The sequence below is a fragment of the Solanum stenotomum genome, chromosome 2 (genome assembly GCF_019186545.1).
Source record: "Solanum stenotomum isolate F172 chromosome 2, ASM1918654v1, whole genome shotgun sequence".
Lineage (NCBI taxonomy): Eukaryota > Viridiplantae > Streptophyta > Magnoliopsida > Solanales > Solanaceae > Solanum > Solanum stenotomum.
The window spans coordinates 16,766,886-16,838,974 of record NC_064283.1 but is presented as its reverse complement, the minus strand read 5'-3'; the positions used below and the strand labels follow the sequence as shown (position 1 = coordinate 16,838,974).

The 72,089-nt window shown below is 33.8% G+C and overlaps 1 protein-coding gene and 6 pseudogenes across 1 annotated transcript; 2 read left to right on the top strand and 5 right to left on the bottom strand.

Annotated features, from left to right (window-relative positions):
- Nucleotides 1–8,651: 8,651 nt before the first annotated feature.
- Nucleotides 8,652–10,425, bottom strand: LOC125855748 (bZIP transcription factor 17-like; annotated as a pseudogene).
- Nucleotides 10,426–11,644: 1,219 nt separating this feature from the next.
- On the top strand, nucleotides 11,645–12,878 carry LOC125855747 (bZIP transcription factor 17-like; annotated as a pseudogene).
- Nucleotides 12,879–25,238: 12,360 nt separating this feature from the next.
- LOC125855746 (bZIP transcription factor 17-like) lies at nucleotides 25,239–27,510 on the bottom strand. Its single transcript, XM_049535466.1, has 2 exons — nucleotides 25,887–27,510; nucleotides 25,239–25,678 (listed from the first exon to the last, which is right to left on the bottom strand). Exons 1-2 carry the CDS (start codon nucleotides 27,508–27,510, stop codon nucleotides 25,239–25,241), a joined length of 2,064 nt encoding a protein of 687 aa, XP_049391423.1.
- A 13,761-nt stretch (nucleotides 27,511–41,271) lies between these two features.
- Nucleotides 41,272–49,419, bottom strand: LOC125855745 (bZIP transcription factor 17-like; annotated as a pseudogene).
- Nucleotides 49,420–50,016: 597 nt separating this feature from the next.
- On the top strand, nucleotides 50,017–51,818 carry LOC125855744 (bZIP transcription factor 17-like; annotated as a pseudogene).
- A 17,006-nt stretch (nucleotides 51,819–68,824) lies between these two features.
- LOC125855655 (uncharacterized) lies at nucleotides 68,825–69,533 on the bottom strand (annotated as a pseudogene).
- A 1,375-nt stretch (nucleotides 69,534–70,908) lies between these two features.
- The window catches only part of LOC125855593 (uncharacterized), a 1,660-nt pseudogene continuing 479 nt past the window's right edge, over nucleotides 70,909–72,089 (bottom strand).

Sequence of the window (72,089 nt, the reverse complement as noted above, 5' to 3'; positions counted from 1 at the left end):
GTATTTTATACAATAAAAGCTCTAATACTCAAAACGATCAAATGGGTCGTTACAAAATATAATTCATTATACATTTTACCTACCTAGATAAATTTAGTTGTTGAATTTTGTAGTTTCAAATAATATTTAATCATCTATTGTTCAACAAATAAGTCATTTGAATATAAGCTGACTATTCATCTATTTCAGTTTGTACTTTTTCACTTTATTCTATTATTCATTACAATGTATTTTTAATATAATTTAATTTGTATGAACTACTTGTATAGGGCATTGTACGTGTTCAGAAACTAGTATATAATTAAAAGTGGAAAGCTTCAAAATGTAAAGTTGGATTACCATTTTACCCTTCCATTAAATCGTTACCTTTCAATTAATAATAATATTTCATATTCCATTGATTTGAAATCTAAGGCATGAATCAATACTTACTTACTACAAGTCTTCAACCATTCAATAATGAGTTGAAATTGCTTTTAAAATCAAATACATTAAATACCACTAATTTATTTCAGCAAATCTCTTCACTTTTCTACAAAGAATTTGTAGAATTTGAAGGTTACGTATTGAATAAGTCAATGTTGACTAATTGATCTAATTAACACAAGAGAATGAAGCTAAAGAATCCACAGGAGTCGTCAAATATTATATTAGTCACTTTACTTAAATTTTTGCTGTCTCTTGTGATAATTTGAACTCTAAAACTTCCTGCATGTTAACAAGTATTTTCTAGGTATCAACTTGCAAATTCACAAGTATTACGTATTTCTTTCTCGATATTAGCTAAGTCTTTTTAAAAATTTATGGCTATTGAAATTTCTTTTAGTTCATTAAAGGGTTGATCTTATTTAGATAAAAAGAGAATAAAATTTATCTTTTCATTTTCATTTTGTTGGAAATATTTGGTATTACTCAATAGTTCAGTTTTATCAGATTGATAGATTCTTTTGGACTTTCATATTCTTTATTAAGAAAAGTCTAAGCTATTGGTATTTCAACATTTCATATCCTTATTTATGATTAAAACATGACTAAGCCTAACAAAATTTGTTTAGTGATCAATAGTCTTGTTGAGCTTTGTTTAATGATAAGAAACAGGAAAAAGTCAATTACATCCTTGGGAGAAAATTTAAGGAGTATGGAGAAGATGAAACAAATAATCAACATAGAGTTTATTAGTCATTTTTTTACAAGACGATAAGCAATTGATCTTGAAAAAAAAAACAATTAGTTGAAATTGTTCCGACACATTATATTTTTTAACGCTAATTTTTTTGAATGAGTAATATAATGTTATTTTTAAAAAATCAGATTACATTAGTGCAAACATTTTTACAATCTTCTAAATTATGACTTTCACATTTTCCTTGGAGATATCATTTTTATTCCGAGAACGGGAGACGTTCCTCTTTCTTAATTATGTATGCAATTCTTAGATATATCAGATTAGCTTATTTTAAAAAATTGAATAATTTACACTAAAGGTATTGGTTCATCCAACTACGTTGAGAATGATTCATGTAGAAAAGACATGTACATAAGTCTTAAGAAATAAAATCAATACTTATGACAAACATTATCATATCTCTTGGTTGATTTTGGGGACCTCACAATGTGTGAGAGCACGACATATGGCTTACCCACTTGTCATTGGTTTGACACTAGGCAACATGTTTCTCACTTTATACCGTTCATGTTCAGGCTTAAGAAGTACGGTGATTATATGCAACGGAATTTGATAAGAATGGTTATCGTTCTATTATTGGGGCTCAAGGTAGCAATATCTTGGGAAGGGGCTCAAATTGTTATAGCAGTGGGGGATGACTCAAAAATAGCCTGGGAAGGGGCATCTCACAATTGGTTGCTCGACATGTTGGCACACTTCATCCTAGCTATGGAATCAGGCAATTCAAATATGGACCCAGTGTACGACACAATGTCCAATGAAGCTTGCAAGGTATTCAATGCTACGTCAACATTGTTACTGGTCAGGGTGCTCGTTGAAACACCCAAAGAAAAGGGAATTGTTCCGAAATTCCACTTTAAGGACAAACCCTGTTTACTGATTTCTTTTGGTGGTCCAGAATCTATAGTGTCGGCTCCATGTTTCACACGTGCCCTACCAATGAGGCATTTTGATGCCAACTCTTTTTATAATATCTTGTCTAGACAAATTAGAGGGATTTGACGACATGTATGTTGATATAATTTTCATGAAGCCTACAATACTTGAGGATCTTTATAGTTTTGCTTCTCATCCCTTTCTTCTACTTGTGTTCTTCAATTTGAAAGTGAGAAAGCCATGTCATCTCATGGAAGTGCTCATAAGAGAAATGGAGAGGCAGGAATTGCTAACTACATTAGTCATGTTTGAGTAAATCTTTTAAAAATGACTAGTCATTTTCTCTATGCCTCTATATTTCACACTTAGAATGTCATAATCTATACTTCAATGACTAGTATTGATGATCTTTTAAGAGGCTTGATGATCTTTATTCATCCAATATTAATGCACATTTTAATTGTTAAACTGATATCTTTGAGTTGTTAAATTACATACAAATAAAATTTATATTTTATCTGAAATACAATTATGATTAATTTTTTTTTGTTTTCTTACTAACGTATTTTTAGCTCCTACATTAACTGTGGAAAATAAAAGAATATCTTGATCGTAATGGAAAATGTTAGAATTAAGAAAATGGATGTCTTTTGACATACTTAGTAAAGAATACTGGAAAGGAAGAGAATTTCAGCGGGAACAAGTCACCTTCTTCCATGGTAGTATCTATCCAGGTTGATCCAAGAGGGACATGTGATGCTGATGGTGATGGAATTGTTAGTATTCGAAACTTTAGAGAAAAAGATAAGGTTCAGCAGAAGCTTTTGTCATTCATATGACATATTACAAAAGGCATACACACATATTGAACCACTAGTCTATGTTCTTACAAGACATATTCCATAAACTAAGGACTACCTTTCCTTTACAAACTAAACATAATATTTAAAAAGAACCATTAAACAAAAGAGTATCTAGAAATATTTCATTTCTAACACTCCTCCTTGAGATTTTTCTTGGATATTCCCAACGTAGCCCTTAGAACTTCAACATTTTCCTAGGAAGAGCCTTGGTCATTATGTTTGGAAACTATTGATCTAAGTGCAATGAACAAGTGTAACTTCCCCATCCTTCCCTGCTTGCCTGATAAAATGAAACTTCACTTTTATATTGTTGAGTTGTTGTCAACCTTAATGACAGTAGATTCAATAAGATTTTTCTTCAGATCACTCAGAAATTTTCTTATCCATAGAACTTGATTAGTTGCACCAGCAACGACAATGTATTCTGCTTTTGCAGAAGATTGAGCAACCAATTCTTTCTTCTTTGAATTCCATTAGAACATGCCTAAACCAAGTGTAAAAGCATATCCAGATTTGAATTTCATATCATCAATGTTTCTTGCCCAATCACTATCTGAATAACCCATCAATTTCCCTTGATGTTCCTTTTTAAACCAAATACCATAATCAACAGTTCCTTTGATATATCTCAACGTTGTTTAGCAACACCAAAATGATTTTGAATTGGATTTAGCATAAACCTCAATAGAAGTCTTGCCGCGAACAAGAGATCAGGTCTTGTTACTATCAAATACGGCAAACTACCAATTAGACTTCTATAAATTGTTGGATCAGCCCTACACTCCTTTAAACTTTGAAATCTTTTCATTGTGAACTAGTGGGTTTGGTACATGCTTGGACTTTTTAAGAATATCCGCTACATATTTTCTCTGAGAAATGAAGAAACATTCCCTCTTATTCAAGAACCAGGTTCTTGTTAGTTTGCCTAAATAAAGACATAACACAATAAAACAGTGATTTTATCGTGGAAACTTTCCTCCCTCAAAGAAGGGAAAAATCACACCACAACTTTCTTTACCTTCAAGAACAATTCAAGATTACAACTCAATATTCAAAGGGACTAACTCTAGTACCTTTACTCTTCAACGATTAACTATAATCGAAGACTCTACTCTCCAAGAAGTCAAACACACTTCTTGTTAAAATTTTCTCAAATTCTCTCTCAAATCTATTCTCAAAGAGGTCAAACCCACTTCTTGTTATAAATCTCTCAAACTCTCTCTTTCTCTCTAAGAACTCAATTAATAACTACTGATTCAAGACGAACCAATGCAACACTATATTTAAGAAAGAAATCCTAACTCTAATACTTCTTTCTTTCACTTTCTCGATCTTCTAAATAACTCAACCTCCACTGGAATGACTTTCTGAGATTTGATATTGTAAAGACGACTTTTTCTTTCTCCGGCCTTGTATTTTTATAGAGGTCGATTGGTAATCGATTTCTACAAGGAAAGGAATTGGTCATCCTCGAAAACTAATCATTTTCCCTATAGAACTTGTTTGCCTTCTTCCTTTTCCACCTACGACTCGTCTTATTATTTATATTTCTCATTAATCTTGGATTGTTGTTTTGGACACACTTTTCCTATTTTATATCTGAATAGGTGAACTCTTCCCAGCTCTTTATTTTAAATCTGGTATGTGTTATTTGAACTTGGTTCATCTTGTCATCATCAAAAGTAATTTGTAATTTGAGAAGAAATTCATCAATAAGTATCTTGACGAATCTCCATTCCTACAAACTAACTCATTCACCCAACTAGGACATTTCAAATTTGATCTCCATTTCTTGCTTGACTTTATTCACCATAGCATCATTGCTTCCCATTAACATAAGATCATCAACATAGAGTGACACCACAAGAACATCTCCTCCTTTAGCCTTCTTTACATATAAAGTGGCTTCATTTTCACTTCTTTTGAAGCCATAATAAATGACATGAGCATCAATCTTACTGTACCAGGCTTGAGGAGCTTACTTAAATCCATATAATTCCTTATGAAGCTTGTACACTTTATCCTCCATTCCTGGAACATAAAAGCTTTCTGGTTGTTGTACACTTTCTTACAAAATATATTTCATAAAACAAGGACTACCTTTCCTTTACATACTAAACATAATATTTAAAAAGAACCATTAAACAAAAACCATCTAGAAATATCTCATTTTCTAACAAATTGATCTAATAAACACATGAGAATGAAGCTAAAGAATCCACAGGAGTCATCAAATATTATATTATTCACTTTACTTAATTTTTTGTTGTCTCTTGTGATAATTTGAACTCCAAAACTTCCTGCATGTTAACAAGCATTCTCTAGGAATCATCTTGCAAATTCACAAGTATTACGTATTTCTTTCTCGACATTAGCTAAGTCTTTTTGAAAATTTATGGCTATTGAAATCTCTGTTAGTTCATTAAAGGGTTGATCTTATTTAGATAAAAAAAGAATTAAATTTATCTTTTCATTTTCATTTTGCTGGAAATATTTGTTATTACTCAATAGTTCAGTTTTATAAGATTGGTAGATTCTTTTGGACTTTCATATTCTTTATTAAGAAAAGTCTAAGATATTGGTATTGCAACATTTCATATCCTTATTAATGATTAAAATATGACTAAGCCTAAGAAAATTTATTTAATGATCAATAGTCTTGTTGAGCTTTGTTTAATGACAAGAAACAGGAAAAAGNACTTTCATATTCTTTATTAAGAAAAGTCTAAGCTATTGGTATTTCAACATTTCATATCCTTATTAATGATTAAAACATGACTATTGACTAAGCCTAAGAAATATTTTTTAATGATCAATAGTCTTGTTGAGCTTTGTTTAATGACAAGAAACAGGAAAAAGTCAATTACATCCTAGAGAGAAAAAATAGGATCATATAAGCAACCATCGAAATACTAAGAAGGAAAACATTCTTCGTAACAAGAATTGATTTAATTTTAAGAAATCCAAAAGAGTGATTACATTTAAGAGGTTATACTATAAGTTGTGATTTTTTGATTTCCGAAAAATTAATATACATGTCCAAGATTAAAAATCCTATGACTCAATTAAAATAAGAGCTTACCTTTAATATTCTTGAAGATCAATTTACTATCCCAATGACAAAATAAAAAGTAGTAGAAAAATATACTCTATAAAGTGGAGTATAAAAATAATTATTGAATAAAAGGTAATTTAATCAATATATATATATATATATATATACACACAAATTTGCTTAAAAAATTAAGGAGTACGGAGAAGACGAAAAGAATTAGTCATTTTTTTACAAGTCGATAAGCAATTGATCTTGAAAAAAAAAGCAATTAGTTGAACTTGTTCCGACACATTATTTTTAACGCTAATTTTTTTGAATGAGTAATATAATGTTATTTTAAAAAATTCAGATAACATTAGTGCAAACATTTTTACAATCGTCTAAATTAAGACTTTCACATTTGCCTTGGGAGCTAAGGAGATGCCTATGTTGAGTGTAAAACCTTCATCCCAAATAGTGAGTCGTGATTTGGTTTTATTTGAAACTTATTTGAAAATCACAATGCCATTGAAGGAACCACTTGGTTCATGGGGTGACAAACATTTAACTGTTGAAGGGATAGTGGAGCATGCATCAAAATGTATCAAAAGACCAATGTGCATATTGATGTTTGACAATGATATATATTTCTACTAATGAGATCTCATTTTGGGTTGATACTATTGTTTTTCCAATGATCAATATTAGTTGTATGCGTGCTTTTGAGTGCATCTCTGTTACAGGTATTGTGACTTGTAAATGGTTCAAGGTTGTTCAACCTATTGTGGTGGTTCAGGGATACAATGACAACCTATTGGTGAGGAGCATGCTATTTCCATTTTTATTGCCGTGAACCTTGAGGACAAGGTTCTTATTGAGAACGGGAGTATTGTTATGACCCAACCTCGGCCCAACGTTGATGCCTACACCAATGTCACACAACTTGTTAGTGGGCCGAGAAAAATCAACATAACTGAAAGGCCTTTATGAAATATGCTAATTAATTAATAAGAAATATATCGGTAAATATGTAAATACTAAAAGAATATTTTAGTCTTGAAATTTTATTTTATTTTTGTTTCTGCTTCTCTTTTCTAAAAAGCAGAAATGTTTAGCTTATTTCCAACAACAAAAAATTGTTTCTGCTTCCATTTTAAAAGACAGTTTACTGATTTGCCAAATACTTAGTTTTTCAACAAAAGTATTTTTTTTCTCAAAATAAGTGTTTCTGGCCTCTTAACAACAATGTCAAACATGTTCTTAATCAATAAATGAGCATCTTGCCATAGTCGTAATCATTAACATAATTTTCCTGATTACTGAAGTTTCAACTACGAGACCTATCTATGAGTTCCCGTGAAACACAAAATTCTATAGATTTCAACTATCTTCTGCACTTTTCCATACTCTAACCTAAGTTATGCATTTTGGGGGTGTTTATGTACACTTTTTATCTTTAGAAATTTACGTTATCTTTTTTTTTTTTAAAATTGTACTTAATAATATAACATACACACAATAATTTGTTCTTTTATATACATTTATCGTTAGTTAACGTGATACACATGTGCAAAGTACGTACACTTCACTTATTCATTAGTTAGGTAATTTGTTATTGTTTATGAATTTATACCTTAAAATAATTAAATTTCATTTTTTTTCTTTTTTCAAATTGGAGAGTTACCACATATAGCTCTATTCATCAGAATTTTTCAAATTAAAAACTTGACAACTATTTATTCATAATGATTAAGGGTGTATATAGGTTGGTTAGGTTTTCATAACAAAAAATAACTAAATCAATTCTGTCGGTTTATTAAATTTTAAAACCAAATCAAAGCTACATAAAATTGGTTTTTACGGTTTTGATTTTAGTCGGTACTTTAGTTTTTACGGGTTTTCATTTTTTTACAATTATATAGTGATTAAAAAAGAGATCAAATATATTTTTACTTACCTGTGTGATAAGCTAAAACTTGAAAACATTAAATGAATAGGAATCTTCAAAAAGACCGTAAAATTCACATGAATACAAAATACTTTCATTGAAATATCAACATTCAATATGTTAAATTTATAAGATGAAAGGCCACAGTCAAATTGAACAAAGAACAAAACATATTCAAAGTAAATTATTAACTTCCGGTCTGAAAAATTATAATAATATAATTGTAACTTGTGAAAATGTGGTTGGTAAAGTTTGCTTCTTTTTCAAATTGTGTATAATAGGATTTTAGAAAGAAAAAAAAAATATTCCTATATCAAGTTAGATTTTTTAATTCCTTAATTTTTTACTCTAAAGGGCACAAATCAAATGTACAATAGACATCTCTCTAATCTTTATTTGTCAGTGGATCTGATTAGTAAGCTTTCTCCTTCTACTGTGTTTGTATATATAATATAAAGTTTTTTCCCGTTTTGTTATAAAGATTTTATTTCATGTTTTGTGGTTAGGGTTGATATTTGAGGTGATGTCTCTGTTTTCAAATGTGATGAGTAGATTTGCCTGTTGTGCGGTTCTTGCTGTGTTCCAAATTCTTATCCACCATCATTCTACTCTTAATTCACCGACGTTACAAAGCTTTAATTTGCCCAGGTAAGTTGTCCAATTGTTTTTTTTTTGTTTTTACGTATTTAGATTTGTCTTTGTTCAGCAAAATAGGATTGTAATTTCCCTTTTTCTTCTATTCGGCTAACAGAGTTGTCTCTCTGTCTCTTCGGATCCAAGAGTCCTTTGTCCCGCTGCAAGACTTCGATAAAGGCAAGGATGGATACCTGGGACAGCAGGGGCTAAATCTCCAGGAACTGCGAGGCCTGCCTCACTATTTTTCTTATCAGCACTTCCATGAGATGCCGTGGCTTTCTCACTTGCAAATACAGACTGAATTATCGAGTTCTCGTGAATATTGACAAGTTTATCATTACTCAGTACATACAAAGAGGCTGCCAGAGAATCACTACCATTGCCCACGTGAACAAATGTATCTGCAACTTTATTGGTATTCTCTTGATTGTTTTCACCCTGATCTCCCTAGCCACAATGTAAGCTATGATCTTTTCCACCGTATTTCCCAGAATTACCAGTCCCATTCACAAGCCTGTCAATAGTAAAAAATCTTCCATGATGTTTTTCAAAAAATCCACTCACAAGAATCTCCACTCATAAACGGTTCCCTCATACCTCCATATCTCACTTTCAATAAAGGAACCAACCCACCAAAGAGAAGCATGAAGAACAAGACACCAAGGAAGCTAACACTAGCAACCTTCTTTGTTTTCACCTCACTCTACTTTTTCTGCACTTTCTTGCTACTTTTTGGCACGGGCACTACTGCCTGTGGTTTCAACTTTGGAATGGAAACCAATGGCACTTGTGATCCTCATCGCTTCATCATATAAGGTGGTTTATATGACATCCATGGAGGAGGATGGGGATACATCCTGGTGGGTGGCTACACTTGAAGAGGTACACCAGTACCTCTAAGTTTTTCCTTTATAGTTACATTTTCCGCTATTTCACAGGATATCTTTGCATTCGAATGTTGAATTGGTGAATAAAGTATTCTAACTCCTCAACATAATGTTTTTTTTCTTTGCCTTGACAAGTGAGCACTTTCACTGTTCCTAATTTTTCTAGCCATCTTCTTTTTGTCCTCATCATTATTAACATTGTCACTTAAGGAAAATATAGTGGATTTTTTGTGTTTGTTTACATTATTCGAGTCTTCACTATACTTTTTTCTTTTCAACAAATAGCTACAATTACTTATATTAGCATTGAGTTTCTGTTATACAACTCCACCTTTTACTGAATTACTTCCTAACTTCGGGGAAGAATGTACCAATCTGTTAGAATTCGACAGATTATTCAACCCTTTTGAGAGATTGGAACCACAATTCGGAGATGGCACATTCAAGTACCCATAGACATGGGTAGAAACCTGGTGCAACAACACAGACACTTCATCCAAAACTCCTGAGCTACTCCAACTATGAAGTAGCCCTGGTGATGCCATGTCCTTGACCATCTCAACTATTGTTTCCTGATTGCCGGCAAAATTGCACATTTCCCCCGACGTCAACTTGAAATTTCTAGAAGAATCGCTAAAATTCCTAATTAATTCATTTGTAGGTTGACTAAAGCAATTAGGGTCCATCTGGAGCAGGTTTGATCTCGTAGCTTCCCCTTGACAATCTCCCGAGGTTGACTTGATAGTTCCAGAAGTATCATCAAAACTCCCTATCGGTTGACCAAAGCTATTTGGGTCCATCTGACCCGATCTCCAAACCCGGATCCGACCCTAGATAGGCATGCATGTATCTAGGCTTTGAAACGCATCATTATGGGTAGGGTTTCGAAAAATATCATTGAATGATGCATCAAAAATGATGTCATCAGTTGAGAAATCAACGTTCCAAAATTTCATAGGAAAATCCTCAATATTTTCTTGATATGTTGCGGTCATGTGTACAGCGTAAAAAGTATGGTGAGGAATTTTTTAGCAATTGATCACAAATTTAGCGAGAGGCAGAGTAGGAATAGAGAGGAAACTATCATTTACTTTTCTTTTATAGTTTTATTTTTCGAGATTGATCTATTAGATTTTGTAGATATCATATCTTAGAAACAAAAATTAAGATTCTTAAAGTTTCAAAAAATAAATTTGTAAGGTAGTTTCTATTAGGACTCATAGTATGTATACTTGTAGGACTCATTGTCTGAGATTTGTAGGACTCCTAGTTGTAGTTTGTGTTGTACTAGGTTACCTATTCCCCTTACCAATATCCCCTTCGTAGTCATTAGATATACATGAATAGAGATGGACCAGTGGCTGATCGAGCGTATTATTACTTCTCTGTACAGTTTCATCAGTTGGTTATGTGTATTTTACCAATAAGAGCTTGTATGGATACAAGAATCCACTTTTAGATGATCGGACCTTGAGGAAAGATTGTTATTTTTCAATGACGTAAAGGGTGTAAATATGTGATCCAAGAACTATTTAATTCTATTTATTTTCTCTATGCCTCTATATTTCACACTTGGAAGGTCATAATCTAGAGTTCAATGACTAGTATATCCTATAAAAATGAATCTTTCTAGTTAAATCAAGAGCACTAGTCTAACAGGTAATTAAGAAAGAAAGTTGAATTTTAGAAAACGTCCTACACATGACCGCAACATACTTTTTACATCCTACACATGACAACAACATACTTTTTACGTCCTACACATGACCGCAACATACTTTTTATGTCCTACACATGACCGCAACATCTGGAAAAAAACATCGATAATTTTCTATGGAATTTTAGAACTTTGATTTCTCAATTGATGACATTATTTTTGATGCATCATTTGATGATATTTTTCCAAACCCTATCAATGATGATGCATTTCAAATGCCTAATTTTGCCTAACTGTCTCGGGTCAAAGCTAGGTTTGAAATCAGATTAGATGGACCCAAATAGCTTTGGTCAACCTGGGAGTCATTTAAGTCAACCTCGGGAGTTTGTCTCGGGGAAGCTCCAGGTTCGAACCCAGTCCAGATGGGTTTTTATTTCTTATGTCCACCTGTGAATGAATTGATTGGGAATTTTAGTGATTCTACTAGAAATGTTAAGTTGACATTGGAGGAAATGAGCAATTTTGCCGGACATTAGGCAGTGGGAGGTCTGATGGTTATGGACATTTCATCGCCAGGGCTACTTCATAGTTGGAGTAGCTCAAGATTTTTGGATGAAGTGTCTCCGTTGTTGCACCAGGTTTCTACGTATGCCTCCGGGTACTTGAATGTTCCATCTCTGAATTGTGGTTCCAATCTCACAAAAGGGCTGAATAATCTGTCAAATTCGAACAAATTGGTACATTCTTCTCCAAATTTAGGAAGTAATTTAGTAAAAGGTGGAGTTGTAGAAAATAAACTCAATGCTAATATAAGTAATTGTAGCTATTTGTTGAAAAGGAAGAAGGGTAGTGACGACTCGAATAATCTAAGCAAACACCAAAAATTCACTATATTTACCTTGTGTGACATTGTTAATAATTATGAGCATAAAAAGAGGATGTCTAGATTAATTAGGAATAAAGAAAGTGTTCACTTATCAAGGCAGATAAAAATGCATTATGTTGAGGAAATATAGTATAAAGTTAGCATACTTCATTCAACATTTGAATGCAAAGATATCCTATGAAATGGTGGAAAATGTAATTGTAAAGGCACAACTTGGAGCAACTAGTGTACCTCGTCAAGTCCCCCCCCCCCCGGAATGTATCCCATCCTCTTCTTATGGATGTCATTATACAACCTTGTATGATAAAGCCACAGGGATCACAAGTGCCACTAGTTCCCATTCCAAAGTTGAAACCACAAGCAGTAGCGCCCGTGTCAAAAAGTAGCAAGAAGGTGGAGAAAAAGAAGAGTTAGGTGAAAACAAAGAAGGTTGCTAGTTTATCTCCGTTGGTGTGTTGTTCTTTACACTTCTCTTTGGTGGGTTGGTTCCTTTATTGAAGGTGAGATATGGAGGTATGAGGGAACCATTTCTGAGTGGAGATTCTTGTGAGTCGATTTTTTGAAAAACATCATGGAAGAGTTTTGACTATTGACGGGCCTGTGAATGGGACTGGTTATTCTCGGAAATATGGTGGAAAAGATCATATCTCACTTTGTGGACAGAGAGGTCAGGGTGAAAGCAATCAGAAAAGTACCAATAAGGCTGCAGATGAGTTTATTTACGAGGGTTGTGGTTGTGATCCTCTGGCAGACAATTTGTATGTTCCGAGGAATGATACACTTGTTAAGATTGATGGGAATTTGATAATTGAGTCTGTATTGACAAGTGAGAAGCCATGGAATCTCATGGAAGTGCTCATAAGAAAAAAGGAGAGGCAGGAATTGCCAACTACAAATCTTTTTAAAGTTACTAGTTATTTTCTCTATGCCTCTATATTTCACACTTAGAATGTCATAATCTACAGTTTAATGACTAGTATTGATGATCTTTATTCATCCAATCTTAATGCACATTTTAATTGTTAAACTGATATCTTTGAGTTGTAAAATTACATACAAATAAAATTGATATTTTATCTGAAATACAATTATGATTTTTTTTTCTTTTTTTATGAACGTATTTTTAGCTCCTACATTAATTGAAGAAAATAAAAGAATATCTTGATCGTAATGGACAATATTAGAAATAAGAAAATGGATGTCTTTTGACATACTTAGTACAGAATACTGGGAAGGAAGAGAATTTCAGCGTGAACAAGTCACCTTCTTCCATGGTAGTTTATGTTCAGGTTGATCCAAGAGAGACAGCTGATGCTGATGGTGATGGCATTGTTAGTATTCGAAACTTTAGAGAAAAAGATGAGGTTTAGCAAAAGCTTTTTTCATTCATATGACATATTACAAAAGGCATACACACATATAGCTATAAAAGTTTTTAAAAAGATTTTGCTCCAGATCACTCAGAATCTTTCTTAACTATAGAGCTTGATTAGTTGCACCAGCAACGGCAATGTATTCTGCTTTTGCAGAAGATTGAGCAACCACTTCTTTCTTCTTTGAATTCTATTAAAACATGCCTGAACCCAAGTGTAAAAGCATATCTAGATGTGCTTTTCATATCATCAAGCTTCCTGCTCAATCACTACCTGAATAACCCATCAATTTCCCTTGCTCTTCCTTTTTAAACCAAATACCATAATCAGCAGTTCCTTTGATATATCTCAATGATCATTTAGCAACACCAAAATAATCTTGACTTGGAGCTAGCATAAACCTTAATAGAATACTTGCCGCGAACATGTGATCAGGTCTTGTTGCTATCAAATACAACAAACTACCAATTAGACCTCTATAAACTGTTGGATCTGCCCTAACCTCCTTCAAACTTTGAAATCTTTTCATTGTGAACTATTGGGTTGGTACAGGATTGAACCTTTTAAGAATATCCCCTGCATATTTTATCTGAGAAATGAAGATTCGATAAGTGAAGAAACCTTATCTCTTATTCAAGAACCAGGTTCTTGTTAGTTTGCCTAAATAAAGACGTAACACAATAAAACAATGATTTATCGTGGAAACCATCCTCCCTCAAGGAAGGGAAAAACCACACTACAACTTTCTTACCTTCAAGAACAATTCAAGATTACAACTCAATAATTAAAGGGATTAGCTCTAGTACCTTTACTCTTCAACTATTAACTATAATCGAAGACTCTACTCTCCAAGAAGTCAAACCCACTTTTTGTTACAATTCTATCAAACACTCTCTCAACTCTACTCTCCAAGAAGTCAAACCCACTTACTGTTACAATTCTCTCAAACTCTCTCTTTCTCTCTTAGAACTCAATTACTAACCACTGATTCAAGACGAACCAATGCAACACTATATTTTAGAAAGAAATCCTAACTCTAGTACTTCTTTCTTTCACTTTCTCGATCTTCTCAATAACTCGGCCTCCACTGGAATGACTTTCTTAGATTTGATATTGCAAATACAACTTTTTCTTTTTTCGGCCTTGTCCTTTTATAGAGATTTATTGGTAATTGATATCTACAAGGAAAGGAATTGGTTTTCCTCAAAAACTAATCATTTTCCTCATAGAACTTGTTTGCTTTCTTCCTTTTCCGCCTAGGACTCGTCTTCTTTTATTTATTTCTTATTAATCTTGGATTGCTTTTTTGGATACACTTTTCCTATTTTATATCTGAATAGGTGAACTCTTCCGAGCTTTTTATTTTAAGTCTAGTCTGTGTTATGTGAACTTGGTTCATGTTGTCATCATCAAAAATAATTTGTAATTTGAGCAGCAATTCATCAATAAGTATCTTGATGAATCTCCATTCCTACAAACTAACTCATTTCACCCAAATAGGACATTTCAAATTTGATCTCCATTTCTTGCTTGAATTGATTCACCATAGCATCATTGCATCCCATTAACAGAAAATCATCAACAAAGAGTGACACCACAAGAACATCTCCTTCTTTAGCCCTCTTTACATATAAAATGGCTTTATTTTCACTTCTTTTGAAGCCATAATAAATGAGATGAGCATTAATCTTACTGTACCAGGCTCGAGGAGCTTACTTAAATCCATATAATGCCTTATGAAGCTTGTACACTTAATCCTCCATTCCTGGAACATAAAAGCCTTCTGGTTGGTCGACATAAATCTCCTCCTCCAACTGTCCACTTAAGAATGCTAATTTCACATCCAGATGATACAACTTCCAATTTCATTGAGCTGACAAAGCAAATAGCCTTATTGTATTATGTCGTGCAACATGTGCAAATATGGCTCCATAATCCACACCTGCAATTTGCTTGTAACTTTCCACAATAAGCCTTGCTTTGTATTTTTAGACTGAGCTATCTGGATTAAATTTGGTTCTACAAACACACTTTACCCTAGTACCTTTCTATTAGGAAATTATGATTTCTCTAGAAACTCCTAGATTGTAGATATTTTGTAGTAGACAAGTCTTTTGATTTAAAATGAGTGATGGTTAGTGAGCCTCATATGTGCATAGTTTAGTGTGATATATTTTGCTTATTATGTGATTGTAATTCTCTCACTTAATTTATCTATAGACCTTATGTAATGAAACATTAGAGAATTACATAAAACTCAAGAAAACTTCATCCTTCATTTTAATATTCAGATTTCATAGCAATTTACTGTAGTGATTTCCTAATGTTTACACCTTGTAGACTTGAAGTTCTTGTTCCTTTTCTTTGTAACTGTTTCTGACATTGGGTTTATCAACTAGCTTCCAAGTATCATTCTTCTCAATCATACCAATCTCCTCCTTCATAACTTGAATCCAAACTTCATGTCTTGATGCTTCTTGATAGCTATTTGGTTCCGATATTGCAACATTACATCTTTGATATATCTCATAAAGGAACCTTGTCTTCAAAATTGGTAAATCAAGTGACGATTCCCCGTCCGATTCTTCATCTTCCTCTGATTTTCAAAGCCAAATGATTGGATTTCAGGTAGCGGACACACTTTCTAAAAACTTGCATATCTTTCTCAATTTGCTCCTTATTCCAATTCTAATAAGAATGCTCATTCACTACCATATCTCTTTTAATTGAAATACTTTTGGTAGCAAGTTGAAAACTCTATAACCCTTGGCTTGCGATGAATAACCAATAAAGATCCCTAATTCACCTTTCAGTTCAAGTCTTCTTCTTTTGACCGAAGGAACATGAGAATAGCAAATCGAACCAAATATTTTTAAGTGCTTCGTGTTAGTTTTAATAAGTCATGTTAGAAATAAAATGTGTATCGTTATATTTGTCCTAGTCTTTAGGAAGTAGTTTTAAATGTGGGTTGTTATCAAGTTCTTAGGAGAAAATCTTGGTGTAGTAGTTCCTAAATTTTAGCTTCTGCTTTTCCTATGTATTTGTTTTATAAAAGGACTGCCGCATCAATAAAATAAACATCGACAATAAAAAAAAATTCACATACTGCCTCTACTCTACTCTATCTTCATTAGTGTTCTTTTCTCTGGGCTATGTTTATTTACTAGGAACAACAGTTGTTTCATGGTCTTCTAGGAAGCAAAAAATTGTCACTTTATCTAGTACTAAAGCGGAATTTGTTGTTGCTACAACTTGTGCTTGCCAAGCTGTTTGGTTGAGGAGGATTCTTGAAGAACTACAATTCACACAAGAAAAAGCAACTACAATTTTCTGTGACAATAACTCTGCCATCAAGCTATCGAAAAATCATGTGTTACATGGAAGATGCAAGCACATTGATGTGAAGTATCATTTCTTGCCAGATCTCAATAATAAAGGAACAATAGAGCTACAGTAATGCCGAAGTGAAGATCAGTTGGCGGACATTTTTACTAAACCTCTCAAGTTTATCACTTTCCAAAATCTGAGGAGGTTGATGTATATGAAAGAGTTCAAGAAGATGAAGTTAAACATAAGCTTGAAAGCTTTCAGTTTAAGGGAGGGTGTTAGTTTTAATAAGTCATGTTAGGAATAAAATGTCTATCATTATGTTTGTCCTAGTCTTTAGGAAATAGTTTTAAATGTGGGTTGTTATCAAGTTTTTAGGAGAAAATCTTGGTGTAGTAGTTTCTAAATTTTAGCTTCAGTTTTTCCTATGTATTTGTTTTATCAAAGGACTGCCGCAGCAGTGAAAAAAACACCGTCAAGAAATTTCTTTTTCACATTCTGCCTCTGCTCTACTCTATCTACATTACTTTTCATTTCTATCACTTCGCAGATGGTCTTATTCCACTCCATGCCTCAATAGGAAATTTTCCATCCACAATTTTATTTGGCAGCCTATTTAACAAATACAGTAAAGTATAAACAACTTCTTCCCAAAAGCTTTGTGGTAGTTTCTTTTCAAGCAACAGACATCTAGTGATTTCAACAACAATCTTGTTCTTTCTTCTCCGAGATTCCATTTTGTTCAGGTGAATAGCTTATGGTCAACTTGTGATCAATCCCCATATCTTCACAATACTTATTGAACTTGTTTGAAGTGTATTCACCACCATTGTCTGACCTCAAAGACTTCAGCTTACCACCACTTTGTCTTTCAACAAAAGCTTTAAATTTCTTTAAAACTGAAAATACTTGAGATTTATTACTCAAAAAATACACCCAAGTCATCCTTGTAAAGTCATTAATAAAGAGCACAAAATATTTATTTTGTCCCAAATATGATGTCTGCATAGGTCCACACACATCAGTGTAAACTAATTCAAGTTTTTTAGTTGTCCTGCAGGTAGCACTTTTAGGAAATGCTTTACTGTGTACCTTACCCATCTCACATGACTCACAAATTTTATAGTGAGATCTCAAGTAAATCCTTAGTCAACCCGTTTTCATACATAGACTTTAAAGTAGCATAGTTAAAAATGCCCATATCTTTTGTGCCACAACCATGACTCACCCGTACTTGCAAAATTTGCCCTATCAGACTTCTCATCCTAAAGGAAAGTTTCATCCACCATTTCTACTTTAACAATCAAACTATCTTCAGTGTCAAAAACCAATGTTTGCCCTTAAAAAATAAGGAATAGCCTTTGGACATCATTGACTAACACATAAAAATTACATGCTAAACAAGGAACATACAACACATCATGTATAGACTTTGTACCTTGTGTAGTCTGAAAGGCAATTGAACGTGCATCTATTGTTTCACCATTTCCAATCCTAACTTTAGTTTTGACTGCCTTGTCAAAGTGTGTGAAACATGAACTCAATGTGTGACATATGACTCGTACATCGACTATCTATGAACCATGAGGATATTTTTGGTTGTGTTTTCTTCATGAGAAGCCATTAACAAGCTTTCTTCTTCCTTTTCTGACTCTTCAGTAAAATTTGCTTGCTACACATGACGTTGTTGTGGTTGATTCTGCTTGAACCTATAATTCTTTTCAATATGACCCATTTTTCTACAAAATTTGCATTGGATCGATGGCTTTCCTTTGAAACAGCAATCCTCATTTTCTTGATGATTCGTTCTTTTGCAATGGTTGCAAGGTGGGAACTTTCCTTTCTTTGAAGGTTCCTTCCATGTTTTTCCCTTTACTACTTTATCTTCATACATCCTCCAATTGTCCTTCAAATACTGCTTGCTTTTATGCTTTGCCTGAAATGCCACTTTAGCTCACTTCTTTATCTCTTATACTTGATCATTGTTCTCGAGCTTGCCACTTGCTAATCAGTTCCGCTACAAATAAAGTCTTTATATCACAAGATTCCTCTATTGTTTAAATATTAGACTCAAACCTTTCTGGTAATCTTATCATCATATTGTCCACCACCTTTTAGTCTGAATTGGTTTAATCAGATAGACTTATTTTATTTACAATCTCCACAAATTTGGCATAATACGTTTTCACAATATCTCCTTCATTCATCCTTAACATCTCAAATTCTCTTTTGGGAGTTAAGAGTTTGATAGTCTTCACTCTATCTCTTCCATCGAACTCCTCTTTTATCTTCTCTCATACTTCTTTAGGTGTTCCACAAATCATTATTCTTGCGAAAATCACATCTGAAAGTGCTGAATAAAGATATGTGAGAGCCTTTGGTTTCCCTGACTTTGCATCTTCATAAATCTTCATTTGTGCAACTGTTGGATTTAGTCAAAGTGAAGGAGGATCATCTTCACTTTCAATTGTTTCCCATAGACTAAGAGCTTTGAGATAAAGCTTTATCTTTTTCACCCATATCTGATATTTTTTTTCTGTAAACATAGGAGGATCTGCACCACATATATAGCTACTAGATTTACTACATGTGCGTTGCACGTGGTGGCCTCATCTTGTCATATGATTAAGTCTGAAACAGTAAGCTAACTTTTTGTCATAAAATATTTTTGTAAGTATTAGAACAGTCTCGTATACATAATTTTACAGTTAATTGTATGCATACTACATTATTAAATATATTCAATATGTAAGATAATAATTTGTATGGATGTTTCTCAATTTCCAATTTTCTGTTTCTGAACAGTACTCGATTATGCTCGTCTAATTGTCTTGAATTTGATGCATGTAACTTTATGATGATGTCCATAAATAGATGATACTTTCCCGGATTTGCAAGTCATTTGTAACCAATATCTAAGTCTAGACAATAGTTGTATTTTCTTCATAAATTGCATGTTGATGCTCAACTTTTCTCCTCTTCAACCGAACCTATCAAATACAACCAATGACATTTTCATTAGGTTCATGTAATGTGTTGGTTTTGTTCCTAATTAATTACACTTTAAAAGATAACAATCGTCTCTTACCTAATACTTCCTTGTATACAATATTTTTTGTATATGTGCTCGTCGTCGTATCTGGTTCTTCAGTCATTACCAATACTTTTGTCGTGGTCATTGAGATTCCCCTTGATAGTGCTACATATAGTTAGTTGTCCATGGGAGAAAACATGTTGCAGAAGATACAATCCAACAGTAGGGATTGTTTGACCTTGAGCTTTATTTATCGTCATTGCAAAACAGAGACCTATGGGAAATTGCTTGCGAATAAATTTAAAAGGATATCCTTTATTCTCCGGTGGCGATAATTAGATTCTTGGTATAAACACTTGTTTGTTGCATATTCTCCTGTGGTTATTTTGGCATGTATGACATTGTTGTCAAAACCTCTACAAATTAATCGTGTCCCGTTGCATAAGCCATTTGCTGGATCCAGATTCCTCAGCATCAGAATATGTGCATTCTCTTTCAAATCTAACCTAATATATAGTATTCAAATATACATTAGTTGTTTAATATTTTACCTCAACTTTTTTTCATCTAGTTTAGCGATTCGCAGTTATCTTATAATTGCAACGCTAACGTGGCCTTTTTCATTACCTTACTTGGTGTGGTTGTAATATTTTTCATTCCCCCTTTTTATGACTTCACGCCTGTATATAGGATGAGGTAAGTTAATTTTAGCATATAATTAAGGAAATGTTTGTGGTTTTTCAAATTGTTAGATTAAAGTATAGCTCAATAAATTATAGTTAGACCACAAAATTTGGCAGTAAGGTTAATGAAATATTGTCGAGCATATTAGAAGATTAGCTTGTGTACCAAGTGTGAAGATCTAGTGCTTTTGGAAACACTAGATTGATCAACACACTGCTCACGGGTATAGTTGATATCCCAAAAGTGCCTAGTTTGGAAAACAACATATTAAAGTGAGGCATCAAATAATATATTCAAAATTTTTACAATTAGCATATCGAAGAGAGTGGGTATACCTCTATATTTTGAGACTCTCACGTCACATAAGCTAGGAACAGGTTGATCATCTTTCAACTTTTCCACAAATGCACCGTCGTGTACTGCAAAATCTCTCCACAGGTAACAGTTGTACGCTCCATGCTAGATTTTGAATTAGATGAGAATTGTGAATGCATCAGGAGATTTATATGGACGATCGAGAAGTCGTAATGGCAACTTACAGTTCGTTTGTAACAACAATTTCACGTCTTTTGCTATCGCCTTTTACAATGATAGGATTGACCGTGACTAACATGCAAAGAAAATCTGAATAGAGGTGCGGTGAGTCAGTGATACATATTAAGTAATTGAATGTAGAAATTTAAATACGTACTGTGAATAGTTACCGAATATAGCACCATTTGGCAATTTTTCTGCGTGTTCCAAAGAAACAAAACCTTCAGAGAAGTTATGTGTTGAAACAACATGGTCACTCTCCTTTATGATTGTGTTGTCGGTAATAGAGAGTTTAATCTCTTTGTGCACAGAAGTGTAGTTGGGGTTGACCCGATCCAACAACCCATTAGCAATGTAGTAACTCTTATTTGTCTTTAAGAAGTCCTTTCATGTGTCAATATGCTTATTAAATAGTGTCGCTTGCAACTTTGTCCCCTAGTATTGATGTAATTGACATATGAGTTGATTAGAAAAGAAATATAGGGAGTAGATAGGAATGTTAGCATATAACCTAAGCAAAACTATTACCTTGTTGTCCACTAATATTACCGTTTGGAAAGTCCATTCATGACGAGAATTCTTGTACGACATAACAGAACCCTTTCGAATAACAAATACTCGCGTTACCCAATTAACAAAGTATTTTGGTATCTTGTTAATGGAGACACTTTACATTGATAGTTCAACTTCAGTCGCCATGTGTGATGATTCTGGATAGTTAAAGGTTCCAAGGGAAAAGTGAAGTTCATTATTCATTCCGGGCCATAATGTGTCGGTGAAAAATACATAATCATTAAGAAGATTGTAGCAATGTTACTGCAAGTAGTCCATTGAAGATCATAGCAAGATGCATAAGGAGAGTGAAAACTTACAATTTAAGATGTGGAGTGAAATATGTCAATGTCGAGTCCAATACTCTTATGTGTTTTGCGTAAGGAAGATCAATATTGGCCTGAGGAAGTATTGCAAAAAGGTAAATTGAATTCAAATGTGCAAATGTACGCTTGAGTAATAAAACAAGTACGGTGGTAGAAAAGGAGGAAAAGAGGGCATATCGATGCGTTATTTGCAGAAGTTGATTTACTAATGGAGACGCTTTGTGCCGAAGTTGATTTGCTAATGGAGAATTTGTTGTATGTGTGGTTGATATTTATAGGGTAATATGCATAGGTTGTGTTAGTTGGAGTATATATTTGGGCGTTGGACAGATACAGTTCATGGGAAGCGTGGTGACTGTTCAGTCAAAGAGGACTTGGCGTTTGTATAGTAAAAGTGCTGGTTGTTTGTTGTTGTTTGTTGCGTTAGGGTTTTTTTCTTAAAAAGTCAGGGGTATTTGTTGTTGGGATATACTATTAACCATGTAATTGTGTTATAGTATTTTTTATTTAATCCCTTGTAAAGATTTTTTATGTTATTTATTTAATATAATAAATTTTTGTTTAAATAGATCATTATGTATATATGTGTGTCCATTGCTTATATAGTAGACAATTTTGTGTATGGAGTATTTTAACTCATACACGGAAGATTAAAATTGTTGGTGCATATAAGTTATAAATTTATGTTCACGATCAAAGATGAAGTAGGACGAACATCTTGATGATCGTAGCACAAGATTAAATATAATTTGATCTTAATTATGAGAATGGTTAAATTCAACTTCTTGTGCTAGTACATTTTGTATGTATTGAACGGACCAATTAGAGACATTTGTTTATGTTCTGAATATTTATAAATAAATTCTCTAGTCCACTACATGTACTTATACTCTCAATCTTGATATAATTATTATGATCTATGTAATTTATTTTATTGTTTTAATCTATTAAAAGGTGAGACTTTTTGATGAGTCAATAAATTCCTAATAGATTAGATAATGACAAATTACATTAGTGAAATAATAATTAGTTGATAGAACCGTGTCTCGGACCCGAGTTGAAGACACCCCTTTATGGTTACTTATAAGTTTTCACGTGAAAACCCTGCAGGTGGATTTTAGATCCGTCACGTGAAATAAGTTAAGTAAATATAATAAAGGATTAATTTAGTCAATGAATTAAATTTTCAGATAATTTTGATTTAATTGATTGGTGTCGGTAATTCTAACACGGGGGGTTAAATAAGATGTAGTGGTAGATTTCGAAATTAAATCGAGGAGTGCAATTACAGAATTTTAGTGGAATACTTTGTAATTTATTGCGATATGGTTAATTCGTTCATTTGAGAATTATTATCGTAGTTGGAAGCCTCTATTAAATATATCTACGGTCCCTACTATGCCTGATTAATTGACCAAGTTTGAAAAGAAGGACAAATTAATTTTATTGTTGATCTTCTTTAAAGGATGAATTATTTGAGAATTAAAGATTGAGTTAGTGACAAAAACGTTTGGCCTTAAATGGATGAAAACGTTTTTGTTCTTATTACAAAAACGTTTGGCCTTTAATGGATGAAAACGTTTTTGTTCTTATTACAAAAACGTTTGCCCTTTAATGGATGAAAACGTTTTTGTTCTTATTACAAAACGTTTGGCCTTTAATGGATGAAAACGTTTTTATCTCAATTTATTCTCATGATCCTCTTGATTGCTAATTAAGCCTGAAATTTATTTGGACGTTTTTCCTATTCATTCTTGAGTTGGAAAACTAGATAAATAGGCTGAATGTGGCATGAAAGAAATCATCTTTTGAAAAACAAGAAACACTTGCCCACACAAGTAACTTGGTAGTAACAGTCAATCAGGAAATAGGAGAAGATCGTAGCTCTGGATCCTTGACATCTGGACGACTTTTGTAGAAGTTTCAACAGGTTAGTGCTCTTCTAAATTCGTTTATGTTATATTGTTTAGTCTATATGTAAGATTTGTGATCCTGAATATAGCTTCCGTTGTGCATATTCTAACATTTGTGTCATGTTTTTAAGTGAGTGAGGGGTATTTGTGTAATCTGTTTAAGTGAGGGGTATTTACGTAATTTAACATTCATTTTTTGGAGTTCATGCTTTTAAGGTAGTATAGAAGATAGATATAGATATAATCTTCTCAAAGGTTAGTAAGACCATAACTATCTAACTACTATTGTACTTTCTTACAGAACATATTTCATAAAACAATGACAACCTTTCCTCTACAAATGAAATAGAATATTAAAAAAGAACCATTAAAAAAGACTATCTAGAAATATCTCATTTTCTAACAGGCATCATGGGTCCAAAGTACCTCTTTTGGATATTCGTAGTTGTGTTGATTGATAGCATCAAGTATGTCACCTATTCTTTCACGCTTCCATTTAAAGGATCTACTCCTCCGGGGAAGTCACCTGAAGATGGAGTGTTCATGTAGCAGAAACATCATTGATAAACACTTTTGTAGATAGCATAAGATCTACTAATGGTCCATCTTTGTTGGGCTCTTCATGATTTCATCTCATTGCTTTAGAAGTTTTTGAAGACATAAGCAATCATTGCAATCTTGATTTTTAAGAAAAATACCTTAGGACATTGGCTGGAACATTTTCAGTATTATTTTTTCATTTAGAAGCCAAACAAATTTTGTATTCAGTATAGTGTGCTCTCCTATTTTTTTCTCTCTTGAAATTCTATAGTTCAACATAATTTATACTATAGTTGGAAATCAATTCATTAAACAAAGTACGTGTTCTAACGATCACTGAAATCTCGGTACGACCAAGAAATTTAGAACAATTTGCAGCTCCACACAGACAACGATGAATTGTACTTCGGTATAACGCAAAATTATAGTTACATGCCAACTCTATTCCAACAGATATATCTTCTTTACAAAATCATCTTTCTTTATACATTAATGACACCTAATTTTTATGATGTGATTTCTCAAACGGCTAACCTAATTAAGGAATTGAATATGCCTGTTTGTTCAGAACAGGGGAAAACTGGAGAGGTTAAGAAGGGAGGCCACCCACACAGGTGATGCCATCCTTTATTCATGGAGGTCATGCGTTCTCTTCTTTTATCCTTTCTTTTCTCTTTCTGCTAGGTGTGTGGTTGCATAATCATTCTACACTTAATTGCTTAATTCACTGACATTCAAAGCTTTCTTTTTCCTAGGTAAGATGTCATATCATTTCGGAGAAATTCAAATGTTTTCTGGTTATTTGCTAATGTAAGGAATTACTAACTACAATTGTCATTTTTGAGTAAATATATAGCCCACAAACATAATACATATAACTTAAAGGAGTGTTTACTTTCTTCTTTTGATAATTAAAGAGACATAATGTATTATTATTGCAGAAACATGACACATAAAGAAGACAACAATCACCCTCCATAAGTTAATGAGGATTATTAGTAGATTTTATGGTATCTACGAAACGGTTTTTTGATGATGCTTCTGCTACATGAGCACTATCAATAAATGGAAGCATGCAAGAATAGGTGACATATTTGACACTATCAATAAGCACAACAATGAATATCCGAGAGACAGACTTCGGACCCATGATGCCATCTCCATCACCATCAACCAGAACAGATACTACCAAGGAAGAAAGTGACTTGTTCCTGCTGAAATTCTCCCGCTTTCCATCTGTTCCAGTTTGTTCTCCAGAGCTGTGAGAGGGTCTAGAAAGGGAAACGGGAGGGCCATTGAGGATCCTTCTATTTCTGTGGAGGCGCGTGCCATTCTGCCTTTCTTCCATAGATATATCTCTAGCAGAAGATGACGTATCAAACTGGAACACTTCTGTACACATGCCTGAACTCAACAAAGGTCCTGCCCAAATGAACACAAAAAATGAATTAAAATACTGGAAAGCAGAAGGCTATTCCAAAAGATAAAATTTGCTTGGAGCATATAATGTGACTCAAAGTAATTAAAAGTACCTAAATTCTCAAAGAAAACACTAGAGGAATTCATTTAAATTTAAAAAAAAAGGAAAAAGATAAGAATTAATAGTCAGTCTAGATTTAACAACAGTTACCGGCAAGACCTTCAAGGTACCACTCCTGCATAGTTGACTTTACATTCTCTTTCTCCTCAGATCCAAGAATGCTTTGTCCCATTGCAGGACTTCGATAAAGGTGAGGATGGATTCCTGGGATAGCAGGGGCTAAATCACCAGGAACTGTGAGGCCAGCCTCTCTATTTTTCTTATCAGCACTTCCATGAAATGCCATGGCTTTCTCACTTGCCAATACGGATTGAATTATCAAGTTCCCATCAATATCAACAAGTTTATCATTCCTTGGGACATACAGAGAGGCTGCCAGAGGATCACTACCATTGCCCACATGAGCAAACTCATCTGCAGCCTTATTGGTATTTTTCTGATTGCTTTCACCCTGACCTCCCCGGCCACAATGGGAGTTATGATCTTTACCACCGTATTTCCCAGAACAACCAGTCCCATTCACAGGCCCATCAACAGTCAAAACTCTTCTAAGATGTTTTACATAAAATCTACTCACAAAAGACTCTCCACTCATAGATGGTTCCCTAATACCTCCATATCTAAGTTTCAATAAAGGAACCAACCCACCAAAGAGAAGCATGAAGAACAACACACCAAGGAAGCTAACACTAGCAACCTTCTTTGTTTTCACCTCACTCTTCTTTTTCTCCACTTTCTTGCTACTTTTTGGCGCGGGTGGTAGTGCCTGTGATTTCAACTTTGGAATGGGAACCAATGGCACTTGAGATCTTTGTCGGCTCATCATATAAGATGGTGTATATGAAATCCATGGAGGAGGATAGGGATAAATCCCGAGGGGTGACGGCACTTGAGCATGTACACTAGTACCTCCAAGTTGTGCCTTTAGAGTTGCATTTTCCACCATTGCATAGGATAAATTTCTATTCAAATGTTGAATTGTTGATTGAAGTATTCTAAATTTATTCTCTAATTCCTCAACATAATGTTTTTTTCTTTTCCTTGACAAGTGAGCACTTTCCCTATTCCTAATTTTCCTAGCCATTCTCTTTTCGTCCTCATCATTGTTAACATTGTCATACAGGGAAAATATAGTGGATTTTTGGTGTTTGCCTACATCATTTGAGTCTTCACTACTCTTTTTCCTTTTCAACAAATAGATACAATTGCTTATATTAGCATTGACAACCTCTAATTTGAGTTTCTTTTCTACAACTCCACCTTTTACTGAATTATTTCCTAAATTTAGGGGAAACTGTACCGGTTTGTTTGAAACTGGAGCTTCCCAAAGACAATATCCTGAGGTCGAATTGAATTTTCTAAAAGCATCATCAGAACTCCCCATCAGTTGACTCTTAGGTTGACCAAAGCTATTCGGGTTCATCTGACTCGAGTCCAAACCCGACTCCGACCCGATACAGTCTGGCAGACAATTAGGGTTTTGAAATGCATCATCATTGGTAGGGTTTGGAAAACTATCATTGAATGATTCATCAAGAATGATGGCATCGGTTGTGAAATTAACATTTGGAAATTCCATAGGGAAATCTTCGCCATTTTCTTGGCATGTTGTGGTCATGTGTAGGGCGTAAAAAGTACGGTCAAGAGGTTGAACTGCAAGACAATCGAACTCCCCGATGAAGTTCGCTTCTTCTGCCGGCGGTGAATCGGCCATATCTAGAGTTTGTCAACAATTGGTCAGAGATTTAGAGAGAGACGGGATAGGAATAGAGAGGAAACTGAGAGTTACTTTTCTTTTATAGTTTTATTTTTCGACATTGTTAAGATTGATCCATTAGATTTTATAGATATCATATCTAAGAAATAAAAATTCATATTCTTGATGTTTCAAAAATAATTTTGTAAGATTGTTTTTAGTTGGTAATGTTTATTTTACCAATAAGTGCATGTACGAATACATGAATGCTCTCTTAAATGATTAAACCTTGAGAAAAAAATGTTAATTTTTCATTGAATTAGTGAAGTGTGTAAATTAATATGCGATCCAAGAACTATTTGATTCTATTTATTTTCTCTATGCCTCTTTATTTCACACTTAGAAGGTCATAATCTAGAGTTCGGTGACTTGTATATCTTTATTTGATTCTATTTATTTTCTAAGAATGTTAGTAAGTGCAAAATTTATGGGGCTTCTAGATGAAAAAATAATGCCAAAGAATTTTTAGCCAAGGTCCTTAGGTATTTTTTGTTAAAATCGAGGTTGCAAAAATTGTATATGTCATTGAAAACAATTAAAGAAATGAGATGGCTTCATGAAGAGCACCACAAAGATGGAGTTCTATGACATCCTCTAGATTCTGAAGGCTTATGTTGTACTTTATTTTAATGAATAGATTTTCAAATTTAATAAATATTGTGTTGGGCTATAGAATTTGAAGAGACAAAAAAATCAGGAGAGCATATTCTCTCAATAATTTCAAATCTGAGTATAGTTCAAACGAATAGATATTTAATCAAGCTTAAAGTCTGAACAATTATATGCTAAAACTCAAGCAATCAGTTATTGTCTAGTTACATCGATTAAAGCTCGAGCAAGAATTGTAATGACTGTTGATTTTGTTACTGCTATTCCATGCCTTTGTTCTATGTAAATTTGTTGCAATTGAATTTGCAATTCATTTTGATATGTCTCTGGATAGATTGCAAGTTATTCTCTTTGATAGATGGCTGGATAGATTTGCAAGTTAAAAAGAACCCTTAGTGAGTTGCAATTTTTTTTTTGAGATGCATGGTAGCCAGAGCCGTCTCAATAAGTTTGGGGGCCTAAAGCCAAATTTTATAAAGAGGCACTATTGTTTTTAGTTGACAAATATAAATTGAATAATTATAACATATTTAGTGTAATCCTACAAATGAGGTCTGGAGAGACAGGATATATGTAGACATTATGAAATAAGAATGCAAATAATGTAAATTTTCAATGAAAATTATGTAATATAAAGTTAAAATAATAAAACATGACTCAAAATTTTTAAAAATATGATGATATTAAAATAGTATTGCGATGAATTTGATAAGTTGATAAATAATATTAAAATAGTGTTGATTAGTTTTAGTGCTTTAAATTTGAATAAGACGCCAAAAACAAATTTGATCTTTTTATAAACACACAACAATAGATTTTAAATGTAGAATGTTTGAACATTTGAGAGACTTCACAATATTCAATAATGAAAGAATAAAAAATAGTGAAAGGAGAATAAAGAGAAGTATAAGAACACAATATTGTTGGTTCATGATAATCGTTAGAATATAAATGAGCTAGACAATAAAATAGATAGCCACATGTGAAACTAGAAGGATACTACAATTAACTAGCCACATAAGAATCTAGGAAAGATACTACAATCAACTAACAATATTCAATTTCTCAATTATATTTTCTATACAAAAAAAAAATTCTTCAAATTTATCAATACATGAAATTTTTGTTAACAATATATATACATCTTTGGGAGAAAATGGGGGGCCCAAGCGATTGCTTTAGTGGCCTTATGGTTGAGACGGCCCTCATGGTAGCAGATATTGTTGATTGTTTGTCTATTGCGCGAGCTTAGGACTCTTATTAATTGGCGATCCAACTTTTTTCCTCATCAAAACAGTCTACTCTTCGTCAACATTATCTTTAGAAGTATGTCTTTACCTTTGAGAAAATTTCTTACTTCCTCAAAATTTCCAAGTGAATTTTTACTTGAAAAACATTAGCAACATCACTTGTAGCACTTCTACTTTTAGCAATTTGTTGCTGTCTAGTTATATAGAGATTGAGCTTCGAAGAGGCTTCATATTTTTATCCCCTCGTACTTGATAATTTTCAGTGAGTTGACAGAGAAAACAGAATTATTAGTGTGCTTATTTTCTTCACTAATTTTAGAGATCACTGAAATATCGGTGGAACTCAGAAAATTTAAAACAATTTGCAGCTCCACTCTGACAATGAACAATTGTACTTTGGTATCACTCCAATTTATAGTTACAAGCCACTCCATTCCAACAGATATATCTTTCTTTGCAAAATTGTCTTTCCTTATACATTAATGATTCTTACGATGTGATTTCTCAAATGACTAATGATGGTGTAATACCACAAATACAAAATATTACAGTTGAAATTAAAATGAACAAAAAATGAATAAAGCATTATTCAGGCTGAGACACAGATATTTCGCTCTCTTTAAGGAGGTTCAAGCCCACTGTGGCATCATCTACACCGATCTACCAGTATCAATTTTGACTTGTCCCCTCTTGGATATAGCATCTCAACAACGTCGTACAACTCAAGCAACTTCGGATTAGTTGAAGAGTTCAAAGCTCCACAACAAACACCATATGTCCACATATAATTACTCGCTTTTGTATATGAATTAGTTAAAGAGTTAGAAGATATTTTTTTTGTCTCAGCTCTCTCTTTCACTACGCTAATCTCAATATAATACTTCTCATCTTTCTTCCACCATTATTGTTGTTGTTTCTTGTTGTACTCAACACAAATGAAGAACATTACTATTTATAGGGAAGGAAATCTTCTTTGCAATGAATAGGATGATAATGGGTAGTAAATTGGGTAAATGAATGAGTTATAGGTTACATGAGTTATAAGGTACAATGCGTATTATAATTGGTGAAATGAAGAGTTGGTGGTTACAAAAGTTACTAACAACTAATGACCACATTCTACCATAATTGATGAGAGTAAAGAGGCACAAATGTAATGCCCACTAATGGACATAACAGGATACACAATGTGACATATGACAAATTTTTATTAATACTAGTTTCTGGGTACGCGCGTTGCGCGTGTAACCTATGTCAATAAGTGTCACGCCCCGAGCCTACACCCTGGACGTGGCTGGCACTCGAAGACCATTGTTGGCCCCCAAGCGAACCCTTGGCCTGGCTTCTTAACTCAGCGAAAACCTAACTCAACAGAAAACTCCATGCAACGAAAGGTCATAAAACAACCCAACTGATAAAATCTGGCCAAAAAGGCAACTCGAGTCTCAAAATAGAATATTTACATATATACAGATGAGGGACTCAACACTAATTGACTGACTATCTATGAAGCCTCTATAATACTGAGATGGATGTTGGGACAGACCCCGCAACATCCTAATAATACAAAACTAGAAACACAAAATAATAGAGTCCTCCGAAATGCAAGTAGGCTCACCACTGACTCTGGAGTGCTCAACTGGATCAACGGCGGGCTGAATGATGATCCTGGGTACCTGCGTTTGCATCATAATAAGATGCAGGTCAACTGGCATCAGTACATGGAATGTACAAGTATGCGAGCTAGACAGCTAAACAACAACTTAAGCTTGAAAGGGATACAAAAGAGGCTCTGTTCAACTCATGAATAACTGAACTCAATATAAAGCAATAAGACACATGCCATATATATAAAGCTTGTAAAACTATTTAAAACATGACATCAAAATCATATTTATAATATCATAAAAATACCATGCTTCCTCTCAAATTCTACTTGTGCAATGCATGAATGAAGTCCCATACCCCCATCCATACTAAGCAGAACCTCTCGAGGAACCATGCAATTTCTACAGTGGGAGTTTCTCTAACCGACAACCACCACTACATGCCTAAGTGGTGATACAACGTCTTGTCCACGCTGCCAGAACTGTCCTATACTTTGCCATCATATAAAACGCTTTAACTTAGTGGATCCACTAGCTTAACTTACTGATCATCTAAAAAGTATGACCCGTTAAATCCCATGTTGGCTACATGGTTCTTATGGAGAGTTGAGTTAATATGAACTCATGTCACCAATTCGATGCTCAAGACTACTCCCAAAAATACTTTAGCTCATAAGTTTTTTAAACACATCTTTCTTTAGTTTGAATTAATTGCTCAAACTACCCTCTTAAAAGAGGTAATTGCTCTTGAAAAATCTTTCTAAAAAGAACATATCAAAACCATATTTTTATATGATCATTGATGACTCGGGAAGTCATACTGCATAAACATTGATGACATACTCGATTGTCATACTAATCATGTTTTAGAAACTCTTTCGCAAAACTCATCTTTTTCTTAAAAAGAGATAGTACTCAAACTGCTCAAAACTCTTTTGAAAATCTCAGTTTCCTCTCATCTTAAATATGAAAACATTTATAAACTTCTTTGGGAATACTTAGTTCCCTAATAACTTGTGAGAAATGAACTTGACTCTTTACTCTTGGCTTAACTTGAAACTCTATACTCTTTACTTAACTTTACTTGAGCCTAAAAATGAAGTTAAAACGTTCAATAAAGACTCTTGAAAAACTTTGAAGACTTGCTTTGACTTACTTCTTAACTTCTAAGCTTGACTCTAACTACACTTGACTTCTAACTTCACTTGACTTGGATCCTATCTTCCCTCGAATTGGATTATGGATTCAAGGTGTATGATCACATGTTTATGGATGAGTTCGGGATGTCTAGATGTACGATAGAGTGTTGAAAACAACTATAAAACATAGGTACATTACCAAGGAACATGTATGAAAAAGTGGGGAATGAATGGGAAAGATTGGCGTCCTTGGCGCTCTAAGAGGTGCGGGGTGCCAACCTTCAGACTTCAGAGGGGCCTGGTGGGGGCTCTGCTAGGCGCGCCGCCCCAAGGGTGGTAGCTCAGAACCCCTGTTGGGGCGCGCTGGCTGGCGCGACGCCCCAGCCTTTTTTCCCGAAAACTCGACTTTTCTCCTTCCTTTTTCCAACTCTAAACCACCTTAACTTCAAAGTTTCCAGCCCCAAACACTTAGAATCATAAAAGCCCTTAATATACAATAGATTCAACTCGAAATCACAACCGGAAACATGTACCAAGACAACAAGGAACTTTAACAACACAACCAACAACTTCAACAAACACAACCACAAAGTTCAACAAACACAACCAATCTTTTTCTCGAAATTAAAATGAGTTTGGTGTGTGGGGGAAAGAACCAACACAACACTATGATCTCGCATACCTTAATAGGGATCACCCCCGACGAAAACCACGACGATCTTGACGAATCCTTGCTTCTTCTTCTCTTTCTCCTCTTCTCACATTTTCTCTCAAGAACGCTAACTCTCACTTTTAAAAGGGAAAACTGATTTAAAATCAGCCTAAACCCTTAATATAACCAAAAGAAATGGTTAGGGAAAAGACCAAAATACCCTTACAAATTCGGACTAAACTGCCCTGTGCCAACAGCCCAACTTCCAAAGGGCATAACTCACTCATACGAACTCGGAATCGCGCAAACTCAGAGGCGTTGGAAAGATCACTCCAAGATATTTCCAAACATAACTGGAAGTACACCTAACTCATCCTGAGCTAGGAGTTATGACTGCTCAAAGTTGACCAAAAACTCATTTTTTTTCCATACTTCGCTAAATTTTCCAGATTTTTAATTCTTTCCAAAAATGACTATTTCCAATTCTAAGCTTCTTCATAGCTATTTCAAATTGCCGGATGTTACAATAAGTATACATTTTTTTTAAAAAAGTTACATCTATTAATAACAAATTTGTGCTATAAAACAAAATAAAAGTTTGTTATAATAGTTATATCCACAAACATGATGTTTGATCTCGAAGTTGAAAAAGAACAGAGAACGACAATGTTAAATTATAAAGCTTATTAAATTGAAGGACCTTGAATACACTTTTCAAATTGTTTTAATTTATACACAAACAACAAAAATAATGACATATCTATATATAGTACCACTAAGCGGGATGATTTTATTATTTTAAAGTGTTTAAATAAATCCCTAGTGTAGTCTAACTAAGTATTCTAAATAAGAAATGTATATGTTTTCGTAAATTACAAATGTCACTTATATTGTATATGTATATATAGCATTCAAAGAGCTAGCTTTACAAATGTAAAGGTTTCTCAATGCAAATTCATTGTGAATTCTTATATAATAGTAAGATTTAAATCCCAAAGATATACTATAACTTTCTTTAATTAATTAAGTTAATATGAATGGTTCTCATATTTATATTTATTTTCAGTTCAACTTCTTAAACCTTTGTTAAAATGAATATTGATATTTTAGCATAAAAATTGTTGTTAGAGCAGTGTTAACAAAAAAATAAAAAGTCTTTCAATTTTTTGGTGAGTTTTTAGTACGCAATTCAACTTTATAAGTAGCAATTTCCCATTTTTAAAACCACCTCTGAGAATGAAAAATGCACAACTCATCAATATTGTCAACTAGCTAGGAAGAAAACAACTAAAACAAAGAACCTCATAACAATAAATGGTAACACTAATCTTAGTGATACAACGTGAGAATATGTAAGACCACCTTTATTTAGGACATCTATTAGTATTATTTATTATAGAAAAATGTTCTCTAACTGCATCACATTGATTACAACATATATTCATAATTGGATACTTTAAAGATTATGTAAATTATCTGGCCCTTTATTCCTACATAATTACTATTCCATAGTATTAATTGTCTAAATATAATTACCAATTAGAAAGTATATGCATAGATTCTTTAAATTGGGAAAACTTTAATCCTAAAATTAAAAAAAAATCATGATAATTTGGTCCAAAAGGGAATGAATTATATATCAATAAATAAATAATCATGTCATTGTTTTGTAAATAATAAAATAAAATAGAGATGAAAAAAGAGAAAGACAATCTTAAAATTAAATAACAATTATTACCTGGAGATTCAAAAGGGAAGAAAGAATGTGATCATGATAAATATGAACTTCACAGTATCCGTATACAATGACCTTGCTCGACATCAAAATTAAATCATCATTGTTAAACAAGAAATATAGATACCAAAAGATATGTTCATCACATTTTTCATACACAAAAAATGGTTTATTTGGAGAAATCAAATATTCATAAAAATTTAGGTACAAACTAAAAAAATTCTCTCATTGTTAGATTATTTTACCTCGTCTCATATTCAATTTGATATATGAAAAAAATATTCCATGTGCACAACAAATCTAATCTTATTTGTGCTTGTGTACGACAATTCCCTTTATATAACTGGAAAAACAATTCTTTCAAATAGCCTCTAACCTCTGTTTCCAGTACCCATATTTTCCTACAATTTCATATCAAAATTGAATATACATATGTAAACACCTAAAACTCTACAGAAAAGTTAGGAAAAACAACAGTTTCTAATAGAGAAATTTTAAGAGCAGAGCTCGAAGAATTAAACAAAACATTAATAGAGAGAAAATGAAAAAGAAGTTCAAACTCTAAATAAGACTCACCATTTTGACTTTGAAACGATTGTGATCTTTGAACTTCTGTTTAATAGATGTTATCCACATTACATGGACTTTTGGACTTCTTATTAATTAAACTGAAAAGAATTTGTGAAAAAAGATAACTAAAAGTGGGAAAATCAGATTATTTTTACCTTAAAAATGGTAATAGAGTCATTTAATTTTACAAGGGCATTTTGGTATTGCAACTTTTAATTGGTGATGTTCCCACTTATAATAATATATATGGTATGGTGATTAAAATGTCACACTAAAAACTAACCTAATTAAGGAATTTAATATGTCTGAATGTTCAGAACATGTAAAATTTAAGAGGTTGAGAAGGGAGGCCACCTTTCAAAAGATGAGAGAAGTAGAGTTTAAGGACTTTAGGCACATAAGCAATGGCGGAGCCACATATAATTAAGGGGTGTTGACCGACACCCCTTCGTCGGAAAATTACATTGTATAGCTAGAATAAAAATATATTTGTTATGTATATATATTACACATTGACACTCCTTGACTTCTACACAATTTTATTTCTTTATATTTTGGTACCCCTTAGGCGAAATTCTAGCTCCGTCACTGCACAAAAGCGAGTGAGAGGTTTTTACTATATAGTTGTTGAGTTGCTCACTGTTGTCATGGTTAAGCTGACAACAAACACAATACTAAAAAAATATATATGTCACAACTTAAGAAAATAACTCAATTTCTACAATGGTCATGATTTTTGTTATTGTGTCGACAATTTGTCTCTATATGGAGGTGTTACATTTTTTTTATCCCTTCTTTTTGCTTCCTGCTAGGTGTGTGATTGTATAATTTACTTATTTTGTTGGAGAGAAAACATAGTAAATAATAATGAACATCTTTTAATTTAAATGTGAAATATATAATTGTGGAGCTCTAATTATTGACTATTTAATGTGTGAGTTGTAGCGCCTCTACTTTCAACAATTAGTTGTTTCATAGTTGCATAGACTAAAGCTCGAGCAAGAGCTATAATGATGTCTGATTTTATTTCTATTGTTTTGTACCCCTGTTCTCTTCAAACTTGTCAGGCAATTCAACTCGCAATTCTTTTGGATAGGTTGTTGGATAGATTGTGAGCTCTTCTCTTTGACCGATTGTAATGACCCTAAAGGTCATTTTTGGAAAATTACCATTTAACCCTCTTGATAGTTTGCCTCGAGCCATGTTTGGGCAGTTTATGAAATTGGTTTTTGAAAGTCAAGAGGGGGGGGGGGGGGNTTCCTGTAATGGTCAGTCGATTCACCTGCACGTTAGTAGAATAGATAAACAGTAATAAATATTGCAGTAAGTAAATAGCACAAATAGTTTTTATACTGGTTCGGAACATCGATGTGGTGCCTAGTCCAGTCTCTTTGGGTTTCAAGGGTTTCCTTTAGAGCTTGTTGAGAAATTGGGTGTTGCAAAATGTTACAATTGAGAGCCCTGTTTGATATGCAAATCAGAACTTCTTCTTCGACACAACCTCTACCTGTATAACCTACAGTTAGATCTTTCTTTATCTTTTCTTTTCAATTGTTCACTCAAGTGTGTACAAAATTTTATGAAAGATAAAAGAAGATTACAATATAAGTTCAAGTGAAGTGCGTACTTCACAACTATGGCTAAGAGAGGTTTATAATATAGATGTGGACGGCTGCTGCTCTATTATGGAAACCCAAGGGTGTTCAAATCAAGGATCCTTAAATTGAGTCCTTGATTTATTTTGATTGATTTGTTGAATCATGTCCATATCAGATATGTGCATGATTAAATCAATTCCTTCCTTTGTTAGATGATATCCTTGAATCTTGGCTGATACTGATAAACTTCAGAATATATTCTTCTATGACTGATTGACAAATTAAATCAATTCGTTCCTTTGTTAGTTGATCTCCTTGAATCTTGGCTGATATTGGTAAACTTCAGAATGTATTCTTCTATGACTAATTGACAGATATTCTCTTTCCTTCTTCAAATGTTTGTACTGATTGACTGGACTTTTCTTGCCTTCCATGCGTGGCTGCATGAATCCTGGTTGGGATTCTGGTTGTCTTGATTTATCTTCTTGATATTATTCTCCATAATACCTTTTTGATTTGCAGGCTGCTCGATTTCATTCCTTTTTTATTTCCTGCAAGTAGATTATGAGTTAGCTTGTCATTATTCAGAATATCATAAGTTAACAATCTCCCCCTTTTTGATAATGACAACTATAACTAATACAAGTTTAATTTAACTTCCCTATTTGATGTATCTTAGATTGACTGACATCCGTTTGCTCCCCCTTTCTGTATGCTTCCCCTTTCTATATGCCGTGTCTAGATTTCTCCCCCTTTGACATAATCAAAAAGGAAAACAAACAAAAACAACAAACAAGATAGGCAAAAACAAATATACAAGCAAAGAGTATAGGGCTAGAAACCCCGAAATTATAGTCCAAAAGAAATGAAGACATATCTCCACAAACTGATTGAAAAAAATTAGTCTTAACAATCACCAAGAAAGTATTTCAAAGTGGTCAGCACATTCCTGCAGAAAGTGTTAAGAGAGTGCTCAATAGTCTTAAAGAAGGTAGAGTGAGAGTTGTGCATTAACACAGCCAACTCATTATGAGCAGAGTTAGCTCCAGTTTTGATGGAGTTGACTTCCTTGAGAGTTGTATTAACCGAGCGAATGACATCCTTCTTAAGTCCTTTCAGCATTTGTGTTGGAGTCCTTGTGTAGCTGAAGAGCCCTTCCAAGGGTGTCCTCATGCTTGAGAAAGTATGAGTGTCATAAGTAGCATCAATCAACACAGGAAAACCGGTAAGATTAATTAATAAGTACAGTAATACCAAGACATTCTCGAAGGAAACAAAATCTTTCCTCAATTAGCAAAGGTTTTGTAAAGATATCGACTAACTAATTTTCAGAATCAACAAATTCAAGCACAAAATCACCATTTTCAACATGATCACGAATAAAATGATGCTTGATGTCTATATGTTTAGCCCTGGAATGATGCACAGTATATTTAGATAAACTAATAGCACTAGTATTATCACAAAAATGGGTACTCCCTCAAAGGATAGATCATAATCCAGGAGTTGATGCATCATCCAAAGTAGTTGAGTGCCACAACTTCCGATAGCCAGATATTCAAATTCAGTAGTTGAGAGGGCAACGAAGGTCTATTTCTTACTATGCCAGGAAATAAGAGATTTCCCCAAAAACTGACATGTTCCAATGGTGCTTTTTCTATCATTTTTATCACCTGCAAAGTCAACATCTGAATATCCAATTAAATCAAAACTTTCAGAAAAAGGATACCATAATCCCATATCAGAGGTTCCAATGAGATATCGAATGATTCGTTTCACAGCGGTGAGATGTTATTCCTTTGGAGCGGATTGAAATCGTGCGCATTTGCAAATGCTGAACATGATGTCTAGTCGACTAGCAGTGAGATATAATAGAGACTCGATCATTCCTTGATAAAGTTTTTCGTCAATTGCTTTTCCTGTTATATCGGATTCTAGACAAGTGGAGGGACTCATGGCAGTTCCAAAGGCTTTACCCTTTTCCATTCCAAACTTTTTGATCAACTCTTTTGCATACTTACCTTGATTTATAAAAATTCCTTTATCTAACTGCTTAATTTGAAGACCGAGAAAGAATGAGAGCTTGCCCATAAGACTCATTTCAAATTCACCTGGCTTTATTCCGAATAACCTTTCCGTTTTCGTCCAATTTGTTGCGAAATACCCACTTGGTTCCTATTACTGAATAGTTCTTAGGTTTTTCAATAAAAGTCCACACTTGATTCTTTTCAAATTGATCAAGTTCTTCTTTCATTGCTTATATCCATGACTCATTTTCCATTACTTCATTAATTCGATTTGGTTCCATTTGGGATATGAGAGCCAATGAAGCTTGTTTCTTGAGAGAGGATCTTGTCTGGATTTTGTCATCTGGTTTTCCCAGAATGAAGTTTTCAGGATAGTTGGCATTGTGTCTCCATTCCCTGGGAATATTTACTTTGTCAGCTGGAGTAGTCGACTCTGTTTCTGCAGTAGCGGGCGCTTCAGTGAGATTTTCAGTGGAGACTTTTGGAATATCTTTTGCTGGTTTGAATGAATCAATTTCATCCTTGCCTGCTTCACTTTCTTGTATTCTTGGACTAGTGTCATCAAATACCACATGAACAGATTCTACAACACTTAAAGTTCTTTTATTAAAAACACGAAAGTCCCGACTAATGGGAGCATAACCTAGAAAAATACCTTTGTTACTTCTTGGATCGAACTTACCAAGATTGTTCTTACCGTTATTGTGGATGAAGCATTTGCATCCAAATGGATGGAAGTATCTGATGTTTGGTTTCTTACCTCTCCATAGTTCATATGGAGTCTTCTTTAGTATAGGTCTGATAAGACACCTGTTAAGAATGTGACAAGGAGTACTTACAGCTTCTGCCCAAAAATGATGGGGAAGATTTCGATCGAGAAGCATAGTTCTTGTTGTATCTTGTAGTGAGCGATTTTTCCTTTCTACAACTCCGTTTTGTTGAGGAGATCTGGGTGAAGAGAGGTTTTGAGTGAAACCATTTTGAGCGCAGAATTCTTCAAAAGCTTTATTCTCGAATTCACCACCATGATCACTATGAATAGTTGTGATGAAGTAACCTGTTTCTCTTTGAATTTTTCTACAAAAAACTTCAAAGTTAGCAAAAGCTTCATTTTTAAGAGTGAGAAATATTACCCATGTGAACCTTGAGAAGTCATCAACAATTATGAATGCATATCGTTTACCTCCAATGCTAGCAGTTCGAGTAGAACCAAACAGATCCATGTGAAGGAGCTAAAGGGGTTTAGAAGTACTTACAATATCTTTTCCTTTAAAGGATGAACGAGTCTGCTTACCCAATTGACATGCGTCACAAATATGATCTTTCTTAAACTTAAGTTTAGGTAGACCAATGACTAGTTCAATTCTAGAAAGTTTTTCAAAAGCATGCATACTTGCGTGTCCAAGCTTTCGATGCCATATCCAATGATCGCTTGAAACTGCAGTAAGACAAGTAAGAGATGTAAAATCAATATTATTTAAAACATAAATGTTATTAACTCGATCTCCGATAAGAGTTAGCTTTTTTCTCAGGATGTTTGATGATGCAGCTGGCTGTGTTGAAAGTAACTTGAAATCAGCATCACATAGTTGACTAATGCTGAGAAGGTTATGTTTGAGTCCCTCAACTAGATACACTTCGATTAGATTGCATAATGAGCTGAGTGTAATAGTCCCGACTCCATTTACTTCCCCTTTAGCATTGCCTGCAAATCTGACACATCCCCCATCTATTCTTTTTATAGTATTGAAGTTTTCTTTCTTTCCGCGCATATGTCTGGAGCATCCACTGTCAAGTACCCACATTCCTTTTCTGTAGGTTTTCTTGGATTGGTCCTGCTAAACAATAAGATTAGTTTCTTTTAGGTACCCAAGCATTTTTGTGTCCTTGATGATTAGTAACTTTTGGTCTCTAAATCCACTTTCCAGAAGAATATTTTCTACAATTAAAAGATTTGTGACCAAGATCACCAGAAGTGAAACAAGTAATTTTAGTAGAAATTTCAGGAGAATAAGATTTAGAATTTGATCTATTTGAGATGTTGGAACTACAACTAGAAGAGTTTCTTCTATAGAGCGTAGTTCTGTTAGATCGGATAGAACTACGACTTGGAGACTTTCTGATGTTGTTCAACTGCATTTTGACTTTCTCTAATTCTTCTGTTAGTAAGTCGACTTCAACCTAACTTGCTTCGAGAAGAATCTGCCAATCTTTCTTTTCTTGAGTGATTTTATTGTATTCGTCAATAACCTTCTGTAATTCATCAACAACCATGTCTAAAGAATTTAGTAAGACATTACAATTAGAACAGCTAAAGGATCTTACCTCACTTGTTTCACCTAGTGCCATGAAACATAGATTGGCCATTTCATCATGATCATCGTCGATTGTTTCTCCTTGATCCCATGCTCCGAGACTCTTAGGGTCCTTGTTTCTTCTTCTCCGTTCTGGGTAGTTTTGTTTGATGTGTCCTAGTTTTCCACAATAGTAGTAGCGATCATCATTTCTTTTGAAATCATAGTTCTTAAAGTCCTATTGAGGTCGATGTCCTCTTTGTCTAAGCATTTGTCTCACTCCTCGATTTATAAGAGTCATTCCTTCGTCTTGATTTTCATCGACTTCTTCTCCAATTTCAGATGTCTCAGCTGTAAATGCCACAATTTTCTTTTTATCATCTTTATTGTACCTGTTGATATGATTATGTTCATAGGCCATCAAGTTGCCTTGAAGTTCATCGTATGTCATTTTCTGCAGATCTCTATCTTCAAGAATGGCAACCTTAGTTTCCGAAGCTTTGGGAAGACTTCTGATAAGTTTTCTAACTTGAAGTCCATTTGAATACACCATTCCAAGTGATTTGAGTTCGCAAACAATTTTACTGAATCTTGAGAACATAGTTTCTACATTTTCATCTTCGGCTATTTTGAACAATTCATATTCATTTACTAATGAACTGGTCCGAGCCTCCTTCACCTTGGTGGTTCCTTCATAAGTCACTTATAGTTTGTCCCACATTTCTTTTGCAGTTTTACATGTTGATATCTTGTCATATTCAGCTCCGCTCACTGCATAATATAACAAACTTATAGCTTTAGCATTAGTTTGAATTACCTCTTGTTGTTCCTTAGTGATGTCAAATGATTCAGCATCAAAGGGTTTTTCAGTGCCATCTTTGTCAGTCAGTCCAGGAATAGGCTTTGGACCCTTCTTGATCACTATCCATGCCTAGTGATCATTTGAAAAGACAAAGATTTTGAATCTATCTTTCCAGTGAGAGTAATGTTGTCTATTGAAGTATGGTGGTCGGTGTGAATAATGTCCATCTTGAAGAAGAGCACCAGGAATCTGATAGTGTGCCATTGGATCTTTGCTCACGTGTGGTTAAACACTTAAAAGGTGAGACCTACTCTAAGGCCAATTGAAAGTCAAGAGGGGGGGTGAATTAAAATGTCCTTCAGTCGACTTCCTGTAATGGTTAGTCGACTCACCTACACGTTAGTAGAATAGATAAATAGTAATAAATATTGCAGTAAGTAAATAACACAAATAGTTTTTATACTGGTTCGAAACATCGATGTGGTGCCTTGTCCAGTCCCCTTGGGTTTCAAGGGTTTCCTTTAGAGCTTGTTGAGAACTTGGGTGTTGCAACAATTGAGAGCCCTGTCTGATATACAAATCATAACTTCTTCTTCGACACAACCTCTACCTATATAACCTACACTCAGATCTTTCTTTCTCTTTTCTTTTCAATTGTTCACTCAAGTGTGTACAAAGTTTTATGAAAAATAAAAGAAGATTACAATATAAGTTCAAGTGAAGTGTGTACTTCACAACTATGGCTAAGAGAGGTTTATATAGATGTGGACGGCTACTGCTCTATTATGGAAACCCAAGGGTGTTCAAATCAAGGATCCTTAAATTGAGTCCTTGATTTATTTTGATTGATTTGCTGAATCATGTCCATATTAGATATGTGCATGATTAAATCAATTCCTTTCTTTGTTAGATGATCTCCTTGAATCTTGGTTGATACTGATAAACTTCAGAATATATTCTTCTATGACTGATTGAAAAATTAAATCAATTCGTTCCTTTGTTAGATGATCTCCTTGAATCTTGGCTGATATTGGTAAACTTCAGAATGTATTCTTCTATGACTGATTGACAAATATGCTCTTTCCTTCTTCAAATGTTTGTACTGATTGACTGGACTTTTCTTGCCTTCCATGCGTGGCTCCATGAATCCTGGTTGAGATTCTGGTTGTCTTGATTTATCTTCTTGATATTATTTTCCATAATACCTTCTTGATTTGCAGGCTGCTCGATTTCCTTCCTTTTTGATTTCCTGCGAGTAGATTATGAGTTAGCTTGTCATTATTCAGAATATCATAAGTTAACAGTTTTGAGATTGGATCGAAAAGTTGTGGTGTTTGGAGGTTTTAGACTATTGAAGACTTTAAGTTGTTAAAAGTTGTTTTCTGTCGACAACCGAAGTTGAGTCTCAGAGTGGAATTATGTCAGTTCCAACAGCTCCAAAATGTAGAATTTGGTCAAGAGTGTTGTTGATTTTAGTTTTGAAGTGTTTACGTCGATTTGAGCTATTGAGTTGTAAGTTTAAGTGTATTTAGGATGTTGGTTAGCATTTCAAGTTCGGACCCTCGGATTGGATTTCCAACTATTCTGTTGGACTCAAATGGTGATTTTAGGCCTAGGCGAGCTATTGGTTAGATTTTCAGAGGTTCCAAGGGCGTTAATTAATATTTTTTAGTAAAATTTAGTTTATTGTGACTTTAACGAGTTTCGGGTCAAGGAGACCCCAAATCAATTTTTTGATGGTTTCATTGAGTCTAGAACATCAAGTTTAGTTGGGTATATATTTGGTTTGTGTGCATGAGATTCCCAACGAATCTTGAGGACCCTTTCAGTGAATGTTTCTATGTCTTGATTGTTGTTGTGTTCTAGTGCTGCAGGTATCTCCTTAGCGTTCGCATAGCTTGGCTGCATTCACAAAGGGTATGGTGGGATGGCCTCTGCGTTTGCGAAGGGCTAGATTAGTTGACCCTCGCGTTCGTGGGGTCTAGGCTGCCTTCGCGGAGGGTCAGGGTGAAGACCTTCGAGTTCATGGAGTGGTGGCTGCGTTCGCAAAAGGTTAGTTCTTTTGGTCTCTGTGATCGCGGAAGGGCAACCACGATCGTGAGGACCAATGGCCTGGCAGTTTTATGAAATTTCTCAAAATATGAATTCTTCCAAATTTTTCCATAGCTGGACCTTGAGAGCTACAGGGAGGTGATTTGAAAGAGATTTTTCAAGCTAACTATCTACTTGGGTTGGTATAATACATATATTTGAATGTAGTGGTGCATAATTCGAGCCAGCCATCCTAAATTGAATTAAATCATAAATAAACTTATTTTTTTAAAAAGTAATACTGTTTGACATGTAAGATATTTATGACTTTATGAGTATAATTGAAAAGGATCAGATATACCTTTCCGAAAATCACGTTAGTATTTTTTAATTGTCAAAGAGTTTCTTTCATATAGTATTGTTGGAACAACTGGTGGAGCAGGGTCAGAACTACAGCTGATGAAGCAGCAGCCGCTAGAACTAGTAGACCTGATCGAGCTGGTTCCACCCAAAAGAAATGGATGACCCCTTTCACAAAATTATTGATAGAGCGAGGATCACAACAAAAATAACCAAAAAAATCCATACACCAGTAGTATTTTTCTAGAGGGATTGGGGCGACTATAGTAAAAAAATAGTAAACAACATGAGTTTACTTGATTATATAGAAATAACCATTTTAACTTCTAATCTACTACTAAATCTGCCATTGTCTATGAAATATTTCATTGCCCATCTAACAATGCATCAAATACTTTAAAAGACGTGTCAATCTAGCTAGTGTTACCATTAACTTAGACAATAGATGATCATCTTGCCATAGTCGTAATCAATGACACAATTTTCCTAATTTCTGAAGTCTCAACTACGAGACCTATGTATGACTCATGGTTCCTTCTACGGCTCGTAGATGGTTCCTGTGAAACACAAAATTCTACAGATTTCAGCAATCTTCTGTTCTTTTCCCTAGTCTAACCTGAGCTATGGATTTTGGGGTGTTACACCCTTTATGTAACACTTTTTATCTTTTAAAATCTACGTTATTTCTTTTAAAAAATTGTACTTAATAAATATCATACGCACAATAATTTGTTCTTTTTATATTCATTTATTATTAGTTAACGCGATACACACGTGCAAAATACGTACACTTCACTAGTTAATATTAATGATATTTAGTTTATCCTAGAATTAAGCCAAGAATCACGGGAGAAAGACATGTGTTAGTTTAGGACAAAAATTAGTTAGTTAGGTAATTCGTTATTGTTTCTGAATTTATACCTTAAAATAATTAAATATCAATTTTTTTTGTTTTTTCAAATTGGGAAGATACCACATATAGCTCTACTCATTAGAATGTTTTGTGTCAAAAATTTGGCAGTTATTTAATCATAATGATTAGGGGTGTATATCGGTCGGTTTGGTTTTCATAAGAAGAATAACGAAATTAATTATGTCAGTTTATTAAATCTTAAAACCAAACCAAAGCAACATAAAATTGGTTTTTACTATTTCGGTTTTAGTCGGCTCTTTCATTTTATACGGATTTTTTTTTACAACTATATAATGATTAAAAAACAGATCAAATATATTTCACTTACCTATGTGATAAGCTAAAACTTGAAAATGTTAAATGAATAGGAATCTTCAAAAGGACCTTAAAATTCACATGAATACAAACACTTTCATTGAAATATCAACGTTCAATATATTAAATTTATAAGATTTAGGCTACCGTTAAACTGAATACAAAACAAAACATATACAAAGTAAATTATTAAATTTCTTAATCTGAAAAATTAGAACAATATAATTGTAACTTGTGAAAATGTGGTTGGTAAAGTTTGCTTCTTTTTCAAATTGTGTATAATTGGATTTTAGAAAAAAAATAAAACTACTCTTATATCAAGTCATATTTTTAATTCCTTAATTTTTGACTCAAAAGGGCACAAATCAAATATCCAGCAGATGTCTCTCTAATCTCTATTTGTCAGTAGTTTTGATTGGTAAGCTTTCTCCCTCTATTGTATAAAGTTCTTTCCCGTTTTGTCTTTAGGGTTGATATTTGAGGTGACTTCTCTGTTTTTTCAAATGTTGTGAACAGATTTGCCTGTTGTGCCGGCTCTTGCTGTGATTTCTTGCATCTGTGTTTACTACGCTTAATTCACAGACGTTCCAAGCTTTAATTTACCCAGGTAATTTGCCAACTATTTTTAGATATGTTCTGTTTTTTTGCTTTTGCATATTTAGATTTGTGTTTGTTCAGCAAAATAGGATTGTAATTTCCCTTTTTCCTCTATGTTCGGCTACCTAACAGAGTCGTCTCGCTGTTTGGATGAACATGATAAAGATTCATGTGAACAACACAAGTCCTTGGTGATAGAAAGTTGAGCACTTCAACAAATGTTTTCTGAACTTCATATCATTTAAATTCATGTTTTGCTTTTCTTTTGCCCTTTTTTTTTGATAAGTTTAAATTGATGATAGAAATGTATTCCTCTAGCTATTACACATTAAACAACTTTCTAGGGGAGCAAATCTGGTTATCAATTTCTTCTCTTTCACATGTTAGCTTTGAGAATTTATGCATTTTGAGTTGCTAGGAAGGGTTTTTTTTCTCGTACAGTCCCTTAATTCTATATCTGACCTCACTGTATCATCGCCATAGTATATGTCCTAAGAAAATTTATGGTTTGGAGAAGCCTTTCGCTTTGTAGTCTTTTTTATTTGTTTTTTTTCTGTTCATTTGAGTAGAAGGACCTTTGATGAGTTCAGACATGTTGTACGGAAGTGTTCAAGTTTGATGTGTCATCTTCTGCTAGGAGCCATAGTTCTTATTACCAATGCTAGAAATACACATGGAAGAAAGGTAGAAATTTACGCGTGTCCACAGAAATAGAAGGATCCTCAACATTTCTGAAGAACAAACTTGAACAAATGGAATGCAAGAGAACTTCAGATACGACCATGGAAAAAAGTTAATTGTTCCCGCTGAAGTTCTCTTACTTTCCATTTGTCCCAATTTGTTCTTCAGAAATGTTGTGAGAGGGTCTTGAAAGGGAAACTAGAGGACGATTGAGGATCCTTCTATTTCTGTGGAGTTCCATAGATATATCTCTAGAATTGGTAACAGGAACTATGGCTTCTGGAGCAGAAGACGACGCATCGAACTGAAACACTTTTGTACACATGCCTGAACTCAACAAAGGTCCTGCCCAAATGAACACAAAAAATGAATTAAAAGACTGGAAAGCAGAAGGCTTCTCCGAACCATAAATTTGCTTCGAACATATACTATGAGAATACATTTCTATCACGAATTTAAACTTAAAAAATGGCAAGGAAAACCGAAACATGAATTTAAATGATATGAAGTCCAGAAAACATTTGTTGAAGTGCTCAACTTTCTATCATCAAGGACTTGTGTTGTTCCCAGGAATCTTTATCATGTTCATCAAAACAAAGTTTTGTATATAATCCTCCATATAGGGAGAAAGCTTACCAATTTGAAAGAGAGACGATTCTATTAGCCGAACATAGAAGAAAAAGGGAAATTACAATCATATTTTGTTGAACAAAGACAAATCTAAATAAACAAAACATGAATTTAAATGATATGAAGTCTACTCACTAATATCACAAAGATGAGAATAAATAGAGTCAGTCTAGATTGAAAAGCACTTACCGGCAACACCTTCAAGGTACCACTGCTGCATAGTTGACTTTACATTCTCTTTCTCCTCAGATCCAAGAGTCCTTTCTCCCCATGCAGGACTTTGATAAAGGCGAGGATGGATTCCTGGGACAGCAGCTGATAAATCTCCAGGAACTGCGAGGTTTGCCTTTCTATTTTTCTTATCAGCACTTCCATGATATGTCGTGGCTTTATCACTTGCCAATACAGAGTGAATTATTGATTCCCGACAATCTCACCAAGTTTATCATTCCTCGGAGCGTACAAAGAGGCTGCCAGAGGATCACTGCCATTGCCCAGGTGAACAAACTCATTTGCAACTTTATTGGTATTATGTTGATTGCTTTCACCCTGACCTCCCCGGCCACAAAGTGAGCTGTGATCTTTTCCACTGTATTTCCTAGAATAACCAGTTCAACTCACAAAAGAATCTCCCCTCGTAAATGGTTCCCTCATACCTCCATTCTCACTTTCAATAAAGGAACCAACCCACCAAAGAGAAGAATGAAGAACAACACACCAACGAAGCTAACACTAGCAACCTTTTTTTGTTTTCACCTCACTCTTCTTTTCTCCACTTTCTTGCTACTTTTTAGCGCGGGCCCTACTGCCTATGGTTTCAACTTTGGAATGGGAACCAATGACACTTGTGATCCTTGTCACTTCATCATATAAGGTGGTGCATATGAAATCGATGGCATAGGATTGGGTTACGTCCCCGGGATGGCTGTACTTGAGGAGGTACACCAATACCTCCAAGTTGTGCCTTTAGAGTTACATTTTTCGAAATTTCATAGGATTCTTTCCATTCAAATGCTAAATTGTTGAATGAAGTATTCTAAATTTATCATCCAACTCCTCAAGATAATGTATTTATTCTTTTCCTTGACAAGTGTGCACTTTCCTTATTCCCAATTAATCTAATCGTCCTCTTTTCATCCCCATCACTATTAACATTGTCACTCAAGGAAAATATAGCGGATTTTTGGTGTTTGCTTACATTATTCGACTCTTCACTACCCTTTTTCCTTTTCAACAAATAGCTACAGTTTCTTATATTAGCATTGAGTTTCTGTTCTACAACTCCACCTTTTACTGAATTACTTCCTAACTTCGGAGAAGAATGTACCAATTTGTTAGAATTTGACAGATTATTCAACCAGTTTGAGAGATTGGAACCACAAATTATAGATGGCACATTCAAGTACCCAGAGACATCAGTAGAAACCTGGTGCAAAAATGGAGACACTTCATCCAAAACCCCCGAGCTGCTCCAACTATGAAGTAGCCCTGGCGATGACATGTCCTTAACCATCTCACCTCCCGCTGCCTGATTGCCGGCAAAATTGCTTATTTCCTCTGACGTCAACTTGAAATTTCTAGAAGAATTGCTAAAATTCCCGATCAATTCATTCTCAGGTTGACCAAAGCAATTAGGGTCCATGTGGACTGGTTTCGATCCCGGAGCTTCCCCTTGACAATCTCCGAGATTGACTTGAAAGTTCCAAAAGCATCGCTAAAACCCCCCATCGGTTGACTCCCAGTTTGACCAAAATTATTTGGGTTTATCTAACCCGAGTCCAAACCTAGCTCTGATCCAAGATAGTCAAACATGTATCTAGACATTTGAAACGCATCATCATTGGTAGGGTTTGGAAAAATATCATCGAATGATGCATCAAAAATGATGTCATCAGTTGAGAAATCAATGTTCTGAAATTTCATTAAAAATCCTCAATATTTTCTTGATATGTTGTGGGCATGTGTAGGGGGTAAAAAGTATGGTCAAGAGGTGGAACTGCAAGACCATTGAAGTCACCGATGAGGTTTGCTTCTTCCGTTGGTGATGGATCGGCCATATCTAGAATTTTTTAGCAATTGATCAAAGATTTTGTGACACACAGAGAAGGAATATAGAGGAAACTTACATTTACTTTGCTTTTAATGTTTTATTTTTTGAGATTGTTAAGATTGATTTATTAGATTTTGTAGATTGCCTTAGAAATAAAAATTAAGATTCTTAAAGTTTCAAAAAAAAAAATTGTAAGGTTGTTTGATTAGTTGGTTATGTGTATTTTACCAATAAGAGCATGTCCATACAAGAATCCTCTTTTAAAGATCAAACCTTGAGGTAGGATTGTTATTTTTCAATGAAGTAAGGGGTGTAAATATGTGATCCAAGAACTATTTGACTCTATTTATTTTCTTTATGCCTCTATATTTCACACATAGAAGGCCATAATCTAGAGTTCAATGACTAGTATATCTTATAAAAATGAATCTCTCTACTTAAGTATTTATACCTAGTTGAGTGTTTTTAAATCAATAGCACTAGTCAAACATATAATTAAGATAGAAGTGCAGGATCATAATGGTCCCATTAGTTAATTATAGTTATTTAAAGTAATAATATTACATATTGAAGTTATGTGAACAAATGCTGAAAAAATCTTGATATGGCCGATCCATCACCAGCGGATGAAGCGAACCTCATCAGGAACTTTGATGGTCTTGCAGTTCCACCTCTTGACCATACTTTTTACGCCCTACACATGACTGTTACATATGAAGAAAACGTCGATTACTTTTTTATGAAATTTCGAAACATTGATTTCTCGATCGATGACATCATTTTAGATGCATCATTTGATGATATTTTTCCAAACCCTACCGCTAATGATGCGTTTCAAATTCCTAATTACCTACCTGATTGTCTCAGGTCGTAGCCAGGTTTGGAGTCGGGTCAAATCGACCCAAATAGCTTTGATCAACCTAGGAGTCAACTAAAGGGGGAGTTTTGACGATGCTTGTGGAACATTCAAGTCAACCTTGGGAGATTGTCTCAGGGAAGCTCTAGGCTCGAACCCGGTCCAAATGGACCATAATTCCTTTGGTCAACCTGGGAATGAATTGATTGGGAATTTTAGCAATTCTGCTAGAAATGTTGAGTTGATGTCGGAGGAAATTAGCAATTTTACAGGAAATCAGCAGCGGAAGGTGTGATAGTTATGGACATGTCATTGCCAGGGCTATTTCATAGTTGGAGCAGTTTGGGAGTTTTGGATAAAGTGTCTCCGTCATTGTACCAGGTTTCTACTGATGTTTCCGAGTACTTGAAAGTGCCATCTCTAAATTGTGGTTCCAATCTCACAAAAGGGCTGAAAAATCCGTTAGATCCAAACAAATCGGTACATTCTTCTCCGATTTAGGAAGTAATTCAGTAAAAGGTAGAGTTGTAGAACAAAAACTCAATGCTAATATATATAACTGTAGCTATTGTTGAAAAGGGAAAAAGGTAGTGAAGACTTAAATAATGTAACCATACCCCAAAAATCCACTGTATTTTCTTTGAGAGACAATGTTAATAATTATGAGGACAAAAAGAAGATTGCTAGGTTAATTAGGAATAGGGAAAGTGCTCACTTGTCAAGGAAAAGAAAAAAAAAGCATTATGTTTAGGAGTTAGAGGATAAAGTAAGAATACTTCATTCAACATTTGAATGCAAAGATATCCTATGAAATGGTGGAATATATGTTACTCTAAAGACACAACTTGGAGGTACTAGTGTACCTCCTCAGATGTTGCCACCCCCTGGGGTGTATCCCAATCCTCCTCCACGGATTTCATAAGCACAACCTTATATGATGAAACCATAAGGATCACAAGTGTCTTTGGTTCCCATTCCAAAGTTGAAACCACAGGCAGTAGCGCCAGTGCCAAAAAATAGGAAGAAGGTGGAGAAAAAGAAGAGTGAGGTGAAAACAAAGAAGGTTGCTAGTGTGAGCTTCTTTGGTGTGTTGTTCTTCAAGCTGCTCTTTTGTGGGTTCGTTCCTTTATTGAATGTGAGATACGGAGGTATGAGGGAACCATTTATGAGTGGAGATTCTTGTGAGTGGATCTTTTGAAAACATCATGGAAGAGTTTTGACTATTGACGGGCCTGTGAATTGGACTGGTTATTCTGGGAAATATGGTGGAATAGATTATAGCTCACAATGTGGCTGGGGAGGTTAGGATGAAAGCAATTAGCAAAATACCAATAAGGTTGCATATGAGTTTGTTTACGTGGGGCAGTGGTACTGATCCTCTAGCAGCCTCCTTGTATGTTCTGAGGAATGATACACTTGTTAAGATTGACGGGAACTTGATAATTGAGTATGTATTGGAAAGTGAGAAAGCGATGGCATCTCATGGGGAAGTGCTTATAAGAAAAATGGAGAGGCGGGAATTGCCAACTACATTAGTCATTTTTGAGTAAATCTTATAAATACGACTATTTATTTTCTCTATGCCTCTATATTTCACGCTTAGAAGGTCATAATCTAAAGTTCAATGACTAGTATATCTTATAAAATGAATCTTTCTAGTTAAAGATTTATACCTATTTGAGTGCTTTTAAATCAAGAGCGCTAGTCTAACATGAAAGAAAGAAGTGTAGGATCATAATGGTCTCATATAGTTATTCGTAGAGGCAGAGCCAGGATTAGGAATTTGGGGATTCTAAACTTTAGGATAAAAGAGAAAAATATTGTAAAACATACTTCCTTTTTAAAAATAAAAAAACTTTTGTTGATATAATGGGGTCGGATGATTTCTTTTCAAAATATTTACAGAACCTTACATAGGGAGTTGGGGGAGAAGTACATATGGTCTCACCTATTTTAGAGTCCATTTTGGGTATTTAGGGGCCAATTTACAAGAATTAATCGATTTTCTTAGTTTTTCGTGCATTAGCCCATGAATATTTTGGTGATATGACTTCCAGAAAATTTCTTCGTGAAACCCTCTGTAGGGAGTTGTAGGGAGTTGGGGGAACTGTACATACAATCTCACCATTTTTAGAGCCCATTTTGGGCATTTAGGGGCCAATTTACAAGAATTAGGTGATTTTTCAAATTTTCGTGTGTGTTAGCCCATAGATATTTTGGTGATATGACTTTTGGATAATTTCTTTGTGAAATCATTACGAAACCCTCCGTAGGGAGTTGGGGGAGTAGTATGTAGAGTCTCACCATTTTTAGAGTCCATTTTGGGCATTTAGAGGTCATTTACTAGAATTGGGCGATTTTCTCAATTTTTTGTGTGTGTTAGCCATGAATATTTTGGTGATATGGATTCCAAATGATTTTCTTTGTGAAACCATTATGGAACCCTCCGTAGGGAGTTGGGAGAGCAATATGTACATGTTCACCAGTTTTAGAGTCTATTTTTGGTATTTAGGGCCAATTTACAGGAATTAAGCGTTTTTCTCAACCTTTAATGTATGTTAGCCCATGAAAATATTGGTGATATGGATTCTGGATGATTTCCTTGAGAAACATTTATTGAACCCTCCATAGAGAGTCGAGGGAGTAGTAAATACAGTCTCACCATTTTTAGAGTCCATTTTGGGAATTTAGGGGCTAATTTAAAGGAATTAGGCAAAAAAAAATCAATTTTTTGTATATGTTAAACCATGAATATTTGGGTGATATGACTTCCAGATAATTTCTTTGTGAAACTTTTATGGAAACTTTTGTAGGGAGGTGGGGCAACAGTTCATATAGTCTCACCTTTTTTAGAGTCCAATTTGGGCATTTAGGGGCCAATATATAGGAACTAGGTAATTTTCTCAGTTTTTCATGTGTGTTAGCCCATGAATATTTTGTGATATGACTTCTTGACGATTTCTTTGTGAAAATATTACGGAACCCTTTGTAAAGAGTTGAAGGAGCAGCACGTACAATGTCACCATTTTTAGAGTCTATTTTGGGCATTTAGGGGGCTAATTTACAGGAATACAGTGACTTTCTCAGTTTTTCATTTGTGTTAGCCCATGAATATTTTGGTGATATGGCTTTCAGACGATATTTTTATGAAATAATCACGGAACCATTCGTAGGGAGTTGGGGGAACAGTACGTACAAATATTTTTATGAAATAATCAATTTTGGGCATTTACGGACCAATTTACAAGAATTGGGTTATTTTCCCAATTTCTCGTGTATGTTAGCCCGTGAATATCTTGGTGATATGGCTTCCGGATGATTTCTTTGTGAGACCCTTACATAACCCTACATAGGGAGTTTGGGGAGCAATAAGTACAATCTCACCATTTTTAGAGTCCATTATGGGCAATTACGGGACAATTGACTGGAATTGGGCAATTTTTTCAATTTTTCATGTGTTATGTTAGCCCATGAATATTTTTGTGATATGGATTCCAGATGATTTCTTTGCGAAACCTTTACATAGCACTCTGTAGGGATTTGGGAGAGCGGTACGTACAATATTACCATTTTAGAGTTTATTTTGGGCATTTAGAGTCTAATTTAAAAGAATTAAGTAATTTTCTCAATTTTTCGTTTGTGTTAGCCCACAAATATTTTGGTGATATGACTTTTGGACAATTTTTTTTAGTGAAACCTTTACGAAACCCTCCGTAAGAAGTTTGGACATTTAGGGGACAATTTACCCACATATCACAAAGCCTATTCCAATTTTCTGGAATCAACTTAGGCACTTAAATTTTATGAGTTTCTTCCTCAAAGCATGTATTTTCGAATAGCTATTTGAACTTGTAGCACCATTATTGTATAATATTTTTCAAAGTTTCCTCACAGCTATTTTTCATGTAATGATCATCCAAATTAATCTCAAACTTCTCCTAAAAAATAAATATGTTTTGAAGAAACACACAAAACAATCAAAGTCCCATTTATATTAACATAATAATCATCACATCTGCTAGCATAATAATTAACTTTAAACTCAAGTGCCCTTAGAGAATCATAGAACATAGCATTTTTTTTTTACACTCATAAATAATGTTTTTGACAGCCTACCCACAATGCTACTCTTTCCTATCTCAGTGAGGTAATATCACAAATTGATAAGTTAAAGAAGAGACTTTATATGAAAAGGGAACAACAAAAATCACAAACTTCATCTTGTCAAGTGGCCCAAGATCATTCTTCCCAAACATCTTGGAGCCTTAGGTATTTGGAACCTGATAGGGAAAAATAAAATCGTCCTAAAGAAATGGGTTTGGAGGCAGAGGCGTATCTAAGGGGGGTCACCGGGTTCACGTGAACCCATGGTCCCCTCCCGAGATCATATATAATAGTGTTATATTTTTGACTTTTTTAAAAAAAAATTGAAATATAGATGTGTGAACCCACACTTGAAGTATCACATAATGCGATTATGACTGGGTGCACCTCTCTCCACGAGGTTAGAAATTTGAATTTTATATTTATCTTGTTTTATTTTCCTTTCAAAAATTAGGTTACACTTCTCTAAGTGGTAACTGCTATATATATATAAGAATTAATTTTAGACCTATAATTTAAAAACTTTAACGGTTTTCGGTAGTAAAATCCTAAATGTCGAACCGATCAAATTTATATCATAGATCAGCATTTTTATAATAGTGCATCCATCATCTCAAAATCCTAGATACGCCTCTGTTTGGAGGTTTAACAATGAAGATGGTGCTCTCTGAAAAGAAGTGATTCCTGTGAAACATATAATATTATCATACTAGTGTATTCATATCTCCGTATGATGTTTCTCCATGGAAGAGCATAGCAATGCTCACGAATATTGTGGAACTGCACGATTTTCACACTAATTCAATCAAGAAAACATACCCTAGTCAGTTATAACTTTCTTCTTTTCTGAAATTAAGCAGAAATACTTGATCTTATACTCTTGAAAAAACCATTTTTTCTTTCTCTCTGTTTATTTGTTGGATTCCAAATTATTAAAATAAAACATTTTACAATTTACAGATTTTGAATAGGACAAAGGAAGAGAGTAGAATGTTTTGTCAATATTTCCTTACAATCATACTCTAAAACCAAAGTACACACTGAGTTCTTTTATTTTTCAAAGAATTTTTAGTGATTCTTGAACTACTCTATGTGTGATTCATTATAATGACACAAGAAACTGTTATCATTTTAAAAAATAGGGAAAATGCATAAGTACCCCCAGCCTATGCCCGAAATCCCAGAGACACACCTAACCTATACTAAGGTCCTATTACCCCCCGAACTTAATTTATCTATAATATTCTACCCCTTTTCGGCCTACGTGGCACTATCCTCGAAAAAAATGTCAACATGCGCTGGGCCCACAAGAGAGTGCCACGTAGGCCAAAAAGGGATAGAATATTACATATAAAATAAGTTCGGGGGGGTAATAGGACCTTAGTAAAGGTTAGGTGTGTCTCTGGGATTTCGGGTATAGGCTGCGGGGGTACTTATGCATTTTCCCTAAAAAATAAAATGATTGTAGTATTTAAATCATGACAAACATGGAGATATGATTGGATCGGACTACAAATATAGTGAAGTTGGTACTACACTAATTGATCAACAATAACTTAAAAGTAGGAAGAAGTTTTTGTGTTTTGTGCCCCTACCTAACATATATTGGTATCTTTTTCAATTACATTCATTTTTTAACGATTTGCATCCTAACATCGATATTTTCCTTCAAAATCATAAAAAAGATGTATATTCTATTGTTATTTGTAACGACAAAATAGGGAACATAAATTCAAATATCCCTTAAAACTAATTGTGAGTGGTAGATCGTGTATTTCTTATACTACTATTTTAGTTTCTTGTTAAAAAATTAAAAACAGAGCAGATATACTTTGAGTAGAGAAGAAAAACCTCTGGCGACATCGTCTTTGACGGAAGGAAAATATCAATACCTTTAGACTGCAAATGATCTATTCCATCTACAAAATTTCAACTCGTTAATCAAATTTCAAAAGAACATCCAAAAATATTTTGAGGTTCATACATTGAAAGTAAAAAAAAAAAAAACTTAGAAAAAATAAATAAAAGTTGCAGAAGAATATGTTTTGCCCGACAAAAGAAGAAAGATTGGACAAAGATTATGTGATTTGACACTATGGTGTCAAATAACGAAGGATTAATGATTATGAATGAATGAATTGTGTAATCGACTGAAACTTCAAACTAAGAAATGTTGGGAAAGGATTGTAATCTAAATTACTATGTATTAAAAAAATATCTTATAATAATTATTGGTAGATGAACCAATCATCCATATAACAGGTAGAAGCTTCAAACTAATAAATGTTAGGAATGAGAAAAGGTTTTGGAATGAGAAAAGGTTGTATTTTACTTGGTATTAAGAAATAGGGAAAATTGTATATAATAGCAAACTATTAATTCAAATTAAATGTTATAAATATGCTTTGATTTAATTGTACCCTATAGCAAACTATTGCTATTTTCGCAACTCTCCCTGGTGGAATCTCGCTCACCACTCTCGTTTGGTGGCAGTCTCACTCGCCTCTCTCGCTTTTATACAAACACAAATGTATAAAATGAGTTTGTGTTTGTATAAAGCGAGAGGAAATTGTATACATACATATATTTTCATTCCCCTCTCTCCCCTCTCCCAGATCTAGCTCGCCACTCTCCCAAATCTCGCTCGCCATCCTCGCCTCTCTCTCTTATACAAACAGAAACGAAATGTATAAATTGCGCTTCTGTTTGTATAAAGCGAGAGAAAATTGTATATACACATGCAAATACATATATCTTCGTCCTATACACTTATAATTATACAATACAAATATTTCTCTGCCCAATTTTCTTTTGCCTTTCTCTCTTTCTCGTTTTATACATATACAGATTATACAATTGATCTTTTGTATACAACTGTTTTCTTTTGTATATGTATAGCGAATTATACAACTGCCTTCTTTGTATATGTATAGCGAATTATACAACTATTATTTTAGTATATGTATAGCGAATTATACATATATATGTTTGCTATGGAGCGCAATTATGCAAACTTTGCTAAAGCATACAAATACAAATTTTGTGTTTGCTATATGTGAAAGTTGCTCGAAGAAATATGCCACTATAATAACTACTGGCAAATGAACCAACCATCTATTACATAATCGGTTTCAGTGCATCTAGTATTATTCACTTCTTTTTTTGGATAATAATATTATTCACTTGGTTTAATAATTATTAATAAAATTTATATTTTAAAATTGTAGTTGTTGGACTTTTAATGCTACCTTTATACAATTAAAATATTATTACTTATTAAGATCTTAAGATTAAATTTTAATTTTTTTATTTAGTTTAAGGATAAAATGGTAATTCAATTTTTCACAGCTTTCCACTTTTAATAATATATGATATATGATAAATGATATAAATATAAATAATACTAATAATAATAATAATAATTATTATTATTATTATTATTATTATTATTATTATGATAATATAATATGATGATTATATGATATGATGAGGATGACCCTTAAATTAAATATACATATAGATTATAGATGATAAATATTATTAAATAGATATTTTAATTAGAAATTAATCTAAGGAAGTGTAAAAGTCATTAACACTTTTATTACAATGATACAATTGAATATTTAAATTAAATAATTAAATATTTTTATAACATTTTAATTTATAGTAGGGGTAAAACCGTAATTCAACTTTTAACTTTTTTTGTTTCCACTTACAAAAATATATGATATGATATGATGATTCTGCACATACATAGGAGATATGGAGGATATTCTTTTTCCTTTTATATTTTTGTCATGTAAATATTCTTTTGATATTTTTCATTTTCCATTTGATCTTGTGAATATTCTTTTAGGGTTTACATTTAGATGTAAATCTTACTTGTATAAATATAGCCTAATTGTATAACTTTATTCATTCAGAAAATACAAGAAGAATATTTTTTATACTGTTCTTCATTTATTTTTTTCATTGTATCAGAGCAGAGTTCATTTTATTTTATTTTTATCCTTCCGCTCTCATTTTTTTTCTCTATTTTCTCAAATGGTTGAAGTTGAATCATCCAATACTCAAATCACATAAAAGAGTGATAGAATTCATGTAGTTAATACAGTGGATTCATCACATGCTTTCTACATTCACCCTTCTGATTATCCCGGCATGAACCTTGTCTGCACTATTTTTTTACGGTAGGAGCTATGGTGGCTGGAGAAGGGTTGTTATTATAGCTCTTTCAGGGAAGAACAAACTAGAATTCATTGATGAATCCCTAGTTGTTCCTACTAATATAACTCTTCAAAAGGCTTGATCAAGATGTAATGACATGGTCTTGTCCTGGTTACTGAATTCCCACTCGAAAGAAATTGTTGAGTCTGTTTTGTACTCTCAAAGCGCCAAAGTCTTATGTCCAGGTAGATTTGGTCAGGCTAATGGTGCCAAATTTTTTCAACTTCAAAAGGATTTAAATGTTGTAGTTCAAGGAAATTCTAGTATTTTTGCATATTTCACAAAAATGAAAATTATGTTGGAGATGTTAGATGCACTAAAAACTTTTTCTAATTGTAGTTGTGAGTGTGTGTGGGGAGCAAAAGAAAAGAGTATAAAATCTCATCAAGATGAAAGGTTGCTTCAGTTTCTTATGGGTATAAATAATACTTTCATAGGAGTTAGGAGTAATATTTTGTTATCTTTCCTTCTTCCCACTATTGGTCAGGCTTATTTTCTTGTTATTCAAGATGAAAAATATAAAGGAAAATCCATGCTACTCCTGCTTATCTAGGAGAATCAGCATCCTTTCTCGCTGGTAATGCAGGAGAAAGGAGGTTTAATGATTACAAAACTCAACAAAAAAATCCCAGTAAGAAAACTTCTTTGTTATGCAACTATTGTAAGAAGATAGGATATATTATTGACCAACGCTATAAAATTCATGGTTTTCCTTCTGATTTCAAGTTCACTAAATCTAAGAAGTATCAAAAGGGCAATATTGCCAGTAATGTTTTTAGAACAGGAGAAAGTACTCATCAAGGAATGGAAAATTATTCAGATGTGAATTCTCTCGGTCAAGAAAATATGGCACCACTTCTACAACTTTTACAGAAACTGAATCAAAAGAATGATGGATCTAATAACGCATCTACAAACCTCATTTGTGTTGGTATGACCAAGTTCTTAATTCTTGTGCTTACCTTTTTAAAGTTGACAATTATTCTTGGATATTAGATAGTGGAGCATTTGAGCATATGACTTTTGATAGAAGTTTTTTCACTAATTTCAATCCTTTGCAAAAACCTATCATGGTAACTCTACCTAATTCTCATAAAGTTAAGGTTACTAATTAAGGATTTTTTTCTCTTTTATCCAATCTAGTTCTACAAAATGTTCTATGTATTCCTTCTTTCAGATTCAATCTTATCTCAATTCACAAATTATGTAAACAACTTTAAAAATATGTGTTTTTACCCCTAACGCTTGTTTCATGTTATAGGTCCCTTCAATGAAGAACCCTCTGGTACTTCATAAAGAACAAGGAGGTCTACATATCTTCAAGTTAAGTTAGCTAGCAGTTTCTACAAAGTGCCTACCTATTTCCATTCTTCATAGTCTATCCTTTTCAAGTTCTTTAATAAATGTGTTTACTTCTTGTTCTAGTTTCTTTGATAATGTAAAAGAGAAGTTATGGCATTGTAGGTTAGTCCATATGCCAATGAGTAATATGAAGAGAGTTTTTCGTGTCTCTAAATCTTGTTCAAAGTTATTTTCTCCTTGTGTTATTTGTCCTATGACAAGGCAATCAAAATTATTTTTCCTTCTAATGTTGTTTGTACTAAGGCTACTTTTGACTTAATTCATGTCGATACTTGGGGTCCCGTATAAATCCACTACACATGATGGATATAGGTATTTTCTTACAATTTTTGATGACTTTAGTAGAGCTACTTGGACTCATATACTTGGCACTAAATCAAATGTCTTCTCTATCCTTCAATCTTTTATTTTATGGTAGAAAGAAAATTCAATTCCCAAGTTAAAATTATCAGAACTGACAATGCCTTTGAATTAGGTTGTGGGAAAATTCAATCTAATTTTTTTTCTTTCCAAAGGAATTATTGATCAAATTACTTGTGTCCACACTCCACAACAAAATGGAGTAGTGGAGAGAAAACACAAGCATTTATTGGAAATGTCAAGAGCTCTTTTATATCAATCTCACCTTCCTATTAGTTATTGGGGGGAATGCTTGTTAATAGCTACTTATCTTATAAATAGATTTCCTTCCAATGTTTTGAATTCAAAAATCCTTTTTGAGATTTTATTCAAAGTTAAATCATCTTATTCTCATCTAAAGTGTTTTGGTTGCTCTGCTTTGTCTCTACTCTTTCTTTACATAGAATTAAATTTGATCATAAAGCTTCACCTTATGTGTTTATAGGATATCCATATGGAAAAAAGGCTACAGAGTGTTTGATCTACAAACCAAGAAAATTTTAGTTTTCAGGAATGTTATTTTCCATGAAGAGTATTTTCCCTTCTCTTCACAATCTGGTTTACTTTCTACTTTATTTCCTTCTACTACTACCATTTCTTCTGATTATCCCTTAGAATATCCTTTTCCCACATCAAATTCAAATTTTGATTGTTCTTCTGATTTTGATAATGTTCTTATATCTACTAGTCCTTCTAAATCTCCGTCTCCTTTCAAGGTTACTTCACATATTAATTCCTCTATTGATATATCCCCTATATCTTCTTATACCTTACCTATTGTTCAAACTATACTCATAAAATCTTTCATTACTTAGAAGACTATTTGCAATGCTCTTCATCTTACTGATGTGACTTCTTCTTGTTTTTTAAGTCCTTTTTCTCCTGAGTCTTTATCTTTTAGTGATTTATCTTCTAAAAATTCAGTCATGCTCAACTTTGTTACTAGTATGCATGAACTTGTTAGCTTTTAGTAGATCATATGGATGCAGAAAAAGCAACATATTCAGGCAGCTCACCATCTGGGTTGGTAAGAAGCCATGGATAAAGAACTTGCAACTCTAAACCTTAACAACATATGGGATGTTGTTGTGTTGTCCACGGGTAAGAAGGCTTTGCCATCTAAATGGGCTTATGAGGTAAAGCAACACTCTAATGGAAGTATTGAAATACTAAAAGCTAGATTAGTCATTAGAGGTTATTTGCAGAGAGAAAGTATTGATTATAATGATTTTTTTCTCCAATAGTCAAGATGACCACCATCAGGTGTATTTTAATTGTTGCACTGAAGAATGGATGGGGTGTTTTTCAATTAGATATGAACATTGCTTTTGTACATGGTGATTTTAAATGAAAAGGTTTATATGAAATTTCCTCCTGGTCTTGCACCTCATTCTCCTAATCATGTATGTTTGCTAAAAAAAAATCACTTATGGACTTAGGCAAGCATCCAGACAATGGTATGCTAAACTCGCTTCTGCTCTCAATTTTAAAGGTTTTAGTCATGAATGATTATTCTCTTTTTTAAAGAAATCTGTCAATTCTATTTCTATTATGGTTGTATATGTGGATGACATATTGTTGACAGGAAACAATGAAGCTGAATTGCACGCTTTAAAACTCTTTCTGGACAAAGAATTCATAATTAAAGATCTTGGTCAATAGCATTATTTTCTTGGGATGGAGGTTGTGAGAGAACCTACATTATTTTCCAAAGGAAATTCACATTGGACTTGCTACAGGAGTTTAATTCTCTACATTTGTCTCTTGTTTCTTCAGCTTTGGATCCTAATGTCAAGTTACTAGCAAATCAAGGGATTCCCATAAAAGATCCTACATTATACAGACGTTTGTTAGGTAAGCTCAATTATCTCACTCATACAAGGCCTGATTTATCCTTTACAGTGCAATATCTGAGTCAATTATATGCAAGATCCTCGTGATCCTCATCTTGCAGCTACTCTACAGGTTCTTTGTTATTTGCTCAAAGATTCTGGTCTTGGTCTATTTATGTATGTATCTAATTCTTTCAATTATCATGTGCTTATTTACAATATTGTAGATGGAGAAGGTTATTCCCTTTTAATAAGCATAGAGGACCAAATGGTTAATTTCCACTTTTCATTAAATTGGTAAAGAGGGTAATAAAAAATAGCTTTCTTAATAAAATTAAAATTTAATAATTATTTCTTAAACCAAAATAATATTAAATGTGGACCATAAAACTAACACATATGGGCTATAAAATTAACATTTTATTGGTAATTAGTATTTGGACACGTGCGTTCCATTTTTTTTTATAAATTTATTTCATAAAAGTCGCAACTCTTCATTAAAGTCGCAACTTTTCATTAAAGTCACAATTTTTTCATAAAAGTCACAACTTTTCATAAAAGTCGCAACTTTTCATGAAATGGAAGACTAATTTTGTAAATAAATAAATAAACAGGGAATTCTAATTTGTGGTGGCGCCACGTAGGCGGGCCTAAGGTTCTCTTTTTTATATATATATGATTAGAATGATTAAATTTCTTTGAAAATATGAGTGTAATGAGTAATAAAATACAATAATTATAAATATAAATCTTTAAAGTGACAATAAACACCAAATGAGGGGCATATTAAATGTTTAAAATTAATTTCTTTCAAACAATCAACTGTAAAACTTTGAATATTGCTAGTAGTTAGCAAACTTCTAATTAAGTCACAAATGACTGATTTGAGCCTAAATAAAAATACACATACAATTTATACAAAATTAAATTAAAAAAGGCTAATAGAGAGAAAAAAAACTACAAAAATAAACAAAGAAGAAAAAAATAAAACCTACACATCTTCCTTAAGACTTGATTCAAAACAACACATATAGAAAATGAAATACAAAATCAGTACATATTTTTTTGAGCTCTAATGAACACTTTCTTCCATAACCAATCAAAATTCAATAGTTTTCTTCATCGAGTCAAACTAAAATATGAATGAAATAGTACAATAATGAAATAGCAAGTGTTTCACTACTTTAACTAAAGAAGGGAAAATGATAACTTTGGGTAGGGTTCTCATGAAACAAAAATGATAAATTTATATAGATAAAAATAGAGGAATACTAAAAGAAATCATAAAGCTTCAAATCAAATATTTGGAGGTTAAGAATATGAAAGACATGAGAGTAATGAATAGGGAAAATGCATAAGTACCCCCCCAACCTATACCCGAAATCCCAGAGACACACTTAACCTTTACTAAGGTCCTATTACCCCCCCGAACTTATTTTATATGTAATATTCTACTCCTTTTTGGCCTACGTGGCACTATCAGGTGGGCCCAACGCATGTTGACATTTTTTTCAAGGATAGTGCCACGTAGGCCGAAAAGGGGTAGAATATTATAGATAAATTAAGTTCGGGGGGGTTATAGGACCTTAGTAAAGGTTAGATGTGTCTCTGGGATTTCGGGCATAGGCTGGGGGGGGGGGGTACTTATGCATTTTCCCTAATGAATATTAAGAGTAAGAATTGAATATGTAATTAGATATGAGTTATAAAGATGAATATATAAAAGGGATAAAACATAAGTACCCCCNCCCCCCCCCCCCCCCCCCCGAACTCATTTTTTCGTATTTTTGTGCCCCTTTTGTGCTAACGTGACACTTTCGACCACCAAGTTGATTGTGTTTGTACACACGCCTGCCATGTGTGTAATTATTATTATTATTATTTTAAATAACTTTTTTCTAAAAAAAAAAATTTAATTTTTTTATTGTTTTTAAATTTTAATTCTAATATTTATTTTAAAAAAATCTTCTTATTTTCTTTATCGTGTATTTAAATTGCTCTATTTATTTAATCTTGTATCTAAACTTTTTTTTTACCTTCCTTCATTATTCATTTCTTTTATTTTTGTCACGACCAAAAATGGATGTGATGTCACTCGTCTTATCCCACCAAGACAAGTCAGTCTAAAACCAAAATAATACGATAAATGCAGAAATTCATAAGTAACTTAAATATACCTCCAAAACCTAGTTGTCACGTGTACTACCCTCTAATGTATTAAGATATAAAAGAAATAAACAAGTCTCAAATGATGTTGTCTCTAAAGTAGAACAAAATCATAAATAGGAGTGAAATGGTCTATTGAGATGGCAATCAGCTACCTCACATGTGCGTGTGGGGGGGGGGGGTGCACGCGCATGTTTGTGTGTATCCAATTTGTTCACTCACCACTTGCCTTCAAGAGAGTGTACAGACTCTTCTATGTCACGTCTGCATTTATGGTGTATTTATTTCATTTTAAATTAGTTTAGGGGGGGTAATAGGACCCTAGTTAAGTTAAGGTGTGTTGTTGAGATATCGATCATAGTGTGGGGATAGTTATGTCTTATCCCTATAATAAAAACAAATAAAGAAGGAAAATAATAAATAAACAAATAAATAAATTAGAAAAAAAAGGATTAGTGCAATTCCTATTAAAGTGGTATCTCAAAGGACCATTATTCTTATTTATGCTCTTCCAAACTTATAAAAACAATATTCTTTCCCATGTGCTTTCAACATTTAATTCGCTGGACTTGATCAACCAAACATTAACTATATGTGATTCCAAATAGAGTACATAACGAAAAGTAATGACAAAGAGTTAATTGCATTCTTATTTATTATTAATAATGTAGTTATACTTTTGTACAATTAGCAATATAAATTTGGTGTATGCTAGTTAAATCATTACATATACGTCTCAAACTTTATAACTCTTGGGTATTAAAGAAAACTTTAATGTGTATCATATAACTATTGAATAAAGTGTGTGTATATATTATACATAGAGAGATGAAAGGTCTTTCCAATTAAGTTATTTATGATTACTCATTTTAATAGAAAATATTTTTTTAATAAAAGAATAAAATGATTAATCAACTTTTAAACAACAAATTAGTAATTCAACTTTTGACTTAGACTCTTCCCACTTTTAGTAATACTAGTTTTTGAGAACGTGCGTTGCAAGTTTGTCCCATATAATTATTATTAAACACTTCTAATGATCGATCATTTCAACAACTTTTTAATCTTCTTCATTCTTTAACCTCTCCATGAAACTGTAGAAATGGAGGTAGAATATTGAACATGAGCCAATCTTAAGCTACTTCCAACATTACAAGACATTAGTTAAGATACAACAGAAGTTGGAGGGATAGAGAAACCTGGATTCATTAAGAGAATGTTATATCACCACAATAATAATTTTAACAGTATTTGCTAAGATTACAGCCATTAGAAGTTGGGACTGAATATAACCCTATAAAAAGAGCTCAAACTACAAAAACAAAAACCTATTCTACAACTTCATTTAGCTAAGAATCATCAGAAGAATGCAAATATTTTGAGACGACATCCACATATTCTTATAAATGAGTTTTGTGCCTGAAACAATTCCATCAAATTGTCTTGCTTGCCCGGTGACCAACACCCAAGCAGTTTGTCATGAGACCCATGATATCAAACATCATGGACATTGAGATCGCTTAAGATCATTTTTCATATTCCTTATGTTAGCAAGTGAAAGCACACTGAATATAATAACAAGCCATGAGCAAATATTGTATCTGCTAACATGGCACCAAAGACGCCGAAGATGACGGCTATAAAGCCGTAGTAATCTATAGGAAGGTCTTGTGGACCGACCAGCGAAGGCATGTATGGTTTCGCCGCCATATTCGAGTAAAAAGATTCAATGGGATTTGCAAATTCAGTTGTTCTTTGGATGACTTAAATAAGGAACCTTAGGTAAGGGAAGATGAAAAGAATCAAATTATTTAAGATTTTTTAGCCAAAAATTTAAAAGACCCATCAATTACCAACTTAATTGTTTGACCTTTGATCTTCATCAGTTTGCTCACAAACAAGAGATGAAGAAGGAATTAAAGAAGTATCAGGCCTGCAAGAGTCTATTGACTTAAATCATAATTATGAGTATTTTACTGCAATATAATTAATGTAGAACAGATAATTGCTTCTATTTATATAAAAAGGGTAAAACAATAATTCAACTTTTAACTTGGTACTAAAATACCCTTATAGTATCAGAATTGGTACAAAAATACCCCTCGTTTACCTTTTGGCCTCAAAATACCCTCGGGGTTAACCTTTAGGGACCTATTTTGCCCTTTTGACTAACAGACTACTTAGAAAATATATTTAATTATTTCATTTATTACGTGGCATGTTGTAATTGGTTGGAAATTTAATTAATTAAAGCCTAATTTGTTTGACCCAAACCACCCTATCCACCCGGATCCACCCGACCCATCTTCAAAATACCCAACCCATCCAAATAAAACACCCATTACCCATTTCTTTAAACAAAACCCTAAACATTTCCCCCAAATTTCATCTGTTAGTTCTTGAAGCTCTTTTGGAAATCATCTTCTTCATTAGATTTGTTAAATTTTGTGTTGTTTCAATGTTGACATCTTCTTCTGTTTCTTCTCCTCAACAAGTTGAGTCTCATACATGTAAGTGTGGATTGATAGCAAAATATTTTACTGCTATGACCCGTGAGAATGGTGAACGTCGATTCTTCAAATGTTGTCGTCCTTGCTCATTCTCTTGTGGTTATTGGATTGGATCGTTAGTAAACTTCCAAGTCATGCGTCATTGATGACTCACAATCAAAAGATTGAATTAGATTCAATTCGGAAGGAAAGAAACCGATTGAAGAAGATCCTAAAGGAAATAGGTGGCATTGAAATTCATAAACCAAACATTGATTCTAACTTGAATGATATGACTTTTTTTGAAAATTCAAATTTGGAGGATAAAGTTTCAAACTTGGAGTTGGAACATCATATTGAATGTTCTAATTTGAAGAACTTGGATGATAATAAACTGAAGTGGAAATTGAAAGGGTTTCAATTGATAAGCTTGCTTCTGATCTTTTGGGATATTATTGTTGGTTTTGTAGCTGCCAAGTTGATGTAGTGTATTGTAGTTATGTTTGAACTTCTTTTCTTGGATCGTTTGTAATGTGTAGTCGTGAGTAGTTTGGTGTAGCTCTGTTCTAGTAGTGTGTAGTCGTTAGTAGTTTGGTGTAGCTCTGTTCTAGTAGTGTGTAGTCGTTAGTAGTTTGGTGTAGCTCTGTTCTAGTAGTGTGTAGTCGTTAGTAGTTTGGTGTAGCTCTGTTCTAGTAGTGTGTAGTCGTTAGTAGTTTGGTGTAGCTCTGTTCTAGTAGTGTGTAGTCGTTAGTAGTTTGGTGTAGCTCTGTTCTAGTAGTGTGTAGTCGTTAGTAGTTTGGTGTAGCTCTGTTCTAGTAGTGTGTAGTCGTGAGTAGTTTGGTGTAGCTCTGTTCTAGTAGTGTGTAGTCGTTAGTAGTTTGGTGTAGCTCTGTTCTAGTAGTGTGTAGTCGTTAGTAGTTTGGTGTAGCTCTGTTCTAGTAGTGTGTAGTCGTTAGTAGTTTGGTGTAGCTCTGTTCTAGTAGTGTGTAGTCGTTAGTAGTTTGGTGTAGCTCTGTTCTAGTAGTGTGTAGTCGTTAGTAGTTTGGTGTAGCTCTGTTCTAGTAGTGTGTAGTCGTTAGTAGTTTGGTGTAGCTCTGTTCTAGTAGTGTGTAGTCGTTAGCAGTTTGGTGTAGCTCTGTTGTAGTAGTGTGGTGTAGTCGTTAGTATTTTGATGTAATGTTAGCAATATACCGGTTACAACTGATGTAATGCCATCGTGTTTTGCTTGTTGAAAGTTGTTAGCAATCTTGTTGATCTCTTGATTGTAATGGAAAAGTTAGCAATCTTGTTAATGTTAGCAATCTGCATTTTTACCATTTACAAAATCTGCATTTTTACAGCAATCTGTAAATTTTTACAGCAATCTGTAATCTGTAAATTTTTACAGCAATCTGTAATCTGTAAATTTTTGCAGCAATCTGCAATCTGTAAACTTTTACAACATTTTTACAGCAATCTGTAAATTTTTACAGTAATCTGCAAATTTTTACAGTATTTTTACAGCAATCTGCGCATTTTTACAGCATTTTTACAGCAATCTGCAAATTTTTACAGCATCTAAATTATGGATTGCTTTTCAATTTTACACAAATGCAGGTTAACAATATAATATGATCTCAGCCATTTTGTCATCTGTACAACTTAGTAGACAACTAAAATTAAAGAAACACTCCCAACACTAGAAATTATCAACTCACTCAAGTTCAAAAGAAATATCACTGGGGATTCACAACTCACAAGATATGTTAAGCCTACCATCAAGACATCTTCCCAGATAAAGCAACATACATAATGTAACTGGAAAACAAAAAACAACAACTACATAGATAAGTACTAATGGCATTGTCATATATTTTGAACCCACAAAAACTTACAGACACTTGTTCAAGACAGAGTAATATCAAAAAAGTCAAAATATTAAGTTTCATCATGCCATTACATAACACCGGAAAACAAAAAACCAACTTCATAATGCAACTACTTCTTCCCACCCCTCTTTGCCTTCAATTTGCCAATTTTTTTTTCCTTTTCAACAGTCAACTGATCTGAAGTCGTAGATTTTTTTCCTTTCTTTGCCTTCAAATTGCCAATTCTGGTCTCCTTTTCAGCTGTCAACTGATTTGAAGTCATAGTTTCTTTTCCTTTCCATGCCAATTTTCTTGGTGAGTATGTCAGATTAGTTGGAATGCTCACACCATTGTCATCTCCTTTGAAGCCAATCCTCCTGGTACCAGTTGGTCGAATCTGTATCTTTTTAGCTTGAAGCCTAGTCCTAGCTTCAGAAATTGCCTTCGGCCTTAGAATTGTCTGCTCGTCTTCACTTTCATGCTCACCTCTATCCTCATCAGCAACTGCACTTGAAGGTGCAACATGTTGCTCATCCTCAGATTCATCAGCAACTATTTTTCTCTTTGACTTTGAAGGTCCAGTAGGTTTCTTTTCAATTTGCTTTGAATTTGAAGGACCAGCAGGTTGGATACTCTGTTGACTGGAAGAAGCAATAAAGCCAGGAGTAAGCATGAAGACACTATCAGATTCTTCTTGACTGGCTTGGGGTGCTGACATTGGCACATCTTGGGTTGGTTGTTTTGATCTTTGAAGCTATAAAAATGACAAAATTAGTTAGATGTTGATTTAACTAGTGTAAATATTGACCAAGTAAAGAAAATTACATACCATAGGACATCTTCTTTGGTTGTGACCTGTTGCACTACAATGTCCACATGTCATTTTTAGTCCTTTTCTTGAAGCTAACCACACCCCTTCCCTTTTCCTTGCCTCATCCTTTTCTCTCTTTCTCTTAAGTTTTGGCCTGCCTACCAATTTATGTATTTCTGGTGGCTCCATAGCATGAGAAGGATCAACTTTCCAGAACTTCTCACCTCTAACAGGTTGTATTTTATGCATGTATACCAACATGTAAGCTTCTCTGGAATACCACCAACTCAACTGATCCAGTGGTTCTTGTTTGTCATGAAGATATGCTTTAATGGCATGAGGACATGGTATACCAGTCAAGTCCCATGTCCTACATGTACACTTCTTCCTATTAAGATTCACCACATGCCTATCTTCACCCTCAACTACCTCATATCCTTGGTCTCCATTAGATTGAACTTGACAACATTGTGCAATGATATTGAAATCATTATACAACTCCATGGCATATGGACTAAAATCTCCTTTCCAATTTTTACCTTCTTCTTCAAGTTTTTGCAACCTATTCATAATCTATATAACAATACAACAGTAAGATCAACATATCCTATCAATATAACAGTCACATCAAACTATATTCTGCTATTTCTATTAAAACACTATATCTATCAATGAAAATAAATTTATAGAGAATTGAGCACTGCTCTTTAAGGCCTTAATCTCAAATGTAAAATTCAGTTCCTGATAAATTCGTTTTGTAGCAGAATTTGAAAAGAATAAGAAAAATTACAACTTTGTGAGCCGAAAACTCAAAATCACCAAACTGTAAACAACCCAAACTCTAATTTTCAGTATTATCCCACATTAATCTAACCTACAGAGAACCTAATAGTTAGATTAAGATAATATAAAAGATGATAATATAAACAGTAACAACTCACCTTGATTCTAATATTTTCTAACATCTTGATTATAGGTTTTGCCCTTGCTTCTAGAATCCATTTGTTGAATGACTTGGTAAAATTATTCTCACATGAGTGATTTTTGCAGACTGTGTCAAAATAAGCCCTGCACCAGTTTTGTGCAGGGTACCATACCAAATCCTTTGCAGCTTGTTTAGACACAGCACCCATGACTTTCAATTGATCATGAAATTCTTCTTCATAGGTGCGCCTGACCACCACAGTAACTTTCTCATCTGTACACCTTTCCAAGCCTTGCTCCAATTAGCTTCTATGTGCCTTGCACACCATCTATGATGTGCTTTAGGAAACACCTGACTAACAGCATCCAGCATCCAGTAGCCCCTGTAACAATAAAAATCATAACAAGTTAAAGTATTATTTGTATAAGAATTTAACTGAAAATCAGAAACTTATTAAAATCAGAAACAACTACCTTATGCATATCAGACATGAATGTTACTCCTTCACCATTTGCCAGGTCTAGAGAATTTCTCAGCAACTCAATAAACCATTTCCATGTTCTAGATGTCTCTCTGTCCACCACTGCCCAAGCAAGTGGATAGAAGTGTTTCACTGAATCTTGTCCCATTGCAACCAACAAGATTCCCTTGCATTTTCCTTTTAAAAAAGTCCCATCTAGCCCTATAAAAGGCCTCAAACCTCCTTTCCAGCCATTTTTTAAAGCTTGAATGCACACATACATTCTTAAGAATTTTCTTTTACCTTGTTCCAAAGCATCTCTAGATATATTTATGATAACATCAGTACCAGGGTTGCTGTCCCTCAATTCTTGAGCATAGCCCTCCAACTTATTGAATTCATCAATGTAGCTACCCTCCAATTTCTCTAACACAAGCCTTTTAACCCTCTTCATCTTGGAATAACTAACGTTCAAATTAAAATTATCATCTAAATCTTGTCTCATATCATTTACACTGTACTTTGGATTATTCTGAAGTTTTTTCTTGAAGTAGTATGCTAAAGCTTCTTGAGTGACTCTTCTATTCTTAAAAGCATTTTCACCACATGAGTGTTTGGTGTTCAAGGTTTTAATTTTGAATCCCTGATTTTTCCTATCTTCAGATATCAAACACTCAAATGGACAACCAATATCACACAAGTATCTCAATCTTGTAGAGTCACTTTTTTCAACTTTAAGTGCAACCTTTCTAACAATAGAGTAAAAACTCACAATTCTTTTAGCTTCTTTAAGATCTTTAAAGCACATACCCTTTTCCAACTCTAAGAATCTATCTAGCTTGTCACTGATCTCTCTGTTTTTTTCCTTTCTAAAGACTTCCAATTCATCACTATTATAATCACTAGGAATAGGTTCATTTTGATCCTCATCCTCCTCATTTGATTCACAATCAGTTGCTACCTCTACTGGCACAGCAGGGTAAGGCTTGTTCAAGTCACAAATATTAGGAATAACAACAGTAGCTTCACCCTCATCTACAGCAAATAATTGAAGGACACTAAACTGACTAGACAGAGCAGATTGTAGAGTCCTAATGCTTGAATCATCCTCAAGCAAATAATATCTACCAGTTGGCCCTGTTACTAACAGTTGTTTCACAGCCCTAAACCCATATTTCTCAATGAACTCTGAGCAAATG

What these genes read in the sequence shown, in the direction of transcription:
- LOC125855746 (XM_049535466.1), bottom strand. Translation starts at nt 27,510, where the DNA reads ATGGCCGATTCACCGCCGGCAGAAGAAGCGAACTTCATCGGGGAGTTC. An exon ending in GTACCTTGAAGGTCTTGCCG is followed by an intron (nt 25,679 to 25,886) that starts GTAACTGTTGTT and finishes TCATTTGGGCAG; the next exon opens with GACCTTTGTTGAGTTCAGGC.